Genomic DNA, 63,460 nt, shown 5'->3' with positions numbered 1-63,460 from the left:
AACTTCCTTGTTATTAAAATGCGAACTCTGAATCATGACGACATTGTTTTATTGGCACACAAAAAGCCCCAGCGGGCCTGTTTCCATTGTGGTCCACTGCACTCTATTCATCAGTAATACATATACAATACAATACAAATACTTGATCCACTGACCACCATCCACGAGTAGGTGCTTTATAAAATACCCTGACTGATTAGCATTGTTTCAGGTGCATATCTTTGGTCCGACACCCTACCCCAAACCCTAACCTAAGCCTAACCGCATGGTGGAAGCCACGGTTGAGTCTTAGCCAGCCACGTGTTTTAACCGGCCACGTACAGTATGTCGGAGTCACGGGTGACTCTTAACCGGCCACGTATGTCTATACGACAATTACTATTGGTACGTCGGCCTAACTTATGTCCCACCCATTGTTTCATCTTACAGGTGCCTGGTCCTGAAAGTTCATCACATGGATCAACTTACCCCGACTCCCCCCCACTCTACCCACTGGTAGGTTCTTTATACACCATCATTAGACCCCCCGGATAGGTGCTTTATAGTTTATACACCATCATTAGATCCACTGATAGGTGTTTTATACACACAATTGCCCGGAGTTGATAAGATAGTTGTACTCACACTTGAGAGCAGTCTTTCCAAACACAGAATCTCCAGCATCAAACAGTTCTGAAGAGTGAGTGTGATTGATAGGCACTAGACCCGCGGCCAAATACATAACAATGTAAACTTGAAAACATTTGAGAAGCACTCATCTAAAGAACTACAAGTTGTGTGTCATAGTGTGATGGTGTTGTTCAGTGTTCCTTATTGTGTTATTTATTCACTGAGGTTGATTGTGGTTGTTGTTTCTCCAGGCAGAGGCCTCCGCAGCACCACATGGACCTGAGGGTTTGGACGCTCTGTCTTCTGATGCTGGAGCTCAGTTTGAGCTGAAGGGAATGGAGTTCCCCTCAGCTCCACCTGACTGTGATGTCTACACCTCAGACAAACTCAACTTTCTATAGGATGAGATTACTCAAAATGATCATGAAATCATGATGCAAAAGCTCAATGACTACTGGATATAATTAACGTGCACACACAGTGCACCAAAAATTAAATGGTATTTGATATGATTCTGTTCATGTGGAACTGTCCAACTATGTCAAAAATTGTTTACTGCTAAAATACATTTTTTATCTTTTTGTTCCTACAACCAAAAATAAACGTGGAGAAGAAACATTTAGTTTGTATGCACCACATATCTGGAACAAACCCCTGGCAAACTGCAGGTCTGCTGCCACTCGTAATTCCTTTAAAACACAGCTAAAAACCTTTCTGTTTGCCGCTGCCTTTTATTGAATTATTGCTTTTCTCTTCTGCACTGTAAATGTATCTATAAATGTTTACTATTTTTGTTTTATGCATCCTAATGTCATTTTATGAATGAGTTATCTTTGCTTGATGTTCTGTGTAAAGCACTTTGAATTGCCTTGGTGTTGAAAAGTGCTGTACAACTAAAACGGCCTTGCCTTGCCTCAACTCCGCCACCTCCAACTTGGCAAGGCTTTAGGGTACTGCGAAAATAGCCGATCCATTCTACAACCATCTACACACATTGTGATGCGTTGTAGATCAGGTATAGATTCTTACAGATTGTCTATTTTCGGCAAAAACATTTGGTTCTTTGCTTACCTATGATCCAAGATTACTATTTCTATGGATTTTATGTATTACATTGTATTTACATATAAATCGCTCTGCATTAAGAGCATCTGCTAAATGCCTACATTGTAATTGTAAATTGTGTAGAGGGCAATAAGGAAGGGACCGGTCAACTAAGTATAGTTAACCACTAATACTACCGTATATAGTTATGCATTTGTAAGTGTCTGCTAAATGTCTAAATTGTTCAAATAATCTTTAACAAATGTGATTTTGTTTATTACTGAACAATGTCGTATTGTATTAAAAAAATTGATTCCGCACACTGTGGCTTTGTGGCGTTTAACAGTCAAACTTTTAATTAAAAGTTAGTTGTTTTTGTAAAACTTTGACTATGAACAGGTTTAGGACACGGTGAAGACTCTGCCTTGAGCTGAAGGCTCGTTTCTTTAATGGATGTGGATTATTTTCTTAATAACATTTGTATGGGCCTTTATACGTTTATAATGGAAACAAGTCATTTGTCCTTCAAGCCTTTTCAGCATTACTTGTGTAATTCCACTTGCTGTACTGTTGGCAACTTGTTAATAAAGGATTCAATCAATCAATGATATGATTGTTTTTTGATGGTCCTTTTGTTCTGGGGGGGTTATTGATTAAATGTGGATTCATACAATGGATGACATTACATTTAATTATGTCTCACAAGACCTGCTAATATTACAATCTGCTTTGTAGACCTTTAGAGCTGGTGAGAAAAGGGCCGGTTAAGTGTCTTGCACATGAACACCTTGACACATTGCTGGGGCTGGGATTTGAACTTGGGACCTTCTGCTTCCCAGGCAGATTCTTCTAATTATTGGCACAGGAATGTATGTCATCAGTCATGTGACAAAAACAAAACAATCACCATGAATTCAAGGCTCCATGGTGTGGGTAATTGATAGAAAACAAGTCGGTTTTTTGGGTAACTATCCCTATAATTGGTAAGGACAATGAGGGCATTGTTTGATGTTTAGAACCACACCAGTGTTTCTTTTTTTTAAGGTAATCATTACCAAAAGAATGGTGTGCGGGCCCTACCTCCTTCCATGATTGCTTCATTGGCCCTGCACCCACTGTCGATGTGCGTGTAAATATGCTCTAGATTAGAACCACACCAACATCACATTTACGCTGGACTTTATTTACTTGAGTGGAACATTAACTTAATGGAACATCAGAGGATTTTAAGTTTCATTACATGTAAGGACCATTTCCATTCACTATAAAAACACTTACAGTATACAAAGGGTAACATTGTATTTGCATCAGTTGTCTGTTTCATCATACCCGTGGATCAATCTTCTGCACTATTATCCCGTGAGCTTAAAACTTATGTCAATGAACGGATATTTTATTTTATTTCAGAATGTTTTACAGTAGATTCACCCATTTGCAACCTTATCTTCATAGTATCTGTACTCACTAATGCTCATTATGATGGCACCAATTCCAACTGCTCACTCTGTGTCTCATTGGTGGACTGTGAACAGTTTAGAAACCTACCAGTGACCATATGTTGCTATACATCTAAAAATGCCAAAATTACTTGCCCGCTTTTAAAATGTACAACAATGTAGGCCTATAAGGTATTAATATAATATTTGTTTTAAGTTTGTAATCTTGTTTGGAATCACGCAACCAGCCTGCCGATGATGTCACTGGTAGGCAGGTTTCTGAACTGTCCACAGACCTCCTCTGTCTAAAGACACAGAGGCCCATTTTCCATCGAAATAACTTTGGTTCTAGAACTGGTTCCGTTCTAGATTCTTGGTACCTTGCTTTCACGGAACCTGCGGCTATTGTTTTGTTCCAGCTCCGAATCAACTTTTAGGGTTCTGATCAATTTCATTTTCAGTGGAAACACTCCAAACTGGTTCAATATTAGGCAGGAAAAAAGAAACGAAAAGGGGCCAGAGTGAGTATTATATTATGCCATATTATAATGAGCATTAGTGAGGACCAATTATATGAATAGAAGTAGAATATAAATAATAATGAACATTAGTGAGGACCATAAGAAAAAGGGTGAAGTGCTCCTTAAGCTATATGCGTTCTCATAGCTATAAAAGACTGAATTATACTTTGTTGTATGTATGCTAGGGCTTTAAGCAACTAGTCGACTATTCCACTAGTTCCCAAAGTGGGGTCCGGGGACCCCCAGGGGTCCTTGAGGGAGTCCCCAGCTAAATGATATTTTGGAACCAAATGGACCCTTATGGGTCTCTAACTCTGAAGTGTACAAATGGAACCAAATGGACCCGATTTGTACACTCTCAGTTAAATTAACATTGATTTTACAATATAAATTGGGGTCCCAGAGATAGAAATGGCATTAAATGGGGGTCCGTAGACTAATGCATGTCAAACTGGGGGTCCTTGAAATTAAACGGGTTGAGAATCACTGCTAGAGCCGTACCGTACACATCTTCTCTTATGGAGGTCCCTGGTGTATCTTTTCAAATGGGGGCCCGCAGGCTAATTAGTGTCAATTTGGGGGTCCTTGACGTGAAAAAGTTTGGGAACCACTGGACTATTCGACTAGTAAATCCACTAGTTTACCTCGTTGGTACTAGTTGATTAGTGTATAAGAAAAAAAAAGTTTATTTTCTCCCGTTTTTGTAGGCTTCAAGATCAGCTAGATTATAGTTATAGTTACCAATGTACAGTTTTTAAATGTACAAATATATATATTTTTTAAAGAACAAAAAAAACACTTAGGTAGGCCTAGTTAAACAACTAGTCAACTAGTAAAAATCACTAGAAGTGAAAGCCTTATTGTATGCTATGTCCAAAATAGCTGATCAACAAGCTCAGGTTGAGAGAATATATATGAATAACTCTATGGGTAAAGTTCACAAGAGAAAGCAAAGCAGATATTCTTAGACACAAACTCAAATTATAGATGCGTTGAAAAGCTCAAAACGAGTGAAAAAAAAGTTGGTCCAACACTTTTGAGGGCATCTACATTTTAGTACAACATTGAACATAGCGCCGCCCCCCCAAATCTACAAACTCGCAACGTGAGCATGTAAATCGTCTATGTATTTATTTTAAACCATAAAACAACCACACCATTCTTGTGAGGAAACCCAGGCACAGAGCCTATTGGAGGAAACCTAGGACTACAGTTATACAATTGGAAGAAACCCAGCACTACAGTTATACCCAGAGCCTATTGGAGGAAACCCAGGACTAGTTATACCCAGAGCCTATTGGAGGCCTTCAGAAAAGCCACGCTGGCTTCAACCCCAGGCCGCTGCTCAGCTCTCCGCTCACGCGTGTTGAAAATAGACCCTCGCTCACTTTACACGCTGTCCCTCACAATGTCTCATAAAAGTAACTCATCCATGGACACACATATCAAACCAGATGACATGGAGGTCTTCTCAGAGCCCCGTCCTCTCAGTTCATTCAGACCAGATGACATGGAGGTGAAACTGGAGGTTCAGTTCATTCAGTCGTCCTGCTCAGACGTTCTCCTGTAATTCTTACGGTTGCTGGACTTCCTGAAGGCCACGAAGCCTCCGGGATTCTTCTCATGCTCCTCCTCGTCCTCCCCCATTTCCTCACTTCCTGCTTGCTGCTTCCTCTTCCTCTGCCTGTCCTGAGCACCAGGAGGTCTGATGGTGGGTCTTCCTTCTTCTTCTTCCTCTTCGTCGCTGACGTTCCTTGCTCTCTCCCCGGCCTTCTCTGTGCTGCCCTCTTTGACCTCGTCTTCGTCCAGGTGACACAGAGCCTTTTCCTTCTCCCTGCCCGCGCTGACCTTCTGCTGCTGTCTGCCCCGGCCCGGCCTGGACAAAAATAATCTCCATGACTTCAAGGCTTTGTGGAGTGTGTAATTGATAGAAAATATGTCTAAAACTGAGGGGCGCTCTCATCATCGTACATCATCATGACGTACGTACACTATGACACTATGACGTGAAATTGTCAATGGGAATGTAATGTTTGTGTAGGACAAAGTTTGTGCACATACACCAAATGCTGGACATAGGAGGGGCTAGTGCCCCTCAAAAAAGGGTTTCTATGTGGAGTGGAACTTGGTTATAGATCCTGTCATGGTGGATCCTACCTGGAGAAGAGTATTTTGTGCTCGGAGCTTCTGCAGTCTGATTGGTCAGAATTTTGACCCTGGTTGTAGGCTGGTATGAAGGCCTCATCCTCCTCTTCCTCCTCATCGGCCATCCTGCCAGGGGTAGTAAGATACTGTAAAGTTACTTTACACTCATTGACTGCCACTGACACATATATATATATACAGTACTGTACACGTCATGTGGGGTTTTCAGTGTCTACGATAGAAGGAGCTCTTCCTGTTAGTGATCCTAGGACTTCCGAAGAAGAAGCGTTTTTGGTGAAAACAAGCTATATTCAACTGCCAATAACTAAAGCACGGAACATTGTGGTGACACACTTTTTTTGTCACAACGTGCTGCACTGTGGCACATTGTGAGCTTGTAGATCTGTTATTTGCAAAAGATTCTGAAAGTTATAATATATATATTATACTTGCATAATGACTACATTTAAATGTGGTACTTTAAGTATGTTTTGATGCAAATACTTTTGAATACAGGACTTTTACTTGTACTTTTATGGGTTATTTGTACTTTCACTTCAGTGAAACAGTGTTGCGTACCGCTCCTTCCTGCGCTGCAGGCTGCTCAGGTACTCGTGGGCTGCGGCGCGGTTGTCTTCATCGCTGCTGTCTGGGACGTCTTCCAGACTGTAGCAGGTCCATCGCTCTGGGTGCAGCAGGTAGTCTGGGACACCCCCTCCTCTTCTGGGTCTACCGGAGTCTCTGCCATGGGGTACCCCCCCTCCTGTCCTGATGGTGGACACTGGTCCACTGGAGTCTCTGCCATGGGGTAACCCCCCTCCTGTCCTGATGGTGGACACTGGTCCACTGGAGTCTCTGGCATGGAGAGGAGAGACCACGCTTAATGTAAACTAATTAAATAATGGAAATTACTATTGAAAACTTTAACAAATACAAAAGAATGCTCGCCCCAAAAAGCACTCGTCACTCGCTCCGGGTAAAATCCTTCTAATGCCACCAGGCATTCCTACAACTATGCCTAAACCTACCTAACCTGGCTAAACCAAATATACAAAATTAAAATTAAAATGCAAACTTCTATATGATACTAACCTTAGTGGAGGCCGGTCTGTTTTGGACTCTCCACCTCCTCTGGGTCTTTTTCCGTTGGAGGCGAGGGGGGGGCGGGGGCGGAGGGCGAGCGAACACGCCGTCTATGACGTTGTCCTGCCCCAGAGCGGAGGACGCCACCTTAGCAGCGCTGTCCAGACTGTCAAAGATGCTGCGACTGCGGCTGGAGAAGCTTGTACTTCCTCCCTTCAGACTGAAGGTGGCGCTCTGGCCTGAGGACATGAGCCTTCCTGCAGCCAAGATTGTCACGATGGTGAAATATTAGTAGACGTTCTATGCACAGCTACAGGTCGTACAGTCAAAGGCTATGCTAAAAAGGATAACGCAAAAAAGTCCCCAGGGTTTGTTCCATTGTTATCCATTGTGTATTCATTTCATCCAGCTGTTTTTTGGGGCCCCTAAAAAAACAGGACCCCATGACATGCCACAGTGGGCACCCCTCACTTCATACAAGTGTGATTTTTTTAAGACACGAAAAGGTCGACTACCTTTTTTCACTGACGAAAACTAAATAAAAAGTAAAGTAAAAACTTAAACTATGGTGACTAAAACTATGACTAAATATATTGACAATTTCGTCAACAAATACAAACTTTAACTAACTTTAAAGGGGAATTTCTTACTAAAATGCTTATTTTACCTTTTAAAGTTAGCCCCTCTGCATCGTATTATTGCAGCCCATGGGTCTATCTGTTTTCCGCCTTCAAAATCCGCGCAAAATTCACATTATGGATATGTATGCAATCCGTATGTTGTTTGCTAGTATATTCCACCGTCTGTGTCCCTCTCACTATCCGTAGTTATTGAGTTATTGTTTACTTCCTATTTCTACCAAGTCCCGTTCAACGTTTTAGTCTCGCGATACTCCCGTTTCTCTGGTGCGCTTCCGGGTTCCCCTAGCTGGTGCGCGTCTTGTTATTGTCTCAATCACTCTAACTTTCCCAGTGGCTGTATCAACACGCATTATCTACCTATCGTCCTTCTAACCTTTTCTACGGATAGACCAGTCTTTGTTTCAGCAGTCAAAGTACTTTTGACTAGTTTATCAACTTTTATTACGGATCCGGTTGTTCTCCCATTCTTTTGTTGACTATTTCGAGCGTCTTTTTTGTTCCTTTTTCTTGTTGCGAAGATGAAGCAGTGCGTATTTCCTGTTGTTGTCCTGTGTTGCCTGGACAAACGCACCACAGCGACTCTAAAGCGTAAAAGCTTTAATAGGATACCATATATGAATGTAGAAACGCGTAAATTATGGCTAACTGCGTTACAACAAGATGTCAACACACCACATGGAACTACCCAAAATTGGACAGTGTGCAGTGATCATTTTGACCCAAAGGATGTTTTGGTCAATGAACCAGAAACCGTTATTGTTTCGCCAAAGAAGAGAGCTGGGCTTAGGCGCTTGAAAGGAAAGTCACATCACACAGCAAGATGTCATACTACCATCCGCGAAAATGCTGTTCCAAAGAGTGCGCATTTACAGGTATGTAGACAAAATAAATAGGCCACAAAACATGTACTTGAATAATAGCTACAGTAGCCTACTTGTATCCTTTCCTATGTGAAATATGACACATTATTTATTTTCCAAACCCCATATGCTTCTGTTTATGACTTCTCCAATAGTGTATAATAATGAATATGTTTATACAGGCCTACTGGTGTGTGTTTTTTTACTTTGAAATTGTATTGGAAAACACAGAAACTCGCAATCGTCAGGTAGCTAAAAGTTTTTCACATAGTGTTTGTCTTTGAGTTTCGGGCAGGCATACCCCCCCCCCCCCCCACTATCACATTTGCATCTAAATAAGAAAGTCGTCACATAGTCTACAACCCCAATATTCACAATATTCTGGTATTGACTAGTATTCCCATCAAAACAAAACTAACTACAAACTGAAACATTTCGACCCAAATAATTCTATCATGCTAAAAAAAAGCACAATGATAGAAAGCACTATAAAACTGAAGGACTATTGTGCGTTATTACAGTGGCATAAATCACAATTGTCAAATCACAATCACAATAGTCGAGAAGTGATGCAGTAGAACTAAGACAAGTCATATTATGCTTGTTGCTCGCGGGTGTCACACTCTGGATTTGATCTATTTCCGGCACACCGCTAAGTATAAATCAGGCATTACGACACCATCATGGCTCACTAAAATACATTTCAGTCGACTAAATCAACTGTAGATTTAGTCCACTAAAATCATACATTTAGTAAACTAAAACTTCACATGACAAAAATGTGGCTAAGTATGACGAAAACTACATCAGAATTTCAAAACTAAAACTGATACAGATGAATGTAAAATTACGATGATGCTAAAACAATATTGTGATTGGCTGAGATAATTGCGACCGGGTGATGATGTAATCATCAATAGAGGCCTACTGTACCTGCAGCCCCACCCCCACCGCCATCATCACATTCATCTTCATCGTCCGAGGATGACAAGGTTTTCACTTCCGGGTCAAAGGGCACACTGGTCAGCTCCTCGTCAGAGTCGCTCAGTGTGATGTCATGTTTCAGGGTGATGACATCACGGTTGGACAGCCGGTCCTGCTGCTCACTCATGATGATGACTGACTGAATACTTTAACAGTTTGCAGAAAAAGGCACAGGAAAGTACAGTTCAATACAAGGTCTGCTGACAGGACTGAGGCCCTCCAGTGGTCAGGAGCCTGAAGGACAACACACTAGGGGCTCCATCTTGCGGCAGGGGCCCTTTTTCCTTAATTTGGGGATTTAGTATTGTGTGAGAGGTGTGGCCCCGTAAAATGTGTTATCTTGTGCCACAGCCTAAGGCCCAGGCCACACGTATATGGGTCTTTTGAAAAACGCACATTTCTCTGTGCGTTTGGGCCTTTCAGCCACACGCAAACGGCGTTTTCGGCCACTCAAACGGAGGTTTTTTTAAACGGATAAATAAGTGAAGATTTTCGAAAATATCCGGATCAGTGGAGCGGTGTAGTCATGCGAAACGGAGTTTTTGAGAAACGATGATGTCACCGCCACCGCCCACATGCAGCTTGTCAAGCAGAGGTCCTCACAAGTATAGGTAAAAAAAACACAGTCCTCAGCGCAATGGCCCGTTGCGCAAAGAGGTTGAGATTTGACTCGTGCTATATTCAGATAATCTTCAACCGATTGTTATAATTCGAAGTGGTATATATTCCGTGAAGTTTATATTTTCATTGGGTGTACGTCATGTTTTTAATATGCCTTCATCAAATGATATAGAGAGATGGTATAGGGTAGTGCCCAAGCCTGTATAGCCATGCAGCCTATATGAGCTGTGGTGCGCTTGCTAGGTCTACACTCTCAATTAGGGATTTTAATTAGGGAGGTTAATTTCACTGATGTGTACAACCTTTATTCAAATAGTTTCATTTGTATTGGTGCCGAGTGCGAAGCCAATAGGTTCATTGCGGACCGCTACAGATAAACTGTGGATATTAACCTACCAATAAGGACCCAGGCCAAATGCCATTGCGCAGTAGCCTACACCAACAAGTCTATGCGTGGTGTGTGCATAGCCACATGTGAAACTATATCGTGCTGTATTTTGCATCATGGTCATGCGAGGAGAGAGAGAGAGAGAGGGTGCAGAGAGAGAGAGAGAGAGAGGTGTGAATGGGATCGCATCGTGCGTGCGCATTATGGCACATCTCTCTCATGTTTAGGGCGCACCATTGACTGCATGTCACTGTGCCTACATGCTGACAATGTGCGCGTGAACTTGTATTAGCCTAACATATAGCCACTCTACAAGCTCACAACTGGTTGTGGACACTTCTATAGGTCTGACTCTGCTATTAATTTCTGTGCAGGACTTGCCAGGTCGCCAGAGCAATGGTAAAGTGTCTATCATTTTTAAATTATATGGAGAGAAAAGTCGAGAGTCGGGATCTGGAGATTTACGCACATAGTGTGACATGCTGACAGACAATGAAAGAAACATATACTTCCACTCACAATTTAGGTGGCTTTTAAAATGCGGTACTTATTCCTTCATTAAAAATATGATTGGCACCTCATAAGTGTAAATATAAAATCAAATATAATATAGCCTACAATTGAAACCTGCTACTGCAGTGATTTTATCCAGTGTTCAATGCGTTTCTGCGTTTGGGTGTGGACATAGATATCTCTGTCGTATGGCCAGGGATTTTTTCTAAAACGGAGGACGAAAATATCCGTTTTGCAAAAGATCCAGAGTGGTGTGGCCTGGGCCTCAGTCCCTAAAACACCTCCATTACCCCTTACATTATGCATAGGTGTGGTTTGGGCGTTACAATGATTAAACCAATCACCATGCCACACTGCCATTGCCTTTAAGAGATCCATTATCCATTTAACATTATGCCAAGTGATTTACACTATGGCCCATGGCCATGGAAGAGCGACACATGTTGCTGCCTTGAATTATAGCCTATTTATATTTGATACAGAGGCCGGGTTGTATTGTGTCCAGTAGCTCCAACACAGCCTCACTTGTGCAAATCTATTAACTTCTTTGACTAGACAATTAAACACAATAAGCACAGGGAATTGACAGTTTTGACAATGCTGATTATAGTAACATTCCAATCACAGAGATTTGTGGAGAATTAAGACAGAACGAGACCTCTGAGCTGTGAATATTGTGCAACATGTCTCAAGCCGAGGCAGCTCAAACTCAGGTCTCACCGTCTCAGAGTCAGGAGCGCATTCTTTTATCAAACAGAATTCGCATTATGGGTGGTTTGAAGAGGCACTTTCCATTGTCCTAAACCTGTGTGCATAAGATAGTAAATATAGGGAAAGCGCATCAACACACCTACAGACACACCTCCACCCAAATATAGGAGTCGGCCAAATGAATAGTGGGTTGTGTGGCCGCAAGATAACGTTTACGCAGTGGAAGCTCCTAAATGCGTAATTCACGGAAAATGTTTATTACTTGAGGATAAAGCATGGCATAAGATGGAGCCCTAGGGCTGTCATGATTACACACTTAACTTAGGCCTACATTAACAAAATTGCTTGTTTGGGTTTGAGGCGTCATAATCACAAATTTGCACAAGGCAGATATGACAAACAACTTAAATATACATAGAAATTACTTACTGACACATTTAATAATATATTACTTTCAAGAAAATGTAAAAATAGTGGAAATAGAAGATCTACAAGCTCAACACCACCTCACCATGTGACATGTTTACAACATAGTTACAATGTAATTCATTGGATGTATGGTCTGGATGTAATGGATCATGTATGGGCAGTCAATGGTTGGTGTTGCAAGTCTAGATTCAAGACATTCAAAATAGAATTTATATTAGAGCTACTTGGCTACTGTTAAGCAGAGGCGTATCTACAATAAGGCGAGGGCAGGCGGCCGCCTGTCCAAGTCTCAATCTCGCCTGTCCAAACTGAGAGCAATGTGTTGCTCCAAATTGTTCGTCCATTCGCCCATTTCACCCCTCGCCCATTCATCACGGCCCGGGCGTGTCCATTATGTGGCGCGACTCGCGACCCTCCCATTTTATACATGTATTAATTGTTTTTTAGATCATTGGCCATAATCGCCATTATATAAGTTATTTATATAGGCTTTAGTTTATTAACGTTTCGATGTGTTCTTGCTGCTTGCCGTCTTTTCCGCCCTGAAGTGGGAACCAAAGTGGGCGTGTCACTATTCAGGTTGGAAGATGCAGAAGTGATATAATAAAATAAACCATCATAAAAAGGGTACTTGTTTTGGCCCTTAAGACACACACACACACATTTTAGAAAGTAGCAATTGAATCAAAGAACCAAAGTTATTTTGGTGGAAAAGGTGCCTGAGAGTGTACAAATCGAACCAAGTCGACCCTTTTACAAGGTCTGTACAGTAACTCACATTTGTACACTCAAAGAGTTATGGGGGTCCCGTCCTTAAAATGAGAATGAGCCACTGGTTTAGAGATAGCTAACATGCCAACTAGGTTTGGTTTCTGTGAATTCTGTCAGTTATATTTATATGGTTTCTGTGCATGGTAGCTAGATAGCATGCTAGCTACTAGCTCTGGTGCATTAGACTCTAGAGCATTAGAGCTATGGATCAGTGCTAGCTAGCTACTACTCCACTGTTTACACTCGTTTAGTTTAGAGACTGTGTATGCACTGAGTGCATGACGGCTATAGCTAGCATGCTAGCTACTGGTTATAGAAACATGACAGTCTCGTGAAGTACTGTACGAGTAACGAGCGTCACGTGAACCATGGCTACTTATTATTAGACTGCTTTAGAGACGGTGCAGGACAGATCTGGAGTCACAACACAAGCTACAGTGATATTATTTATCACTGAACAGTTTATACAGACTAGTAAACACAACACTGCAGGGTGTGTTAGCTTAGCAGTTACCTTTTGCTGCTGTTCTGGTAGAGCGAATGCTCAGGGTACTTATTTTTGCCTTGTAGGTGTTCACGTAAGACACGTTTTAGATTTGATTCAGACCTTTTCATTTCAAGAATGATATTGTACTTGTATCGATGTCATGATTAAGGGACTATTAGCCTCTGTACCCAGGCTTTTATTTTCGTTCTATCGTCTGGGATTTTGAACACACATTAAAGTGTTTTATTTTATTTTTTTGTTGACAAAATATAAACGTACATACAAAATATGAGAGTGGAAATAAAATAAACAAGTGTTGTCTTGTCCTAATTTTGAAAAGGCATCGTGATAAAAAAAAACTTTTAACGATTCAACCACAAAGCACAAAAGTACCCCGTGCACTTTTGGCTGTTGCGCCTGCGCCGAGCCGCATTGCATTGTGGTTAGTTGTTTGTATTTTGTACAGTTTGCCAGTGTAGGTCCTGGTGCATAACAGTATTATTAATATCGTAATAATAATAAGTATTATTATTATTATAATAACTGATAAGATATAATCTTCACCTCCTGCTGTACAGATGACGTCAGCCATCAGGCACCAGCCGAACGGTAACGGCAACGAAGGATCAGGTAACAACAACAAAAAAAGATTGCGTACTACGTGACTGTCTGCACGACTACTAGGGCCCATATGTGCCCTCTCCCTACGCTAATTCTGTAGCTCATCTCGGAGCTACAGAATGAGCGTAGGGAGAGGGCACATAATTTATTTATTATGGGACTACAAGCTCACAAATAGCACATTCTGAATGAGCGTAGGGACTGAGGGAACATATTGGGGCTAGCTCACAAGGGTCTGGCTGTAAACAAGCATCTCGAGCTTAGTCCATTCACCCTGGGTAAACAAAGAACTTTGCTTTGCTTTGCTTAGCTTGTAGATCTGCTCTTTGAGAAGTGGTTTGAGAATCCTTTAGGTTTAGGAGGACCCTAACATGTAAACAAGTCTTTTTTTTCTGGTTTTATCCCCTTAGCAGATTTCGCATTTAACTGTACTTTCCTTGAACTGTACCCATTCTGCAAACTATACAATTTCCAATCAATCAATCACTGATACGGCATTTGTAGAATCGGCCTCAATACGTGACTGTACTAGTTTTTATATATTATTTTTGTTTCCTTGCTTTGTTTTGCATATTATGACAAGTCAGTGCTTTTTTCTGGTTTTATCCTCTTAGCAGATTTCGCATTGACCTGTACTTTCCTTGAACTGTACCCATTTTGCAAACTTTTAATACAATTTCCAATCAATCACTGATTTTAGAAGGCATTTGTAGAATCGGCCTCAAGACGTGACTACTAGTTTTTATATATTACTTTTGTTTCCTTGTTTTGTTTTGCATATTATTATGACTTTAGGAACCCCGGCCAAGAAAATGAACCACATGAAGTGTCCGCTGTATGGCTGTAAGCGTGTGTTCACTGACTCCCCTTCATACCACGTCCACATCAAAGACCATGAGATACCTACACAGTCTCTGCCAGGTGAGACCTCCTTGTAGATCTGCTATTTTCAAAAGATTTGTATTCATTTGAAAATGGGACATTCTGCATAATGAATACATACTTTTACTTTTCGTACTTAAAGTACATTTTGATGCCAGTAATTTGGTGCTTTTACTCAAAGTAAATTAGGACTTGTACTTTTACTGGAGTATTTCTACATTGCCATATTGATACCTGTACTTAAGTAAAACATGTGAGTACTTTTCCCACCTTCTCGTTTGTAGGTAACATGTTCAGTCTAAAATTCACTCTTATATTTGTAGGTAAAATGTCAGTCCAACAGTGACTCTTGTGTCTTAGGTAAAATGTTGAGTCTAAAAGTGACTCTTCTTTGTAGGTAAAAAGTTCATCTGCACGTCGGTGGGCTGCTCGGCCTCGCTCCCCAGCATGAAGAGCCTGATGGAACACATGAGAGAACACCACAAACCCAGCATATACTTCCTGTACGTTATGGCATCACCACAAATGTTATGACATCATCACAAATGTTATGACATCATCGCAAATGTTGCGATATCACCACAAACGTTATGACATCACCACAAATGTTATAGCATCGTCACAAACTATGACATCATCACAAACATGATGTAATCACAAACACATTTACAATGTTAGGAATTTAGTAGACACTCTTTAATTTGCAACACTGTTTTCTCACTCAAGAGTAAACAAAACCAGCCTGATTAACCACTCCCCCTTGAATACATTTCATGTACAATCAAGGGGGAGTGGTTAACCAGGCTAAAACAAACTAACATACAGTATATACATGGTACTGTATCTGCACGTTTCTGTTACAATTTTAAAGGGCCACTTCACCCCTGTTGCAACCAGATATTAGTTTAATTATGTTTAGGACACAAGAAACACTTTGCTGGGGTTTTTGTGTGTGTAATATTGTGTCTTTAGATATTTTAGTATTTCAAAGTGCTGGTGATGTACTGGTCTCACTTCCTTCCTGGACTACATCTCAGTAAAGCCAAATTCCAATACCCAAAATCTCGGCCACTTGCTCACTCTCACTCAGTGAAATTGGTGGCCTGCTGAAATATGTGACAATCGTGTAGCCAATCACATAATGTCAGTGTCTGAATGTTAATCGTTGCAGTTTGTTCATTAGCAGAGCTAGAGTTCATACTAGCGGATCAGGACACATATTTAAAGACCTCCATGTAAGTTGTATGAAGTCCACAAGATGGTAACATATTTCGACAGGTCAACATTTTCACCATAATTTGCCGCCGACAAGGAGGAGCAGCATTATGGTCATTGTAGGAATTCAGCAATCATCCAGTCAAACCCTAGTCAAAATTATCTTTCTGGCCATAGGGTGCAAATTTCAAATAGTGCTACTGTTATCTACTACAAATACTATTAACATTGAGTGACTGCAGTTTCTTCCAGCGGTGAAATGTCGAACGAAACGAAACATTGGCCAATTTGTCAAATATTAGATGTAGGAATTGTGACTAAAGCAGATCTAGTATGTATCTAGCATGTATTTTCACAATGGAACCGAGTCCGATAAAATGTAATCCCTACAATTCCAACTTTCCAAGTGCTTGTCAGACTCGCAGTCACAGTTCACATGTAATTATTTTGGGGGGTTGTGGCCTGGAAAGGTTGAGAAGCGCTGCTTTAACAGAGCATTGTTCTCCTCCTGTCATTCAGCTGTGAGAGTTGTCGTGCTAAGCTCCGCTCGCTGCGCGGCCTGCTCACCCACCTGCGCACCTGCTCCAAGGTGTCCCGGATCAAAGGGAAAGAGCTGCCCGAACCAATGGACACTCAGCCCCCCCTGGAGTCCCAAGCCAGCACTGCACCCACTACCACTACCACCACTGTTGCTGATGCCTCCAGCGCTGACCGGTAGGCCCCGTTAGAATGATCACAATTATGTGAGATAATAAAACAAAAAAATATATATATATTTCATCATTTTACACATTTTGAAAATGTGTAAAATGATGAAACATGGCCTTTTTTTTTGCCAGCTGAAACTGGGATAGCCTCCCACACGCTCTGGCGGATGTTGACAATAAGCCTCTCCGACCCACCTTACTTACCTTACCTACCTTACTTATATTACGCTTAGGGTCGGCGACAGAGTACAGCATCTTGCAATGGGTCTGGTCCACAAGATTCGATACTCCACCAAGATACCCATGTACCTGTGTAGATACTTCCTTAATGTTAACGAAGTCCACACCCACAACACCAGAGGGAGTGCAACGAACCATGTTCAACCCAGATTCGGCACAAACAAGGGACTAAATTATTTTCGCTCCTATGCCACCAAAATGTGGAACGCCCTACCAACAGTCATTAAGACATGCGAATCCCATGACTCCTTCAAAACCGCTCTCAAAGGGCACCTACGGATGGCTGCAATTCGAAACTGGCCCCCGTAAAATCTGAATCCCCCCGCCGCCCCCCTTTTTCCCCTCACTGTATATGTTTCTTTTCCCTTTTTACCTCCATTATGATGAATTCCTGTACTGTTCTTTGTCTATATAGAAGTGTCTATTTGTACGTCTCTAAATGTTTTGATGAATTGAACATGGTGGACCCTGTTGTAAACAAGTGTAATGCTTAATTGGGTCGTCCACTCACAGTTAACAGCCTTTGTATTGAGTTTGTGCTTGAAATGTACTGTAATTCTGCAAACTGTTAATAAAATTTTCAATCAATCAATCAATTTCAATCAATCAAACGTATTTCTATTAGGGTTGGGTGACGATACGAACTATCGTCAATCGCGAATGTACGAGTCCAATCGCCGAATATTTTTATTAGGCGATTTTTCGGGACGATTATTTTCTTTTGCAAAATATTAGCCCAATTAACTTGTAAAGTGTGAGCAACATGTGAATCAATTTGGGCCAGCAAAGTAGTAACAGCAGCCGGGTGGAAAACCCCTCCTCCGTTATAATGGTATGCTCCCAGTCCCCGCACCGCAGCATCGGGGAAAACTCTGGCAGCCAGAGTAAAGGCTGGGAGGGACCGAGCCGAGGGAGGCTACTGTACTGTAGCCTACATGTTGTTTATGCTCCGGAGTCCAGACCCATGCAGTTGAATAATATACAGTCACAACAGAATGCACACTGCTGTCTCGTGTCTCATCACAATCCCAATGCGCCACCCGTGAAGTCGGGGGGAAAATAAAAAACAGGCTGCTAGTGTTAGTGTAGGCTCGGGGATCGTTAGCTTAGCGCTTAGCTTAGCGTGTAGCTACTGATTCAACCCACTGATTGAACTTCATCTCCGCCTGTAATCTAGGTTATTTTTTTATTGACAACGTGAACGAACCCCGACACCAGCGCTGCAAAAACAGACGGATCTACAAGCTCTCAACGCGTAGCGAACAGCGCTGCCAAAACAGGCAGGACGCGATGCCTTGAGAGCTTGTGGATCAGCAGCAGCGCTCCGAGCCGGTGCGGGGAGGCAAGAGTTCTCCGGGGAGGAGTAGAAGTTACCAGGGCAGGCTACATGTTGCTGCGGCTAACAACACTGTCACCAGCCAGTGGTTGTGATGTTAGCTTGGCTTGCAGCTGCTTGTCCGTTCCAACTTCACTTCATCTCCACCTGTAACCTATTTACAGGCAGGACGCGGCGCCTTGAGAGCTTGTAGATCTGGCTTTTTTGCGACCTCTAGTGAGCTGTTCTCACTTTACTTTTATGACACGAATATATCGTCCATCGGCGATTTTTGGACAGACGATGGGCGATTGAAAAAGATTGGCATATCGCCCAACCTTAATTTCTATGTTCCCAATGTTCAATGCCAAAAAAGACCCACAACTAAATCGTTTAATCACTATTATATTGAATGACTGACAATGTCATGATGCTGACAGCCCTGCAGAACAGAAAGGCTCACCACCACAGCAGCAGCAGGGGATAGCGCCCCCGTCAGAAAATCCTGCGTCCCGACAGATCCAGACCGCGGCCAGACTGTCAGAAAATCCTGCGTCCCGACAGATCCAGACCGCGGCCAGACCGTCAGGAAATCCTGCGGCCCGTCAGATAAAGGCGGCAGCCCGTCAAATCCAGCCCGCGGCCAGACCCTCAGGAAATCCTGCGGCCCGTCAGATCCAGCCTGCGCCCAGACCGCTGGCCCCTGCTGGTGGTCACGCAGCAGCACCTCCTCCGTCAGTCTCCTCTCCAGTCCCGCCTCTCTACGGCTCCGCAGCCAATCCCAGCCGCGGGCCTTTCGCAGCCAATGCCTGCCGGTCTTTCGAGGCACAGTTCCTGGCAACCCTCCAACCACAACCACCGCAGGCCCGGCTCCTCCCCCAGACGGTGGCCTGTGCCCCGCCCACGTCTCTACTGCAAGGTCAGTATGTTTAAAAGAGCACTTCACCCATTTTCAACCTCATCTTCATATAATTATAATAGAAATCAACATGGTTCTGTATCCCTGACTCTAAGCAGCAATTAAAGCTCCTCCTCGGGTCTACAACAACAAAAACGCTGCCATTCGCCCCAAGCCTCAAGCTCCGCCTCCTCAGGCCGCTCCTACTGCTGCCCCCGCTGTGGCCCCGCCCCCCCCATCGGTCCCCCAGTCTGACTCCGGACACTCTGCTGTGTGGAAAAAGAATCAAGGTGATGTCTTTGATGTACAAAAGATATGGGTCAAATTACATTTTTGGAAACCTTTGAATATATATTTTTAAGCAAAATATTTTTGCGATGGGGGTCGGCGGCCAAAAACATATAATATTGGTCGGTCACTGTAGTACAGGAAATCTATGGAAAATACAGGGTCAACCTCAATCTAATTGCAAAAAAACCAAACTTAGCTTATTTTGCATCTTCAATATATCCTGAATAACAGAAAAAAAGTTGCCTCGAATTGTCTGAGGGGAAAGTGTTGAAAATGGCCTGTACAGTATGGCCACCATTGACATCCTATTATAAGGCAATATTTTCTAAATTTCCTTATGCTTTAAGTAGCATGTGACATATCAAACTAGGGGGTTTTCATGATGCTGAATCCATTCCAAGCATTCGTTTTGCAGAAAAACACTCATTGGGCTAAATTTGGCCATAGCAACTTGCCCAAATGTGATGATGTCAGCACATTTGGGCATTATTACTGGACTACTGGTCCTTGACAGGAAAATGTTTGAGAACCACTGTTTATCAACATAATTTGTTTTAGAAAAGACATCGGAATAGAATCGGCCTCAGGGCGGGAACACAAAAACATATGAATAAATATGGAGATACAAAGTTACTACCTGACAGTGACGATGAGTGTTTGAACAAAAGCTTGATTCATTCCTACAGATGTGCTGACGTACAACAACAGACGTGTGCTGTGGGTGAACACCAAGGGGAGCTACAGGTGTGTGCAGTGTGACCACTCCACTCTGATCCGTAAGGAGATGACGGCTCACATTAAAACGCACAAGAGCGCCCCTGCTGGCCGGAAGGCTAAATACACAACAGGTGCGGTAGGCCTCATGGTGACATTGACTCGGCTCTGCATTTCTCGCAGTGGCTTTTGATTGATTGAATACTTTGAGTCAGAAATGTAAACAGCATGTGGTTAAGTCCTGGGGACGTAATAATAATAATATGGTAATTGACAAATTGTTCAGATTTATATAGCACATTTCTAAGTTACTCACCGATGAATGAGGGGTCAGACACGGCTGCTGTTTTTCTTTTTTCTCCTCTATAAATATAGCTATTTGTATTAGTAGATTACATGTATTCATTTGTTAATATTCTATGCTCTGTTGATGCATACATAGGACAATACATACATTATTCAATCAATCAAAGCTTGAAAAATGTTATGTCCAAAATGGGGATTAATGTGTTTAATGTTGTCCTGTCTAGTTCCAAATGAAAAGCAGAGCTCACCCACCTCTGAATCACCCACCTACGCCCAACTCTGAATGACTCCGACATACGCCCACCCGTGAACTCTGCCTGTTGGTGCTGAAGAAGGCAGCGTTCTTGTCCTTAACCTGGAACTGTGATGCTGAACTGTGGTCCAAAACAACAGCATCATGAAAACCTTTGTTGTCAGTCAATATGAAGACATTGAAAAAATAATGTTAAACACGCAAAGAGCATACTGTAGCCCTCTGTACACACACACACACACACACACACACACACACACACATTATTTTATCTATGAGCATTGTCTGGCAGTTAATTTTGCATATGGAAAACATCTACATACTTTTGTGTACAAACTGCAGTTTCTTACTAAATACATGTCATAAAACTGTTACTATCAAATGTCTGATTTATACTGTACATAGGCCTATGTCTCGTCACAACTTTAATGTGAGATTTGTGTTTGTATTATGCTCTTACTGGGTCAAATGGGCAAATAACGAAACGCATCCGTGTTTTGTGCCCATACCTTAAAGGACAACTTCACCACTTTTCAACCTTTGTTTGTTCATATAATTGGTCCTCACTAATGTTCATCATAAAATGGCACAATTATTTTCTCGGCCTGTGTCCCATGGTTGTGGACAGTTCAGAAACCCAGTGACATTATCAATGGGGAATCCAAGCTAATAGATACTGCAGGCTTTCTATTCCTGAAAATGTACAATGCAATAACGGAAGCCATCGTTCTACCGATGATGTTACTGGATGATGGGTTTCTGAATTGCTCACAGCCCTCCTATGAGAGACGGTAGTAGAACTAGAAAAAGTGCCCTTCTGGGCACAGGTCTCCACCAGGAGGATGTGTGTGTGTGTGTGATGCGGCTTGGCCTGTTGTAGCGCCACCATGAGGCTGATTTGAAAACTGTCAAGTGGCATTTCTTCCTCAGCCTAGTGGGAATATGCATGCACAGTTTCACCGCAATCGGACGCTGCGTTGAGTAATTGTGGCAATTTGTACAAAACGGGTACAAAGCGGGCTACTCCTGAAAGGTTTAGAAGCCAATCGTAGGCAATGAACGCGTCTTGATCACATGACTATGGAGAGCATGTGTACCGATTTGCGTGAAATTTGGATAAAATCTGAAGGAGTAATTAGAAAATGTGTTTTACATATGTCGGCCTCCTGGTGGCGCTATAAAGAGCAGATGTGAAAAATTCCAGGCAAAGGTTTTTCCTTGGCCTCTAGGGCAGGGTTCCCCAATTAATTTTCCTCGAGGGCCATATTTTGACTAGGGTACCAGGCTGGGGGCCGAGTCCGCACGCGTGAGGTCGAGGTCTTGCCCTGAAAATTTATTTTCAGGGCAGGACCCCATTTGAAAAGGATGCCCAGTTTGACATGCATAGGCTACTGACCCCCATTTAATGCCATTTATATCTGGGACCCCCCCCCCCCCAAAAAATAAATAAAAATAAAAGTTTTTTTTAGGGAGTTGACATACAAAGTTATCCACAGATCCGTGCAGTTAGAGGTAAAAACACTTTCCGGCGAGTTATAGCACCACCATGAGGCTGAGTTGAAAATGTTCACGTGGCATTTCTTCCTCGGCCTAGTGGGAATGTGCGTGCACAATTTCACGGAAATCACACGATGTGTCCATGATTTGCAGCATTTTGTTGAAACCGAGCACTCCTGCAAACTTTGGAAGCCAATCTTAGCCAATCAGGATGGAGTCTGAGAAATCTGAAAGACCTGTTTCGTTGAATGGCTCTAGAGAGACTGTACCAATTTGCGTGATGTTTGGACAAAATCTGTAGGTGTACTGTCCAAAAACTTGTTTTGCACAAAGCGGCCTCCTGGTGGCGCTATAACAGGCCGTTCTGGGGCAGAGGTTCATCGTTGGCATCCAGGGAGTGTGTGTGCAAAATTTGACATCGACCGGGTTAACGGTGCCGGAGATTAGCTGTTCACAGACGGACGGACGGACACACACACACGGACACACACACGGACTGACGGAGTGCAAAACATACTCTCTCCCCATGCCTTCGGCCTGGTGGAGACAAAAACAATTGTGGTATTTTATCATGAACATTAGTGAGGACCAATTATATGAATATAGGTTGAAATTGATGAAGTTGTCCTTTAAGTTTCATTAAAAAGAACCAGAAGGACTTTGGAGTGCTGGCTATTCTTAAACATGGTAACACCAATGAGTCCGTCAGTCTGGTTTGAAGGGTGTCTGATAAAACAGTTGTCGACATTTCAGATAAGAGACAATTTGCTTGTATGAAATATCAAGAGACCATTTGTGCTTCTGAACATGCAAAATATCAAGAGACCATTTGTGCTTCTGAACATGCAAAATATCAAGAGACCATTTGTGCTTCTGAATATGCATTATTTTGCTTGAACACAAGATTCAAATACTCTTGAATCTTTAAAATAACCAATAACTGGAAATAGCTGATCTTATCTTCAAGCTCTACGAACACACGTGTTGTGAGCTTGTAGATATTTTATTATATATATATTTATTAGATACTTATTTTCGGTGCACGTCATGCCTCCAAATTATGTTTGATAATTAAAACCAGGCTCCAGACTTCCCAAAACAAACTGGTCAGGCTCCTACTTGATCTAGCCCCCCGAACCCACCTCACCCCTGCCCACTTCGACAGGCTGGAATGGCTTAGGGTCGACGACAGAGTACAGCATCTTGCAATGGGTCTGGTCCACAAGATTCGATACACCACCAAGATACCCATGTACCTGTCTAGATACTTCCTTAATGTTAACGAAGTCCACACCCACAACACCAGAGGGAGTGCAACGAACCATGTACAACCCAGATTCGGCACAAACAAGGGACTAAATTCTTTTCGCTCCTATGCCACTAAAATGTGGAACGCCCTACCAACTGTCATTAAGACATGCGAATCCCTTGACTCTTTCAAAACCGCTCTCAAAGGGCACCTACGGACGGCTGCAATTCGAAACTGGCCCCTGTAAAATCGGAATCCCTCAAACACGAACGCAATGACAACACAAGAGACGGTCGCGGCCACACAGCCAACTCAAGGTATGGCCACTGAGCCAACTTGGGGACCCAACGCAAGGACAACACAAGAGATGGTCACGGCCACACAGCCAACTCAAGGTACGGCCACGGAGCCGACTTGGGGACCCAACGCAGCTCCTCCAAGGAAAACAAACAATTTAACGGAGCTGAACGTGAATCCCCCCCCCCGCCCCCCCTTTTTTTTCCCCTCACTGTATATTTTTCTTTTCCCTTTTTACCTCCTTTTTGATGAATTCTTTTTTGATGAATTCCTGTTCTGTCTATAGAAGTGTCTATTTGTACGTCTCTAAATGTTTTGATGATTTGAACATGGTGGACCCTGTTGGAAACAAGTGTAATGCTTAATTGGGTCGTCCACTCACAGTTAACAGCCTTTGTATTGAGTTTGTGCTTGAAATGTACTGTAATTCTGCAAACTGTTAATAAATTCTTCAATCAATCAATCAATCAATATCAGGCGTGGCGACCGAGAACTTGAATGCATGAAAAACTCGTATGCATGAAAGAACTGAAGTAGAGGTGAAATGTGAACGCTAGGGGGCGCCAGTTGCCATTTCCTAGGACCCCAAAATGATACCCCTGAACTACCCGTGTACTCAAAAGCTCCAGGCAATAGATGATTGCAGAGCAAAACAATGTAAATGAAGCTAGGACAGAAAAGATTCCAACATAGGACTGACAGAATTTAGGGCAGATATGAGAAATAACTGAAATATACAAATTACTGACATTTAATACGGTAATTGTATACTAAAAAAAAAAGAGTAAAGTAACGAAGGGACACGTCATGTAGATTGTTATTTTATATTTTTACTAAACGATTTTGCAAAAATTTATTGCGATTATCTCAAATCATTGTGGTTAGACGCTTATGTAATTGTGACAGGCCTATAATTACCCGATATGAAAACACTGAAGCAGTGAAGAAGGACCAAAAACAACACATTAAGTCAAAAGGAAAAACAAAAAGGAATAAATCTTTATTTGGGTCAGAATGAGTTCAAACAAGCACGTCAGTGCTCTGGAGTCGGCCCGGGACGGATTCCTGGGCCGGTTTGTGTGCATTAATGCCTAGCTAGCTACAAATCATCACCCATCTAATGTGTGCATTAAAGGCATAAAGGCCTTTAACCTACACCTTAGCCATCCAATGACTTGAACAGTTTCCTTTGGAATCACACAGCCTGGTCTGGACCCTTCGATCAAATGATTTAACAAACACAACAAAGACAAAACATCACATAAGGAGGTCCTGCTTTCCTTTTTTTTTTTTACTTTGTTAATTATTAGACTTTATTACCAACATGCAGATTTTATAATTACTCCATTAGCAAACAGAATCCCAACATTACGGGTGAGGGGAGCGATCGACCAATCATCGCGATCGATGGTTGCGGGTAAGTCGTTACGTTATGGGAGGTGACATTTTCACAGTATGAGGCAGGAACGTCGTTTTCAACACAACGGACATTTTTACTTTGAACCACTTATGTTATATTTCATACTTCACCGTACAATGGCTTCTCGCAGCGAACAATAGGCGATCTAGATTGGATATTTATGAAAAAAAGGCCTATATCATGCCCAAGATATGGACACAAGGTCAAAGTGGTTCACGACTTGCCTTTTGTTTTTATTTACTTCAAGGTGATATTGACACATTTCACAACCTTAGCATCCTGCCAACTTTCAATTTGAAAAACAAACTGAAATACGATTCTCCTTATTATATATATATATGTATATACACATTATCAAAATAAAGCTCTCCAACGAAATTTCCAATCAACAGGATGCGCACCTTGCTCTTGAAATGTGTTTGTTTAAATGTCAGTAACGGGTTGTTAAAAAAAATAACAGAAAAACACAAACCTCAACATAAACAAGTGCATACAAAGCATTAGGCTCCAGACCTCCCGGTTTTCTTTTATATTACAATTAAATTCTATCGCCATGCCGCTTCCCTTCTTCCTTCCAGGCTTAAAAAAATCTCTTCTGGTCGATGGCGTACGTCTTTCCTGCTGGAAGCTTCCGGAAGAATAAACTGTTGCCTCTGCTCATGTTGCCCTGGTGACGAGGAGAGAACAAAACAATTATAATATCATTGGTGTCTGGCAGAAACCTTAAGTTTTTATTTTCTTCTCAATGTTTTTTGTGCAACAATGTCGCATAGCCACACGCACTCCCATTGTTATTTTTTTCTGAAAGAAAGATTTTGATGATCCCAGGCAAGAAAACAAATGGTCCAAAATGTCCTCAACCCCCCCCCCCCCCCCCCCCCCCCCACACACACACACACACACACACACACACACACACACACATTTTATTACCCTTATGAGACCTGCAAGAATGTAGCACGCTCACATTTTGCAGTAGCCCAAAAGGTACAGATACCATTTTGATTCTAGACAAACTCAGGTTTCCAATCGGACCAACCGTGTCAAGCTACCTCGTCGGGAAGGGGGTTAAATACCTAATGATTCAAAATTAGAAAAACATTGAACGGCCATCACCATTTTCCAAAAGGTTCCTTGACCCTCACTAATATGTGCATGGATATGGGTTACATGGGTACAAGCCTGTGTACGGTCATGCCAAATGGGGCAAAAAAAAAAAAAAGGTCCACTCCACACAGTACTTGTGGTGTAGTTATCAGCTGCAGGGTGACGTGTAGTAGCATTTTGTACCTCCGTGTTTAAATGTCTCCAGCAGTCCACCCAGGTAGGATATACAGAGGCGTAGGGGGGCAGACCTCCTGCCAGCCTGGAAGAGCAACACATTATATCAATGCATGGCTCTATATATGCTAGGCCTGATACTTTCAGTAGCTGGAAACAAGCCCCCTTTAGCATAACATTTGACTGTACTACCTGTACTGTTAATAATCCTGCCAGTAAAGTAATCAATCTATAAACTCACAAAACGTTGCTGCTTATCCAGAGTGACCAAGAACCTAGCATCAGTCTAAACAATATTATCAAAATAATCTGTACATTGAAACTATATAATGAAGTGAAATGAAAGGTGCTTACCCGCAGTTGTTGACAGCCATTATATTTGACACCAACACGAAAGGATATGTGAGGATGCTGGCAAAAAACTGCAGAAGACAGAAGCAGAGGGAAGGTAGTGTTTGATTTAAACCAGTGTTAATTTTGACAGCACATTTGTATTTAGTTTAGCCATAGTCTTTTGAATAAAATGGACAGCACATCCCTGTCACATACATACAGTAGTGTTGTACTAACTTACTCCTCTCACATGATACATACACAGTACAGACAGTAGTGTTGTACTTACTCCTGTCACAGCCTGGGAGCAGTTCTTGATCTCTCCTGTGTGACTCATCTGTACAGAAACAAACATCACAACTAATTTTTTACAATAGAATGTTTAGTTGTACTCAATGTCACAATGACATGGACAATTCATTGATGTCCCCTGGCTGAAGGTGGGCTGGGGCGGATCACACATTCATTTTAATTTCATTCAACCTTTATAATTATTTCGGAAAACAACCCCCCCCCCCCCTATAATCTGTTACATACAGAGTCATCGATGGCGTAGGTGTTGACCAGGTGAGCCAGCAGGTTACAGATCCACAGAGACAAGACGTCACCCAGTAGACGAGGAATCAAACCACTGGAACAACAGAACATTATGACACATTAACACTGAAAAAAATATGTATATATGAAAATAATAATAATGGCACTAAAATATGTGACCACATTACCCCAGTTCTGGCCGTTCTACACTGGCTCCCTGGTCATTTTAGAAATGATTTTAAAGTTCTTCTATTCGTTTTTTTAAGCCTGTCACCCTCTTGTTTTTTGGATATACTCCAGCCCTAATATCCTATGCACGGCTTTAAGGTCTGTGGACATGCTGCTGCTGGCAGCCGCATAGGGCAGATTAGAATTTTCTGCACCTCTGTAATTTCATTCATGAATCCAGGAACATTATCCATTCTCTTTTGCACTGCTTCAGGACATCTGACAGTAGTATATGCCTACCAACAGAACAGTGCTTAACGGTTTCACACAATGGACCATCATTGACATGCACAAGTAGCCAGCTTTTGTAGCTTGGTAAACATTGCGAATGAGGGCAGCCAATGTATAGTATCTATTGTTGTCGGATGAGCAGATTCTTCTTATTTGACTGGGCCATGGCCCGAGTTGCCCAACGGACGCTATGCTTCTGGTCGTTCCTACGACTAACAAGAAGAGCAGGGGACCCAGGCTCTGGAACATATTGCCCCTCCAATTAGATCTGCCCAGTAGACTGGGGCCTTTAGTCTTGCTTTTGTACTTGAGTTCTCCGGTCTTAACTCTGCATATTTTGTTTTGCGTCAATGCATATCTTTTGTTGATGCTTATTTTGTATCAATGCGTTGAATTGCTTTGCTTTTAACCATGTTGAGCATTTTGGTCAGCTTTGGGCCGCTTTGGATCAACATTCCCATACTCGATTAGCCTGGCTCCAGCCCTGAATCGCTAGCCACGCCCATTAAGAAAATATGTTCTGGCGATTCAGGTCTGGAGTCTCTCCCGACGATGGTGTCAGCTACGTTCGGAAATCCGGACGTAGCCAAGTAGTAAGCTGATTGGCCATCAGCCCCGTCACTCAACAACGTCAGACAACAAACATATTTTACCGCTTTTGTTTACATACTAGTAGCGCTCGTTGGCTGTTTGTTTGGTTAGCAAACGGGTTAGCCATAGCCACATGATTGACAACGTCATCTGCTTTCCTACTATTCTGATTGGTTGGTATGAACCAATCACCGAAGACTGCCGCTTTGACGACACCCATCCCATACACTGCTGCCGTGGGGAGGGCTTTCAGTCTGAATAATGAAGTGAAACGAAATGAAAATTCAGACTGAGTGTCAGGCTAATACTCGATCATAAGAGACACACATGTGTACATCATTGCTGAAACATACGCAAAGAATCCCAGGATTCCTTCTTCTCTGTAGACTGTTAGGATGGAATCAAAGGCTCCGCTAAGGAAAAACACAAAACAAACTATTATTTCAAAGCCTTCATCACATCCCAGCAAAAATGCGCACAAATAGCCGATCTACGAGCGCACAATGTTTCACTGCACCGATCTGCCATCTTTGCTCATTTCATATTTTTTAGCCCCTCCTATATACAGCTATTAGTGTAGATTTTCATCTTACACAAACATTAAATTCCCATTGACAATGAATGGAGAATTTACGTCATATGTGTCAGCAAATTGGCTATTTTCGTCCTACACAAACATTAAATTCCCATTGACAATGAATGGAGAATATACGTCATGCGTGTCTGTGCAAATCGACATGTTACGTCATGATGATGTACGATGATAAGAGCGCCTCTCACTTCACACGGGTGTGATTTTATCTTCCCTAAATGACCAACACAGTACAGTACACTGAATGTGATGAAGAGTGTGCACAATTATGTGTAAAAAAAAATCACCTGTATTTGGTTTCTCTTCCTATAAACTGGACCATACACCTCAACGTAATCACTGTAGATAGAAAACAACAACACAGTTAAACATGTCAGTATAAAAATAAAGGTTCCATTCACCTCAAACTGCAGGGACAGTTCCCTAGCCAAAGAATCCTATAGAATTCGGATAGAAAAATCACATTAAAAATCAGATTTTGCAACGAATCCTATTGGATTTGTTTTTATAGGATTATTTTCCTAATAAAAAATCCCAATAGGATTTTACACACACGGAAACCAAAGCGTGCTACTCATAGGCTGGCGGTGCCAACTTGAACTTGTGTTCCAAAGGCGAGAGGAATTTTACAATCCTATAGAAATTCTATTGGAACATTTTAAAATGTTCATAATCCTATAGGATTCTAAAAGGATTTTCGAAATCCTATATAGGATCCTATTAGAATTTTTGCAAATCCTATAGAATTTTTTTGACTAGGGTTGATTGTGGCGGGCCTCGATGGCATCATAATGGCAGATTTTACCCTTGGTTGCATGCTGAAAATAGCAGATTTACAAGATCTGCTTGTAGATCTGCTATTTTCAGAGAGCGAAACAGCCGAGTGCGACCAAACTGGATCTCTTCTCCACTAGTCCCTAGTTCCCTAACATTTTAGCCTAGTTTTTATTTGCAGACAAAATTGTCAATATACTTAGTCATAGCTTTAGTCATCATAGCTTAGTTTTTATTTCGTTTTTGAAATGGTAGTCGATCAACATTTTGCGTCATAGATTTTAGTCAACGAAATGAACACTGCAATGTCATATTCATACTGTACCATGAAAGGGGTGTGTGACGATGGTGGCACAGGAACGAGCAATCATCTCTTTGGTCGTCTGTTTGCACATGAAGACAAAAAAGGGGGTCAGGGGGTCAAATGACACACGATAAAGCAGAGGACAAACATATTTTACCTATCACATTATAATGGCCGATTTACATTTCGGGCAAGTGGGCATGACCTTTGGGCAAGTAGAACATGACCTGCTGAGACCTTAGTGTCAACCCCTGTAATGGTTCTGGAAACGCTTCCATATTTCATTGAAGCGATGAGTGAAATGATTCCTGGATCCTCAACTGTTGTGACCGGGATGGGGGATTGAACCCACAACCTCCCAGTCTCAGGCCAGACACTAGAACCACAGGGCAGCTGAGCTGGTATCCCTGTGTTGGGCATTACATTATAGATGGAAATCTTCCAAATTAAAAAATAGCCGATCTACAAGCTCAAAACGCTTGTAGATCGGCCATTTTTGAATTTATTTGAACAAGGCTTAAGTGGTTAAAACTCAAACCTTGTAGGAGAGAAGAATCCGTACACCATCTTAAAAGCCCGCAAATGTTTATTAAGAGGCAGGCCGTGCGTCCGTCCGACCGACTCGACACCGGGCACTGCACTCCCTGTGGTAGTGTGGAACGTGTGTGTCCAATTCGAGTTACGTTGATTACAGACGTACGTACAGTGCGCACATACGTACAGTACGCGCGAGCACTTACGTACAGTACACACACACACACACACAAGATGATGAAACGCGTTGTTTACCTCGTTGACCACATGGAGCAGGGATCCATCCTCTGGCTTCTGATCCCCCGTTACCTGAAATGAAAACATACATTTCAGCTTTTGGTCCTTGAAATGCGTTTGCTCAATATTTTATGTAAAGCAAAAGCACATCGAGTTGCCACACAATAAGGTACTTCGGAAAGGGAAAGCTATTACTAAGGATAGGATGCAACTGCTATACAGTCAATGCCACCTTATGCACTTTATACACCCGCTATACAGCCAAATATTTACCATCAGGACAACGGTACACAGTACTGATGTTTCAGGCTCAGAGATCATTAAATGATCTCTGAGCCTGAAACATCAGTACTGTGTTTTGTCCCCACAAGTATAGGACTTCTGAACAAACGGGCCCTATTATTATTATTATATATTAGTTGTGTAAATGTGTTATATTGTCAATGTATTGTGTCATCTGTCTATGTGTTGTGTATTTATGCATTGTAATTTTTGTGTCCTGGTGGATGCTTGGTGCAAAATTAATTTCCACAAACACAAATAAAGAGTCTGTCTGTTTGTCTGTAATACACCTGCCTTGTCTTAATTGTCAGGGTTCAAGATGGTCTTTATTGTTACATTATGTGTACAGGTCAGGTACCCAGGAGTAAAACATAATTTTGTTTCATTTAGTTTTTCTTCAGACATTGCAGCAGCATAAAAAAAAGAAAAAAGAGAAAGAAAGAAAGAAAAAGTATGTTAAAGTCACTAAGAAAATAATAAATATTTGTCTGAGTAACTTGTAGAAGGAGTAAATGTTACCATATGGATATACTGGATCAAACAACCAGTAACAACATAATAACAGGCATGTTCTGCAACTGCATTCAAACATGAACAAGATGGTTTTACTTACATTAATGTCTCCGTCTTGGCATTTCTGTAAAAGAACGTAGTATAACATTAATTTTCATTAATAACATTAGAACATGTAAGAGAATGTACATGACAGTCAACCACTGTTTAAATCCCTGTCAAAGGATGCCCAAAGATGACACGCAAATTCTCGAAGCGTTCCTCATTTTTGACTAGGCTTCAGACCCCCCAAAACAAGCTGATTCGACTACTTCTTGGACTGGTATGGGTGCCGGCCCACTACTCATAACATTATTTTGTTGAGATTGTGAATTGTTAACTCCCCCTCCTCACCTCCATCTTCAAACCTGTCCAGTGAGTGTGACCCTGACTAGTGCAGGACAGGGCTGAGCATGTTGTTTCTACAGATATTGGTTATCATTTGTAAATAGTATACCAATACATTATTTTGTGAAATAATAATCACTGATATTGAAAACCGTATGGATTTCATTATTTCTGTGACCTTATAATAATCGTTTCATTTGATGTCCTTCCTCCCCTTGTATTTGGCCTTTGTACCCTAAACAAAACTGACAACACCAAAGGTTAAGTGGCCATGACCCAAAAAAAGACAACATCCCAGGCCCGGCTGCAACAAACAATTTATTAGTGATTATTCCACAATTACTTGTTTAATTAATTTTGATCAAAGACTATTAACCAGGTTGTTTTCTACTTAAAAAATAGTGGAAATTAGCAGATACACAAGCTGCGACATCCTGTGAGCAGAGCTTGTAGATCTTTTAGCTCTATATATCATGGCTGGTCAGAAGCTGAATTTAAACAGGCCTTCAGTATACTCCCCCCCCCCCTCAGCCAGATATCATTCCAGTTCAAACAGTCACATGCAAACTAACCTCGCTGTGTCCATATAATTTTACATACCAATAGATTCAGAATGATAATGTACGACACACAGTTCATTACAGCACGGAAAAAGTTTGCCCGCAACCACATGGATCCTGACCCAATATCTGGGAGAAAGAGTGGTCTACAAGACAGGGAACAGAAGGCTAAAACCAGGGCCAAATGGACCTTTGATTCCATTTCAAGGTCAAGGTAAACTATATTATCCATTCCTGCTGCGGCCCCACAAACTACCAGAAACCACACAGACCCCTTTTCCACCAGTTGGGAACCGGAGCCAGAGCTCCAAAATTGGAACGTTAATTCTCTCTGTGCCGCTAGCCGTTAGCATTAATGTAGTTAACCTGTGCCACCGTCAGCGTTCACTTTAAGAGACCCATACACACACTTGGCTATCATTAGCGCACACGGTTTACCTCTCGCCAGAAACGTGTACATGTCGGGAGCGACGCGGTACAAAGTCACAAATGATGTAGGAACTTTGGATGGCTGAAGATCCACCATGGACAGCTCTCCTGGATTCCAACTTATGGAGGTTTGAAAATCCTGCTTGTAACCGAGGTAAACGGATTTAACATTGCATAGCAACGTTAAAAGCTGCCGTGGGGCTCAACCATTATATACATTATTAGTATACGTTGGGGTCCGACTCCGTATATATACGGACCTAGCAAATAACGTCATGCTAGCGGTATGTATATTTAAATTATACATTTAAATATGCAAATTAGGCATTATATAGGAAAATATGCAAAACATGGAAAATATGAAAAAGCTATTACTGTGAAAGGGTTATCATATATTAATTCACTTAAATTGATCCTATGAACAATTTAATAGGTATGGCTTTGCCCACTCAATTCATGAGTACTATAGACGAATAACAGTTCAAGTCCAGATTTTATTCTGACCCCTCCACAAAAAGGCCTAGTTGTCCTGACCCCTTATCCATCATTTATACATTATGGATAATTAGTGTGGACTTAAACTGTTATTCGTTTATAGTACTCATTAACGTTGCAATTTTGGAGCTCATGGACTAAGAATTGGTTCTGAATTGAACCGGTTCCCAAACGGTGGAAAAGGGGCCACAGTGCAATTAGAAATAGACAACAAGAGAAGGAACACAATAGTACACACACACACACAAATAGTGACATTCATCTTTACGCATCCTACCTACCTGGGTCATCCCCCCACCCACATGATACATGCACTGTAATACAATGTGGTGATACAGTACGTTAGTATGAAACGCTGAGGAAGGCCACCGAAACGTGTCCGTTTCTCTAGATAGACTGCTGCTGATGTGCTTGCTCAAATAAACAAAGTTCATGGTTTCAACTCAAGAGAGTGCTCAAGACAGTGCGGATATTGCTTTCTCTGTATATCTTCAAGAATCTGCACTCAGCTATTGTAAGAGACTATTCGTCAAAACTCAGCCGGCCCCCGAGTTGAGTGTGCCTCCTCCTAACAGTTTCTGATGCAGTGGGAGAGTTGCCGTGATACGGTATGTACCTGCAGGACTCTGCTGTGGACGATTGTTCCGATGGTTCCAGCACACAGCCTGGGAGCCAGTCCATTAAACAGGCCTGCTTTACCGTCCACCTTGGCAATGTGTTTGGCTGAAACACAACACCACATACGAATAGTCAGAGCTGGACAAGACATCAATTGGCACTGCCCTCATGATTCAATTCAATTTCCATTCACCAGGTAACGATTCAATTCGACAATGTATCACACTTTTCTATATTACTGCACAACATGGCCATTTTTCATCAGTCAGATATATTGTATTTAGAATGATATTTTTTTATATATATATATGACCAGATTTGACTCCAGCTTTTCAAAAAACGAAAAAAATCCAATGGCAGTCCCTCAGTCAAATTTGGACACACACACACACACACACACACACACACACACACACACACACACACACACACACACACACACACACACACACACACACACACACACACACACACACACACACACACACACACACACACACACACACACACACACACACACACACACACACACACACACACACACACACACACACACACACACACACACACGCTTTGATTATGTCACGTTGCTGCATTGATGCAGAATCGTGCACTCTGCATACGATGCACTGCTGAATCGATAATTTTTGACACCACTAATATCCTATGAGACTAATAGGCATAAAGGATCTCGCCCCTCGAACCCACCGCGGTGCGTTTGGCTTTGCCGAGCGTTCCCATACTTTTCAGCTCGAGATCCAAAAGAGAAATTTACCAAAACTATAGTGAAAATAGCAGATCTCGCGTTGCGAGCTTGTGGATCTGCTATTTGCACTACTTCTTAAACTTCTTCTTTTTGTCAGGTGAAACATACATATAACAGGCCCATTTTAACACATTATGTGCCTTTTTAATCTTTCGAAATGGCGACCCAGGGTGCCTACTTTTTAGACCCACTTTTTGACATTAAAAAAAAAACGTCCACAGACGTCCTGGGCACTACATGCGGTAATTCATAGGACGTCTGTGGACGTCTTGAGCACAAAATGTATTGCGACCTAGTCATGATTGACTGCCCCCTAAGCCAAAGCGAACAGCTGTGATTGAACCACGAACAGAACGTCGGAAACGAACGGGAACAACGGCCGCGAGGTTGTGACACAGAAACATACACGTTATAAAAATAATAATAATATGGGGGGGGGGGGGGGGGGTGATCAGCGCTGGCAAAGTAATAAAACTGGAGCCGGAAGTTCAACAGAATGCATTTAAGACAATGAGAGACATTTTGTACACTATCCGAGTTAATAATAAATACTGATCATTTTACAATGTAGATTGGAATCCGTTTGGACTTTGTGATAGGACTGTCAGACATTGTGATAGGACAGTCTGGAGCACAGTCTTTTACCACGCACCACGCCACACCTCATTTCTCACGCACGCACAATACGCACACCGAGGTGGGCATGAAATGTGCCAAAAAAGCCAAGCCGGCTCGCATAATAACAATTTCTCTGCGGCTCCGCCACGTAATAACGCGCGCCCATGTGTGCGTCCTCACAAACGGCAAAATAGCCGATCTGCATGAGATCATGCAGCGCTGTTATATGCAGTAGAAGGGTAACCAGTGGACCACCAAATCGTCAGCAGGGTCCCTGACTGTGACGCATGAAAATGAGCCATGCAGAGTTTAACATCGCTTCGAAATATTTTTCATGGAAGACAATATAGCCTCCACAAGTTACAACATTAAGTGAGTAATTGACTATCTCTCTTCTATACTGGTGTGTGGCGTCTCTTGCGTGATATGAGGAACGGTGCCAGTAGCCTACGCACATTATAGGGACAAAGTCGTGTGTGTGTGTGTGTGTGTGTGTGTGTGTGTGTGTGTGTGTGTGAAGGGGGAGGGGCCGCATCGCAACTTCGTTAGTTCTGTTCAGAGCGGGGGAGAGAGAGAGAAAGAGAGAGAGAGAGAGAGAGCCCACAGATGTGTGGGCATGGGGAAATACATGGAATGGTTTGAACTAAGAAAATGTCAAAATAAGGCATTTTCCCAAATTCCAGTTTTCTGACTTTTTATTTCACAACATATTCCCCAATTTCCACTGAGATTATGGGGTGAATGAATGTGGCCAGACCCATCTTCTCTTTCTGTCATAGTGACATTGTACTGCATCAGATCATGTCCAAATCAGGTTCTCCAATCTCCAGTAGCCTCTTCAGTTTTTTGAAGATTTTTTGAGTGGTGCAATCACTCCCTTACGGAGCTATGCGTGTGGCTGGCTGGGTCTGAGCACTATGTGTGTGGCTTGCTGGCTGGCTGGGTCTGAGCACTGTGTGTGTGGCTTGCTGGCTGGCTGGCTGGCTGGCTGGGTCTGAGCACTATGTGTGTGGCTTGTATGATGATTTCGGGTGTGACAGTACAGTACAGTACAGTACAGTACAGTACAGAAGTGGGACCCCGACACGGTAGCTCTGTCAACCGTTTCAGACGCGGGGCGGCACACGGGCACACCGGAACCGGCCCGCCCCCCCGGGCGTGTTCCTGGGGGTCTGGATGTTCCGGGGACCCCCGGGGCCCCCCACATGGTAACTGTCATTTCTCTACCGTTTCGGACGTGGGGCGGCTAGCAGGAACCGGCCCGGCACCCTGGGCTCTATCCTGTGGGTCTGAAACTGGTCTGGGGCACGCTGGGCAAGACCTATGCTGTAGAGTGCATTGCTGGAATTTGGCGGAAGTAGCGGGATTTTGGCGGATGTACCACGCAAGGAAATTACGTTGACGCTTTACAAATCTATTTACATTTTCCGTGAATGTAAAATGAATGTAAATTAAAGTGTTGTGATTGGTCGAAAAATATTATATCTGGGGGAAATACATCTGACGGATGTTCCGGCCCAACACTTTCGGCTATGCACTCTCTGCCTTAGGTTGTGACCAGGCTTTTCTCTTCGCAGATGAGTAAGGCTGGGACAGACAGAGGCTAGTCTGGATTGGACATTATGATAGGACAGTCTGGACATGGTGACAACATTGTGATAGGACAGTATAGAGTGGGCATTGTGACAGGACTGGGCCAGTCAGACTCACCATAGGCAAACAGTCCAGGTAGCTGGTACACCTGTCTGCCAAACATGTTCCTGCCCAGAGACGGAGGCAGAGGCTCATGTCCCACCTGCAGCAAACAAACACAACATATTACATCCTTTAAAACACAATATACATCTGCAGAAGAAGGGATAGACACTGGAGCAGCTTGGACAGTTTAACCCAATCTCTGCCAGGAACGTCAGGTTACGTTTTAAGCAGCAGATACTACCTGTGCCAAGACGTAAAGTTACGTTATTAAAAAAAAATATATATTTTTTTTTTACATTTTTAATCTGACGTGCAGGCGATGTGCACATGGATGCGCCCACGGTTAATTATTCTTTAATTTGTCCCTTATCTCTGGCACCTGCATAGCGTTTCAATAGTAACAGGTGGCATGGGTTAAGCCTTTTTTATTCAGGTGTTAGTACAAAGAATGACTGACAATGTTGCGATCTTCCTCAGAGTGAAGATCGCAAGATCGAGCAGTTAAGTGTTCAGTGTCTTGCTCAAGGACACATGGACAGTTACACACGGGGATCCCGGGATCGACCCACAAACCCCTGACATTGTGACTCTTATGTCTACACTTACAGTAAAGCAATTCTGGAGCAAATGTCATATCAGACCAAACCTATCTATTGTCTAACAAATAACAATAACATCATGGTAAATGGCGCATTTATAGAGCATTTTTATCCAAAACGCTTTACATAGATGCACATTCACACACTCAAACACACATTCATACGCACCATGCAAGGCACCAACCTGCACATTGGGAACAATTAGGGGTTCAGAGTCTTGATCAAGGACACTTTGACACCAACTCTGGGGGAGCCCAGGATCGAGCTGGGAACCTCGGTTCCCATCCAGCCACTCTACCCCTAAGCTAGCTCCTTTCGGGACCCTCGGTTACCTTTTCGGTATTTTGGAAGGTGGTACCCTAGTGTCCCTTGAAAGTTAATCCACTCTCCAAGTCTCCATACTAGGACATAGCTGTACCACTGTCTGGTCATGGACCCCTGCGGCGTCGCTTGAATGTTGATGAGATGTTTGAAAGATGCATAGCAGTTGGAGACCGTGGAAACGTGTGCGAAGCGCCGTTAAATCGGCATTGCCGCCAAGTATTTTTAATCTATTTATGAAGTTTTGGCTTCTCTGAAATTCTCTCCATGTCCCGCCTCCCGCACCGCGATTGGCTAGCTGCACGTCCTAGTTATTGCCTCTGATTGGCCAACCGCAATACCGCATACATGCTGGATGTTTGTGTCTATGCAGATTGATAGACAGAAGTTAACGAACTCTGTCATTTCTCGACCGTTTCGGATGCGGGGCGGCTCGCCAGAACCGGGCCGGCATCCTGGGCGCATTCCTGTAGGTCTGGAAGTTCCGGGGACCCACCAGGGACCTCCACACGGAGTTGCACCACTTCACACGGGTGTGATTTCTTTTTGCCAAGATACCGCAGCTGCTTGTTATGCGCGTCATTTGCAAATTGATTTCAGTAGCTAGGAATTTTGTTAGCTGTGTTGTTGGTAGCTCCTCGATATAGCCTTTAGAAATTGTCTCTGTTGCTGCAAAAGCAGCAACAGGGACGGACCTCTGGTTCTTCCCCAGTGCGGGTGGTGGTGGTGAGCGGGGCTGGTGTTATTGCTGCCAGTCAGCCAGTGTAAGCAGTGCCTTGGTGGTAGCCTACCCTACCGCACAGGTTTAGGCATCCTCGCGTCTAAAATAAGTTTGCCCTGGACAAACTGTTTTTCTTTCTCTGGTGCTATTGCTGTGTCTCTGCTCTGCTTTCTCAATGGGGGGGGGGGGGGGGAATTCACACCAGAGTGTGAAAAGACTCAAACAAACCCCTCCAGACGCGCTGCGACACAGGACACAGAGAATAGATGTGTATTCTTCTGTCTGATACACTGTCTGTCAGCCTTTAGTAGCGGCTAGGCGGTGGCCTATAGGCAATATAATTTTAAATAAACGGTTGTCGGAGGGGAGGCAGACACGTAGCAAAGTAAGGCATCTGCCTGCCTTTGCCTACAGTAAATCCACCCCTGCTGCTACAGTCCACTGAGTCCAGTCTATGAATATAGTGCATCTATAAAACCTATAAACAATTTACAATGTAGGCATTTAGCAGACACTTCACAGGCAAACAATGAACCTAGCATCAGTCTACATTAAATATACTATCAAGTGATGCTCTGTACATTGAAACTATAGGATACCAGCATCTGTTTGAATAACCTGGCAGGCTACTAATATAAATGACATTCTTAACATTGTGGTCAAGAAATAACAAAACCTTCCTAAAGTAACAAAAACATGTTCTCACTTTGGGGTCCCAGAGACAAAAAATCTCTAAAATGTGGGTTCCTTCCTTGAAATAAGAAATCACTATCTCTGCTAGCAGGAACCGGCTGAATATACTGAGTACCAGTAAATACATACATACATACCTACTAATCTATACATAACTATTAACTAGACAGACAAGAGAGGTTTTATAACAATATACATCAATGTCATTTAAAAAAAATCTATGTCATTCATTAATTTGAATGTTAACTGCCCATGACGTCAAACACCTGTCACATGGTCGTAATTGATTGACTTGATTGATTACAACAAGCACACAACAACGGAAGTCTCACAAGTGATCAGAAATGATGCTGATGTGACACACAGGTACTGTACAGTTTGTCTTCCACACATCATAGAGAGCCACATTCATCTCTCTGCACACTGCACACACTTCTGGGTTGGCAACTTGGCAGTCTTTCTTGGCACTGCAGCTAGCATGTTAGCCTAGCTAGAGCTAACGCTCCAGGCTAGCTGCCACAGCACAACCAGCCAGCCAGCCAGTGTAGCCATCAGCTATGGGACCAGGCTAGCTTGTTGTGGCCGGGCTCGGCGCGTCTCTGCCCGTCGTGGCTCGGCTCGTAGCGCCGGTAAGTGGGTGGGTGTGTGTGTCTTACCTGCACCAGGACTTTGATGTACATGAGCGGGTGAGAGAGCACGGTCAGGCCGGAGCCCAGCAGCACCTGACCACACGTGTCCGCCATTATGAGCAGTGTCTCTGTCACACTGACCTTACAACCAACACACTGACTGACACTATGCTGCTGCTATGGGCCCGGGTTGCCACTTCTCTTCTGACAGAGACAAATACAAGCAACCAGGTCTATGAAAAGAAACAAGTAAGTAATGATTGCGCCTTAGATCATCTGATTGTACATAGATCTGCTATTTTTTATTTATTTTTTGCCAGACGTACATTTGCTAGTACCTCTACGAATGACTGTAAAGTAGGGATGCTCCGATCAGGTTCTTTGGAACCGATCCCGATCACCAATTGTTTTTCTCATGATCGGCCACTTTTTAAGTGGTGCAACCACTTCCTTACGCAGCTTTGTGTGTCTGTGGGTGGCTGGCTGGCTGTGTCCGTCCCTGGCTGTTTCTGAGCACGAAAATAGCATTTGGTTGGTTTTCACAACCAAGTGTCACTGTTGCGCATATATGATGATTTCGGGTGTGACAGACTGACAGTACAGTACAGTGACAGTACAGTACAGTAGAGGGACCCCCACACGGTAACCATTTCTCAACCGTTTCGGACGCAGGGTGGCTCGCCAGAACCCGCCCGGCCCTCATGGCGCGTTCCTGGGGGTCTGGATGTTCCGGGGACCCCCGGGGACCCCCACACAGTAACTTGTCATTTTCGACCGTTTCGGACGCGGGGCCGGAACCGGGCCGGCACCCTGGGCGCGTTCCTGTGGGTCTGGAAGTTTCGGGGACCCCCGGGGGACGCCCACACGGAGTCGCACCACTTACTTCACACGGGTGTGATTTTCATTATTGGCTGCCTCTAGGCTGCCTCTAAGCCAATGGGAGACTTACCCATAAAATCTATAGTCTGAACGGCATAAAACCCCCTACTACCTGGCAGTTATGACCATAGACGTAGACGCCCTTTCCGGCTCCTGAGCGTATGCCTTCCACACTTCCGGCGTATTTCCTCTCCCAGTGTAAATCCACCCCCCCCCCTCCAACACACATCGCTCCAACGAACTGCAGCGGCCAATGAGGCATCTATTTTTTTAATATCTATGGTTATGACTGAGTCATTCTTGTTTAAACATAAATCTTGTATGGGGGGCCTTAAGGCCTATTCATAGTCCAGTTTTCTGCATGGTCACCTCTTCAACGAAAACTGGACTATGAATAGACCTTTAGAAAGCCCAATAAACACAACCCACAATGCCACAAACTACCATTATTATTTACAAGATACTTTACAAAAAAAGCCCAAAGTCGCTTATAATTAGCAGACATGGCAACACTATGTTATGGGTTGTTGTGTTTGATAGCACGGAGCACTAGCGACACCTGCCGCCCCGGAGGGGTGCCGCCATAAGGGCCTATTCATATCCCAGTTTTAGGTGATAAGGTGGACACATTATCAACATGACGTCACGCCATGGTTGATGGGTATTTTCTTACCTTATGATTTATTGTTTCATATTTTATGTTCACATCTTATTACTATGTTAAAAAAGACCTTGTAAATCTTCTTGTATCTGGTGAACAGGACTGCCCTGTCACACAGTGATGTCATATAAATATTTGCGTGTGTATTAATTCCACTATCAGCTGTCGCCCACTCCAGATTGTCATTGTCATTATACCAAAAGGGAAATGGAGAAACATGGAAAACAACCCGACAACAACCTTGCTCTTAAAGATGAGGATAAACATACACTCTCACCCTATGAGATAAATGAACAACAACAGAATCCTAATCACGGAACGTGATTAAAGTCGAAAACAGGATTCAGACCATCGGACGCCCATGACAGCCTGATGACATCTTACACTGATGGGACCTTTCAACCTATTGAAATGTGACAGCTGAATCCTAATCAATGACATGTTTTTCAGTATATATGTTTGTGCAATGTTGACATTCAGAGCACTTAGGAGAATTCTCTCTCCTCTATCCTTTACAATTGTACACGCTCTGAATCTGAAGAAAGAAACTAAAGAAATCTGAGAATTACTTTAAGAACTTGTGTCTTGTGTCAAAAACTCCTTTCAGGTTTTTTTACATTACTCTAAGTTCATCTTTTGGGATTTTGATACTTGGTGTTCTCACTTTTCCAGTGAAGTCTTATAAGGTCGAGGTATTTGCTATCTTGGCTATTTTCATAGCCTCAGCTATAAATCTAACAATGGTGATAAGGGACTGACCGCTCACCCGAACACATCTCTTTGTTTTTACTAATCACCGTCTCGGTGGTCACCTTATCACCTAAAACTGTAAAGGCTAGATTGCGCAAGGTGGGTGAAGCCCTTCACTGCAGATCGGGGTGGGGCTGACTGTGAGAATTGGAGAAACCAATAGTTACTTGACATTCACTCAAATGACTCCGTCCCAAGCAATCCCCCGAACTGGGAGGGAAAATTGAAGCTCTACTATCCTGTTGGCCGACTCTAGTAGTTTAAACTTAACCACAGCTGGGGTCCTCTCTACATGAACGAGCTAAAGTGGTTTCGACCAATGTCTCAATATGGTCGCATGGGCTTGTGCACTATCCTCGCGTAGCCAGCCTTCATCTCCCTTTGCCATGCATATATGCCCCAGGCAGATTAGGTCTGGCACCTCTCAATTGTGGAAGGACTTCACGGCCGAAATGGTGACGAGACAACCAGATTTGTCTGGAGCCATGCAGGCTATAACCAACCAGGGCCCAGTATGCAAATATGGGGCGGGAAATTGCAGAAAAATATCTAACATTGAGAGGGACGAGACTAATATTCACGCAGTGATATTAGTATCGCTACGTGAGGCTACTTGTGTACGGTGTAGACACTACACTACTACATATGTGAGACATAACTATGACGTGGAAGGGTCCAACAACATCATCAAAACCTATAGAAAGCAGTAAAAAGGGAGCATGCGCTGGGTGAGCAACTCAATAGACATTGACAGGCAAGGTATTTACTAGGTATACTACGTCTACCGTATATGGTCCCAAGTTTGAGTGACGCACCAACATGGGAGAGTTCAGTGATATAAATATTGTCAGCGATCTGAACATCACCTCATAGTGATGAAGTTTAGCACACGGTTTGCCCTCTTCTCACTACTGCTGCTTATCTTCTTCAATGCGCCCTCCGTAACGGCAGACATCGCCGTTTACTCCTTCAACGACAAACGATGGAACTTCCACTACCTCCGCGCCACCTATCTGACAGACTACCGGCCGTCCATCTTCGGCCCGAAGGCCTTCCTGGTCACCGCGCGGCCGGAGAACGCCTGCGAGGCCGTGGCCCCACCCCCTTCCTCCGGTGACTTCATCGCCATGGTCACCGGTTACGACTGCAACTTTGACATCCAGGTGCTCAACGCCCAGAAGGCGGGCTACGAGGCCGTCATCGTTCACAACGTCAACTCCTCTTCCGACGACGACAACTTAATCGCACCAGGATCGGCCCACCTTCTGAAATGGATCCGCATCCCGGCCGTGCTGGTGAGTGAGGAGACGGCCAGGCTACTGAGAGAGAGCTACGTTCAGGACAAGGATCCGGGTGCTCGGCTGGTGCTCGCGCCGGACGTGGCTCAGATCGTTCCCGGGGTGTTCCGACATCCCGTCTTTAAGGTCTTCGTGCTGGGCATCCTGCTCGTCTGTGTTGGCCTTTACCTGACGGTTTCGCTGGCAATCATCGCCACTCTCACGCTGATCAGGTTCGCTTTCATGATGGTCAAGCTTGTTCTGGAGGTCGTCGCCTTGGTTTTCATGCTGGTGAGGTATATTCTCATGGTCTAGTGTGGTGGTTCCTATTTTTAGATTTCAGGGACTGTCAAGATTTGCAGTCTGCAGACCTGTAAGGATCCATTTGGTTCCATTTGTACACTGTCAGATTTACAGACCTGGAAGGGTCCCTTTGGTTCCATTGTACACTGTCAGAGTTGCAGACCTGTAAGGGTCCATTTGGTTACTAACTATCAATCATTTTGCAGCATGGTGACCCTCAGGGACCCCTGGGGTTTCCCGGAACCCACTTTGACAACCATTGGGTCAAATGATTTATTGTGTCTTTTGAGAGGTATGTCGACTCAAAGTGCCCTTTCCAAATGAATGAATGCATAATGACTTCCTAATGCTTTGTGATGACCAGCCTCATCCTTCTCTCTGACCTTGTCTGTGACCTGGCTGTGGTACCCTTTAATGTAGATTCAAATGTGTTTTTGCCAGGGGCAGTGCCATCACACTGCCCCTAAAACTGGTTACTGTATCAATATGTTACCAATGAAATATATACTTGATTGACCATAAACTAGCATTATACTATTCTTATGTGCAGTATGTATGCAAATGGATTTGTTTATGTTTATTTTATTGGAGATTGCTTATTTTTGCCTTCATATGTGTTGTTTACGTATTTTATTTTAGTATTTGTGATTTTAACTGCCAAGTGCCATCAGAAAATTATGTCAATGACTGTGAACATGCTTTATTAAAGCAAAATAATTATATTATGTGTAGGAAACAAATTGAATTTGGGCACAACATACAGTAAATGTTACAACAGAGCCTAGAAAGACTCTTGCTCATTGTGTCTCAATGTGTTTCATAAGCAACCAGAAAACAGAAGCTCTTTCAGCGTTGAATCATTTTGCAACAAAAAGGAGGAGTTAGCAAACATAATGGTCGCTGTCGTGCAGAAACCTTGTGTCCCCATATTTCAACTGTTTGTTTCTCCACAAAAGTAGTGCAAGGTAGAAGTAGTGCAAATAGCAGATCTACAAGCTCACAATGCCACTGCATTGTGAGCTCGTAGATCGTCTATCTTTGCACAACATTGTCCTAGAGTATTAAATCGCTAAAATGGTTGGAAGTTTAAGTCAAAGTGGTTAAGAGTGTGTGTGGGTTTTATAAACATTGAACCGATAAACCTATTAACAAGGGTTTATGACTAAATAACTATTGGATCCATTGAAACACTGGTTTGTTTTATTATTGTTTTTCATTTTCTGAAACATGTCCAAAGGTTTCCATCAGAGAGCTCAATATTGAAGGTTTAGAAAGGTATTATTATCATTTATTGCAAAATGGTTGAAACAAACTCAAACTGTCGAGCAACAGAAATAATCTGTCCCTGTCATGCTTTCACAACCACTTTAAATACAATAGTCTGTAACAAAAAAAAATGTGGGGTGGCGATGGAGTATGCATGGGGTGGGGTGTGTGTGTGTGTGGGGGGGGGGGGGGGGGGGCATGGCAGTTGGAGCTTGGCATATACAAGCGTTTTAGCATCAAGATGTACTTTGAGTACCAAGTACTCCCATTTTCAGAAAACATCAGATCAAGCATAACAAGTCACATTGTAGATTGGCTGTATGTGGTTACTGTAGGTTAATCTGCAAAGTAACAAGTAACTAACGCTGTCAAATGCTGGAATTATTGCATTGTAAGCAGTAAGCACTTGTATATACTTGAGAACATGTACAGTACTTAGTTACTTTGCAGTTTGCACCACTGAGCAGCCAAAGACTTACCAAAGACTAGACCACCACACTAATTGCTATAATGCAGAGGGACACGGGTTGATTGATATTAATGGTCTTAACTCAAAATGTATACATGACACAGCTTAGGTTTTTGGATTAAATCTGAGAGCAGATCTGAGAACTTAGTGATGTAAAAAATATATCCGTAGTGTAAAAATTGCGGCCGCAGTGACTTTACAAAAAACATTGTCATTGCTCCTGTGTCCTCTCTCCCCAGTAGCAAACCCCTTTGGAAATGCATTGGGTGCTTTAAAGTTAAATATCTCAAACTACAAATTGTTTCAAAGTATCAAGTGTGCATTTCCACCAGTAAGGGGGATTGTTCTGTTTGTGAATCGAGTTTCTATGTGAAAGTATGAAGGAATAGTGCGGTTCCAAAGTTTTATCATTTAGTTCCTGGCAAACATTTAAAGTTCTGAATCTGATTTTGACTGTTTGATGATCCAGAGCAGACAGTGAGAGAGATGATGGTGATGTTGTTTGAATAAAATAAATAAACTTTGTAGCTTGCTTGTTTGTCCAATGTGTCCATAGACCACCCAGCAAGCGTGCACTTTGGGCATGTATTTTACAGCACAATCAGTTGGCCATTTGGTCACACTATAATTCGTTGCACAAAAGCAGCAGAAATAGCCGATCTACAAGCTTTTGAGATTGTACGTCTGCTATTTCCCCCCTATTTCTATTCGATTTGAATTCTGAAAAGTGATGGTTTTGAACATTATGAGTTTTCTACCCGACAGAGAGGATATTATGTATTGTAACATTGGATTCAACGTGAATTGACACAGAAATAAATGTAGATGAATAGGTTTTTATAATGCCACATTGGTTTTATTGATTTTTTTAAATGTTTGATCAATACAGAAGTATATAATGAATTGTTTATATGCAAGTCTGTTGGCACAAAGTCAAAAACATAATTCTTTGCAAGAGTATATCAAAAGTAAATATTGATGACATCAAAGCTTATTCAACCAGCCTATATGTGCTGTTTGTTTTATAATAATCAGAAGCAAAGCTGCACACACATTGTCTCATTTCTTCTCATCCTCCTCCTACAGCTCCTCCTGAGAAGACATGAGAGAGAGAGAGATCTGTGGAAGTATACACAGTGAGTACACCATACACACATGCTGACCGGCTTGTAGATTTTACTACATTTTTGAGTGGTGCAACCACTCCAAGGAACAGCTATGTTCCTATGTGACTATGTGACTATGTCCCGATGTTTAGAGTACCAGTAGGGGCAAAAGTGGCGCTGTTGTGCCAGAAACAGAGATAGAGAGATAGTGTTGCACTGTTGCCTGCTAATTATACAGAGAGAGAGAGAGAGAGAGAGAGCCAGGGGGAGAGGGGAGTTGCACCACTCAGTTCACACAGGTGTGATTTTTCATTAATTAAAAACAATTCAATGATGGAAAAAAAATAATATATATATATATATATATATATATTCAAAGGGTTAAATGAATACATAACAGTCTTTACCTTAATTTGGTTCCAAACTTCCATGATAAGAGGTCCTCTTATAAGAGGTCCTCCATATTCTCGTCAGGGGGGAGCATGGGGTCAGATGTGCCTGTGGAGGAGATAGTACAGTCAAACTATACTATATAAACTGGACAAACACATTGGCCAACATTTTAGCAAACATTGAGAAAATAGCCAATCTACAACATTTATCTGTGGAACTGAGTCAAACTAAATGTAATGCCCCAACTCCTACATTCCAAATGCTTGTCAGGGTATGGGGGTCCCCCCAGTTCAATTATGATTATATGTTGAGGGTCCCCAGTTCAAATATGATAGGATTATTTGGGGGGGGGGCACAGCCTGAAAAGTTTGAGAATCAAAATAGTTTAAAAAAAAGGCAAAGTAGTTTAGGGATAAGGGGTTTAGCATGGACAAAAATAGAGCCCTGGGTATACTTACTGCATTGGTAGAGGCGGTTGATCCTGAGGATGTCGGTGGTGTCCATCTGGGTGTTGCCCAGGCGGACGTTGGGGTTGGGGATCGGCACGATGGTGGGACGGCCGTTCCGGGAGAAGGCGGTGCTATACCGTGGAGGGAAAAAACACAACTTTTACTGTGAGCTGCATGAGGACATTATAGGACTGCGATTCTTAGAGCTGTCGCCATTACAACATTTAAAGTAGTAGTTTGTTTTTGTCATATTCCTAAGCCAATTATTTTAATGACCGTTGGAGTCTCAAGACTCAAAGTGGAGTCTCGAGACCCAAAGAGTCTCCTACTGAGTCACCTATTGGCCGATGATCCGGTCATCAAATTATTTGCTTATAAGAAGGTGACAAAAACGAAAATATCTCCATGAATTCAAGGCTTCATGGGTGTGTAATTGACAGAAAATAGGTAATTTTTTGGATGAACTACTGCTTTAAGTTGACATTTATTTGTCGTAAAATTATAATTGCAATTAACAATTTAAATTGTGTTTTTGGCATTGAACGTTGGAACATATGAGTTAAAATTATATTTCTGGTTGACTGTTATGTGTTATAGGATCATACTCAAAAATTGCACGGGTCAGATATGACAAATAACATAATAAATACAAAGACATCACTGACATTTTGAATAATTGTATGCTTTCGGAATTTCTTTAAAATAGGGGAAATAGCACATCTACAAGCTTACAGCACGTTGTAAGCTTGTAAGATTAGCTTATTATGCTATTCTTATATTTGAAAATATATTATATTTGTCGAGCGATGCCCTGTATCACCAATGTATGAATCAGGCTTCATTTATGCTCTTTAAAACTATAGAGTTTGATTTACTGCACTTCTCTTTTTTTATTACGCCTTAATTATAATCAGAAATAATGACTGCAATTACAGAGTTATGGTTGAATAGCATGTTATTACACTATCATACAGGGGTCTTCAACGTCTTTCAGGCCAAGGACCCCAGCTGAGAGCGAGTAAAATATTTGAGTACTTTTTCCACTAGTGTCAATTAATGTATTATAGTGAAAGCTTAATGGAGTTACCCTGAATAGTGCATGATAGATCTGTAGTTATACGGAGTGTTCAGATTCCTGGTGTTGATCCTGCGGAAATTCCCCTCCGTTCCTGAGAGAAAATCAAGATTGATTAGAATTCACAGAAGTGCGTGTGCACGCACGCACGCACGCACGCACGTAATAAAGGATTCAATCAATCAATAAATCTAAGCGGGGCTCTGCAGCCAGTCAGAATCCACCCACCAGGCTGCACGTTCTCCAGAAGGATTCGTACGTTCTGGTCACGGTCGGAGCGGGTCTGCTCGTGGTCGAAGCCCAGCGCGTGGAGCAGCTCGTGCTGGATGGTGCCCAGGAAGACACACCCCCTGCGCTGGAGAGACAACGTCTGAGCGTTGCCCGTGCGACCTACAAACGAGAAGCACCTGTGTGTGGTGTAGGAGGAGGATGGAGATCACATGATTAGGTTCTGGGATGTCAAATGTCCTCTGCTTGTTTCCCAAGCAGTGGGTCTCGGGACCCATTTGTGGGTGTTTATGGGTCACAAGTAAATAGCCCTAGCTTTATATTTCTTGTTTTATTATTAATAATTTTCTTGTAATCGCAAAAGTATACATTCCCTTTATTTTGTGGATTTCAAATACTTTTAGACACATAGGCCTACTCAAATGTGTTATGGTCTTGATTCACAAGGGGCCTGGATGGCTTGGTTCCACGCTTAAAAGAATTTATATAAATATTTTCTATTTGCGGCACCACTGCTATGCCATATTGAGGGAAATGATGGGTTAAAAAACCCAACATATTCATGAGCGTGTGTGAATTGGGTTCATTCCTACCCTTGTCGAGACTGGATGTTCAGGAAGGCTCTCTCGTTTCTTCGCTGGTAGAAACGGACGCAGGTTGACTGAGCGAAGGAGTTCAGACCCTGGAGGATGAGGTTCCTCTCGTTGGCCGCTGGAAAGGTTCATTACAACTGTGATGATCCTATTACAATGTGATCGCAACTGTAGTAATGCTATTACAATGTAATTATTTGCGCAAGCAGAGCGCGCAAGTAATAGTTTTCGTCCAGGACGATGTTTGATGCGTATGCGCCGTGCCAGCGTATGACGTAATGACTACTTGTGCTTGATATGACAGTGGTGTCAGATTACATACATGTATACATGGGGGCATTACCTTTAATCCTCCCGACACTAAAACATATCGTCCTTACGTCACCATCGAAAACCAATTACACCCTGGCATTGGGTCCTTTAATCCACATCTTTATTACGTCATCATTGAGAGCTAGTTATACCCTGACGTTATGCTGGCACGATCAAACGGGGCGCTAGTAGACACTAGTAGGCCATTTATGGCCTACTTGTGTGCAACAAGCAAGTAGGCATTCGACAGGGTGCAGTTCTAGTTACAACTGTGATGATCCTATTACAATGTTATCACGACTAATAATCTTATAATGTTATCAAAGCTGTAATAATCTTATTATAATGTAATTACAACTGTGATGATCCTATTACAATGTTATCACGACTGTAATAATCTTATTATAATGTTATCAAAGCTGTAATAATCTTATTATCCTATATTACAATTGAAAACATGTGCCCAAAAGCACGCACAGGAACAAAAGGCACCAGCTACTACGTCACTGACACGCTGCAACACGCTGCAACACACACTGCAACAACACACTAACACGACACAGCCTTACCCTCCGCGTCGTTGGTTCCCTATCTCCTCATGTCGCGCCGCACGGCCACACTCGACACCAGCCGCGTAACAATTGTCATCGCACTGCCACTACAGCCGGCTCCCGTCCACACTCGCAAACAATATCAATATCAATAATAAACACAAACACGCCACAAGCACCGACACCCCCGCCTAATTTGTTGCCACGTCTATGAAAACAACCACCGAAAAAATGCCATTCAACACGCTACTTACACACACTACCACTCGCTTACAATACGCGGACCTGGCAACACTACATTCTCTCTCCCATTTGCTCAGAGCCCACCACGTGACCCACACAGGGAGGGAGACGATTGCGTGATGCTTCTATGTACAGGATTCTATAGGTCACCACTTTTGGTGTGACACACATACGGCTTCTGTTTACTAATATGCGTTGTCAACACGTGCTGAGTTGACAAACATTGCCCGCTTTCGGAGAAGACTGATAGTTTCTCCTTTACTACTTAGGCTGTGGAAGTATTCACACTAGGCAACTTTTGCATTTATTGGCATTGCCAATTTGGGGAGAAAAGGAGGACGAGGAGGTGATCAAGCTCCACAACACCACATTGGTAGGTAGCCTCAAGGCTGCATTTATTTGCCTTCTTTTTCCTCTCGAGGCTGCATGGGATGATGTGAACCCCTCCAGCAGCCTAGGGAGCACCGCTCCGGTTAGCGGAAAATGACCGCGGGGTGCGGGTTGCCAGGTTTTTTTATAAGTAAAGTATTTACATTCAATTAAAAAAACATATATATATAATACATTTTAATTTACGTCATCTTTAGCGGCATTTCGACCAAATTTCTCTGTTCTTTGTCAATGGCAAATATTGAGACGTGTGGGGACTAAAGCTGTATATAGGAGGGCCCTCAAACACATTATTTCATAACTTTTCATCGTGCTCCTAAAAAAAAATGTGGCATTGCCAATTTGGGGAGAAAAGGAGGACGAGGAGGTGATCAAGCTCCACAACACCACATTGGGAGGTAGCCTCAAGGCTGCATTTATTTGCCTTCTTTTTCCTCTCGAGGCTGCATGGGATGATGTGAACCCCTCCAGCAGGCTAGGGAGCACCGCTCCGGTTAGCGGAAAATGACCGCGGGGTGCGGGTTGCCAGGTTTTTTTATAAGTAAAGTATTTACATTCAATTAAAAAAACATATATATATAATACATTTTAATTTACGTCATATTTAGCGGCATTTCGACCTAATTTCTCTGTTCTTTGTCAATGGCAAATATTGAGACGTGTGGGGACTAAAGCTGTATATAGGAGGGCCCTCAAACACATTATTTCATAACTTTTCATCGTGCTCCTAAAAAAAAATGTGTGCTACTAGCCGCAATTACATACACAGTTAAAATAATAAGAAATTTGCCCCAACGACTGCGTCGACACCTGGCGTGGAACAAACGGGACGAACCGAGGCGCATATATGGATAACAACACTACACGCGCGCTGCAACACAAAACAGCTGCATACAACGCGTGTCACTGTGCACTTCTGTATCTGTGGACTTCTGTATCGCAACGCGGGCCAACGCAACTCTGGGATGAGCGGGCCGAAGGCCCGCGAAATTCTAGTAATGTATACAACTGTAATGATCGTATCACAATGTTCTCCAAATTGTACTTACAGTACTGGTTGGAGATGGTGAAGGGTACATAGACGCGTCCGTCGGTAGCCTTGGGCCACAGACAGCTGCGTGCTCGTCCCGTGCACGGGTCGGCGTTCCCCAGGCCTGTCGGCACGGCGATGTCCATGTCCACTATCGTTAGGCCTAGCTCGTCATCGCCCACTCCTGGGAACAGGAGGAACATCAATGTCATGTGGGCAGCCACGCCCACACCGAGGGCCATTTAGGAGGTTGGCAACCGGCAGTACAGATCTGGGGCTTCATTTAAAACAGGGGTTCCCAACCTTGCCATTACCACAGCACAGACCGGCTGCCAGTTCATAAAATGTTCGCGGACCGGCATGGCTAGGAGCGGTGGTGCGTCGCAGTCGCGCATCATCGTACCAAAACACTATACCATGCAGATTGTATAAGTTAAGTTATATTGTATTAACATACTCTACCATGCAGATTCTATTAAGTTATGTTGTACTTTTTTTTGTATTTATTTATTTAGCACAGTATAAAAACAAACAATCAACATAGAAAAGGGAAGATGTTAGGATCTACGAGGCAAAAAGCCCATGAGGGGCTTATACGAGGCCTCTGTAAGACACAATAAAACATCCAGATTGTATTAACGTACTCTAGTCATACAGATTGGACAAAATTACATTTTATACATAAAACAGTTGCATAGTGACGCTTAAGGCAAGTGATTTGATATAGAGGGAAATACTCATGGACCTAGAAGAGAGCCCTGGGGGACTCCGGTCATCTAGGTAGATACAGGGTTGAAGTGGTTGTGATTGAGGACATGTATATCATTACAGTGGAGGTGAACATACCGATGTGAGCATTGGCCTTCTCAATCATGGAGGCTGCAGACAATTCTTCTTCCATAGTGGAGTTGTCTGTGAAAGAAGACACCATTTATTACAGGTAACACTGTTACGTGTAAACTTTATAAAGTGTCAGTAAAAAAAACCAAAGCTATGATGACTAAAACTATGACAATTTCATCAACAAAGTAAAATGTTGTGGAGTATAGTGGAGAAGAGATCCAGTATAGAACTAAAAGACAAGTCATTTTATGGTTGGTTGAAAAGGAGACAATGCATCGCAGCGGTTAAAATTGAGTTTGAGTAGACGATAAAATTACCAAAACATTTTTTGAAAATGAAATATATCCCTTTAGTTTAAAGCACCCAAATGACCACTTATACTGATTTATAATGCATTCAGTAATTATAATGCAATATAACAGTGATTATTATTGTTATAGGCTTATTAGTCTCGTGTAGCCAGACAACTATTCCACAATCTCCGAATGCTGTATAGAGCCTGGAACTACAGCTCCCGAAATCCGAGTAAGGAAGCTGCAATTTCCGTTCACGAAAATATATTTTAAAATATCTTTAGAGCTTATTTTTTTTATTTCCTTCTTTCAACAAGCTATATAAGCTTACATGATTTCTATTTATATTAGGATAAATGTGCGCAACTGTAAAGACGAAACGGAAGTGGCGAGGAGGCTCCACTTCCGCTTTATAGTTTACTCATGACAGCTCTTCCATTGCTCCAGACTGATGAAAGCATTTGGAAATTGCGAGAGGCAACAGTCTGGTTACGCGAGACTAACACTGTCTTGCTATGCTAACAAATATTTCATTTTTTTTGCAATGGCAAGCATGCTATATGCATCCTATATTCTTATAATGCTTTATTCATAATCTGATTATAACACTGAATAATTATAGTTATTAACAACTCATACATAGCCTACTCATAGTGTTGTATAACAATATTACAAAAATCATGCTATAAAGCATTTTATATTGATTCAAATAAATTATATGAAGAAGAGCAGCCTTACCAGGGCCTTCGTCGCTCATATCACCTGAAGCCTGCACACACACACACACACACACACACACACACACACACACACACACACACACACACACACACACACACACACACACACACACACACACACACACACACACAGATTTGGTGAAACAGGAATGGTGAAACAGTGACAGTATGCTACTTCTTTCTATAGGAACTTATACAGTAACAACTGTAAGTACATTTACTCAAGTACTGTACAATTTTGAGATACTTTCACTTTAGTGGAATATTTCCAATTTGAAAAACTTTTACTTCTACACAATTACATCTGAGGAAAATATTGTACTTTTACCCCACTACAATTATTTGAACATTTTAGTTACTAGTTACTTTTTAGATTCAGTTTTATTACCATAAACATACATTAACCACCTATAATCACTTATTTTGTCTATCAATATTACTCACTTATAGAGACTTGAATTCATGGATATTTTTAGTTTTTGGCGCATTAATAATTTGATGACCAGTGGTTCCCTATGGAGTCACAAAGGAGACTCTTTGTGTCTCCATAGGAACCACTGGTCAACAAATACAATTAAGTCAATTCTGAATGCCAGAATTTTATACTTGTAACCGGCACCGTTCACACAACATTATATTAATCTTACTATAAAACGAAATAAATTAGAATAATTACCTTTATTATGACAAAGCCATGGACAGAGCAGCAGAGAGAGCCAATGAGCACAGCAACCTGGATGAAAGACAACATGGTTGATATCTGTCTGTCTGTCTGTCTGTCAGTCCGTCCGTCCTTCTGTCTGTCTGGTACAAATCACCAGAGGAATATATACTGTCTGATCAACTGAATGTGGACCTTATATGGAGCCCAGCTCTCACTCTGTTGTCACATTTCTCCAATGTGGAAACGGTTGCACCTTTCGTTTGTTGCATTTAAACGAACCGACGCAACTTCACTGCTGTCACAACAACTGTCAGGCACATGCAACTTCCTTTTGCCTCAAAGTGTGCCCACAAAGTGTGCCCAAGGCCTACTACATTTCATGTGCGAAATGGCACGAGCTAGGGACGGACCCCACAAAAAGACCACACCCAAAGATCGGCGTGCGCTATGCGCACCTGTGCCCTTTCCTTGGGTTTGGGCAGCTGCCCCCACAGTGCTCTCTGCACGGCCCTGACAACTCTGGATGCTTCTCCTAATAGGTCTTCAGGCCTTCAAATCTGATCCTGCGTGTTGACACTGATCAGAGAAAGGACGTACCGTTCATTTGTAGTAGGCCACTCTATATGAGGACGTTAACAGCATTTATTTAATATTAAAGTAGGCATATTTATTCACTCTGAATGAAATAAATAATTCTGATTCTGATGCCGGTAAAGCCAATTAAACAAATGATCAACGACATTTGTTCTCCCAGATCATGGGATGAAGTCGAGTTGAGTTGCATACTTTGAGAGCAGATCTAGTACTACAAGCTATATAATACAACAATTGTGCACCCTTGGTTGCAGACCATATAGAGAACTTTGAATTTAGGCTACAAATTTGGAAAGTCCCGCACTGAAAGTAATAGAAGTGTCGCGTGACGTGTCCGCAACCAGTTGTGAGCTGTAGAGTGGCTATTTTTACTTGGTCGGCAGGCACAGGTAAAAGGACAACGGGTGCGCTTTTTTACCGTAGAGATATGATATGATATGAATATGATATAGTACTGTTGTACTCAGTTTGCACTGAAATTTGTTTTGCGACCCGGCGGCCTTGTATGCAACACATATACACACATTTGACATAACACAGTACAAAAAAAAGAAAATACAGTTGCATACATAGAAACATACCAGCTCAGTGGCCTTGTGGTTAAAGTGTCCGCCCTGTGACTGGGAGGTCGGGGTTCAATCCCCGGCCGGGTCATACCAAAGACTCTAAAAAATGGGACCCAGTGCCTCCCTGCTTGACACTCAGCATCAAGGGTTGGATTGGGGGTAAGTCCCTGCGACATACTAGCGTCATGTCCAGGGGGTGTACTTGTACATCAAGCTGCCTCACGCTACAGAAACAGGAGATAGGCTCCTGCCCTATGGGCCTCATGGCTCGGCAAGGCTACTTACTACTACTTACATAGAAACATAAGGGCAGAGAGCTACTGTATGTCCACAGCTCAGTCTAGTCCTGGCCAAAATCCTGATTAAGCCTGTCGACTGATGGACAAAAGACCTCTTCAGTCTGACCTTATTGTATGCTGGAACACCATGGGCCCGATTAAGCAGGTGAAATCTAATTACATATCATATTACAGTTTTTAAGACGTGGAGGCGTGGGCAATGTCATATTACAATTATGGGCCTGGTAAGAAGTGCTTTCGACACCCCGTGGTGTGAGCAAAACGGCCTTGAATTAGTCATGGGAGTGTTTTAGGGAGTTTTGAGGCTTTACCCAATCAACATGTCCGTACTATTCTCTTTACGAGTCAGCTGATGTCCTCATACGGAATGCGCCCTTTTCTGCAAGTGGTATTACATTTCTGCAGACTGGCACCATAGACATGACATGACTTTGTCACATTTGGGTTAATTATTCCTATTGCACTGCATGCTGTCACCTTTATGCCTCAAAAGAACAGATCCACAAGCTGTCACAGCCATGATGTGCATAGCTTGTAGGCCTATGTCTCTATTTTGTTAAGTAACTTGCAGTGTTCATTGGAAAGTCATTACAGCGGCGCAGCCATATGCTAAGGGAGGGAGATATACGCACATCATCACTTCATTTGTTTCTGTTCTAAGCATGAAAAACAGCTGTAAAAATCTTTATTCTAGTTTATTTGATTCATAAATGAATAACTAAGCCTTTGAAATGGCACCAACCTATACCTTTCAGATCGGAATGGAACTGCGAGTAGATACGCAGCATTGGCTGGCAAATTGGCAATCCATGCGTAATGTTCCCAGAATCGTCTAACCCCCGAACATTCAAGTTCGTTTGATATTGTTTAATTCGATAAAAATAGAACCATGTACCATACAGCGAATGAAAGCAAGATTCCTAAGGAATATGGGGATTTTTACATTTTAAAAAACGGTTGAGAAATGAGAGAACCATGAGTGTTTATAATATCAAATATTATAAGAATAATATGAAAGACAGAGCTGTGAAGAGCTCACTAGGGTTGCCACCTGTCCCTTAAAATACAGAATAATCCCTTATTGGAGAATTAAATGATGCGTCCCTTATTGAACCAATAAGGAACACAGTTTGTTCCTTATTTTCCTAAATAGCCTCTACACGTCAACACTGAATTTAACAATAATGAACAAAACAAAACAAAACACAGGAAATATTAAAGTCAGCACAATTGTTCTAGCAGGAGGCACACAGTACCTAAAGTAGCCTAAACCAGTGGTTCCCAAAGTGGGGTCCGGGGACCCCCAGGGACCCCCAGGGGTCTTTGAGGGAGTTCCAGGGGGTCCCCAGCTAAATGATAGTTTGGAACCAAATGGACCCTTATGGGTCTGTAACTCTGAGAGTGTACAAATGGAACCAAATGGACCCTCAGAGTTAAATTAACATTGATTTTACAATATGAATTGGGGGCCCAGAGATAGAAATGGCATTAAATGGGGGTCCGTAGACTAATGCATGTCAAACTGGTACTTATGGGGGTCGCTGGCATATATTTTCTAATGGGGGTCCGCGGGCTCCTAGTATAGAGTCCTGTAGCCATTCCAGCCAGGTGGGTTCGGGGAGTGAGGCCAAGTAGTAGCCTGACCAGTTTGTTTTGGGAAGTCTGGAGCCTTGTTTTAAGGGCCTTTGAGGTGCTGTGGTACCGTCCAGGAGGTGCATGCATAGTCGAGGAAACCTTGTACGAGGGCTCCTGTTAGGGTCTTCAAGGTGTTTTAGTTGACCAGTGAGGAGATCCTGTATAGGAATCTTGTTCTTTGGTTGACTTTTTTGATTACGTTGGTGGCCATTTTATCACCGGAAAGATTTGACTTCATGATGGAACCTAGGTAGGTAATTTCATATTTTCGTGTTCTTCATGTTCAGTTCATTTTCAGTTCTTCATGACCCAAACATCCAGTAAGGGCGAAATCCATTTGACATTTGACAAACATCTCTTGAGATCGATTCGGTATGGGACCTTATATTATTTATCATCTTATTTATCCGTGTTTTTACAAGATGTCATGTCAGTAGTATTTCTAATACCTGCCCAAAAGCCCACATCTTGGCTGCTGATGTGGGGATAGGTTAGCCTGCTATTTCAGTAGACTATTATAGTTGATTGTTTAATAATGTTGAGTTTTAAAGTCTAATATAAATATAAATCAATATAATTAAATATTGTGCCCATTTAAAGAACCACTTGGATTCACAATCAGAACTCTTTATGTTGTTATGCTCATTTGGAAAACAAAATTCTACTTCAAAAGTTGTGGATAGCATTAACAATAAGTTGAAGGGAAACTTCAACCTATTGCTTCAACCTATTGCTTCAACCTATAGATAGATAGAATACTTTATTGGCAGTTTAAGAAAATTACAGAAAATGACATCATTTTAAAAAACGCCAAATGGACTTAGACACAAAAAAGCCTTCGCTTGTTTCCATTGTGGTCCACTTTGAAACATGAAACTATACACAAACATACTGTACAAACAGAAACAACCATGGAACATATAATAAATAATCCTTATATATAAGGCTGGGAGCTATATACATAGGACAAGAGGTACCCTGAGAGAATAGTCCAGAGCATGGGAGATGGGCTATCCAGGGTCGGAAGCTAACTATGACCAGTTAGTGTGTAGATGGAGCCATGATTTCAGGTCTTTCCTAAATCTTGCAATAGAATTTAGGGATTTCAGGGCTGGAGGGAGTGCATTCCACAGAGTAGTGGCTGCGTAGTAAAAAGCATTTTTTCCCTTGAGTGTCCTGAAACTGGGGGGAACTAGATCATAATGGACTTCCTCTGGTTGAGTACCTGTGAGCATCCCTCACTCTGGGCAGGTAGCCCAGCAGGTACTTAGGAACAGAGGCAACCTATTGCTTCAACTTATTGCTTCAACCTATTGCTTCAACCTATTGCTTCAACTTATTGCTTCAACCTATTGCTTCAACTTATTGCTTCAACTTATTGCTTCAACTTATTGCTTCAACCTATTGCTTCAACCTATTGCTTCAACCTATTGCTTCAACTTATTGCTTCAACCTATTGCCGGCCTTGCCGCACACGCCTGCGCCGCAAGGCCGTAAAGAGTGTCCCTTATTTCAAGATCTCAAAGGTGGCAACCCTAGAGCTTCTTTTTACAAATTTTCTTGCACATTGTTATAATGATCATTATAAATATATATCCCCCTGCAGTCAGAGTTCATAGTAGATGTGCTATTTTCAAAAGTAATCTTTGAAAAAAGTGACAATTGTGGAATATTTTTGAAAAATGTTATTGAAACATTTAAAAACACAAATCTGTCATGGGGGTCACTGGCTTAGTTGGGCAAATGCATTCATCTGGGGGTCCTTGACATGGGAATGTCGCTGTGTGAGGATCACTGGTTTAAACAACATTAGGAGAAAAGCCCAAATAAGCACTTTAGAAACAAGAAAAGCAACCACAACTAACAATATTTACAAGCAACTTTACAGAAAAAGAAGCCGCTTACAGACATGGCAACACTCCAGCAGCACTCCAGAGCCGCTCAAGTGTAAAATCAAACAGTGCCTTTTGCATTTAAGAGGTGGTCAGACCCAGGTGGAAACGGTATGCGCTGAGGGTATTTAGGTCAAGGGGCTTAATAGCAAATAGCGCAAAGCGAAAATAATTAACATATGGACACTCCCCCAATGCTAAAATATTCAGGAACGTGGTATTCCATATGAGTGAGCGTTCACCACGGCTTCCATAATACGAAAAGGCGCAGAGCGAGGCCAAAATATGTATTACCGCATGGGTTTTTCGACTTGCTTAATCGGGCCCAATAAGTTGAAGTCAAAGTGGTTAAGAGTGTGTGTGGGTTTTATAAACATTGAACCGATAAACCTATTAACAAGGGTTTATGACTAAATAACTATTGGATCCATTGAAACACTGGTTTGTTTTATTATTGTTTTTCATTTTCTGAAACATGTCCAAAGGTTTCCATCAGAGAGCTCGATATTGAAGGTTTAGAAAGGTATTATTATCATTTATTGCAAAATGGTTGAAACAAACTCAAACTGTCGAGCAACAGAAATAATCTGTCCCTGTCATGCTTTCACAACCACTTTAAATACAATAGTCTGTAACAAAAAAAAATGTGGGGTGGCGATGGAGTATGCATGGGGTGGGGTGTGTGTGTGTGTGTGTGTGGGGGGGGGGGGGGCATGGCAGTTGGAGCTTGGCATATACAAGCGTTTTAGCATCAAAATGTACTTTGAGTACCAAGTACTCACATTTTCAGAAAACATCAGATCAAGCATAACAAGTCACATTGTAGATTGGCTGTATGTGGTTACTGTAGGTTAATCTGCAAAGTAACAAGTACCTAACGCTGTCAAATGCTGGAATTATTGCATTGTAAGCAGTAAGCACTTGTATATACTTGAGAACATGTACAGTACTTAGTTACTTTGCAGTTTGCACCACTGAGCAGCCAAAGACTTACCAAAGACTAGACCACCACACTAATTGCTATAATGCAGAGGGACACGGGTTGATTGATATTAATGGTCTTAACTCAAAATGTATACATGACACAGCTTAGGTTTTTGGATTAAATCTGAGAGCAGACCCGTGCAAACTTGGTGATGTAAAAAATATATCCGTAGTGTAAAAATTGCGGCCGCAGTGACTTTACAAAAAACATTGTCATTGCTCCTGTGTCCTCTCTCCCCAGTAGCAAACCCCTTTGGAAATGCATTGGGTGCTTTAAAGTTAAATATCTCAAACTACAAATTGTTTCAAAGTATCAAGTGTGCATTTCCACCAGTAAGGGGGATTGTTCTGTTTGTGAATCGAGTTTCTATGTGAAAGTATGAAGGAATAGTGCGGTTCCAAAGTTTTATCATTTAGTTCCTGGCAAACATTTAAAGTTCTGAATCTGATTTTGACTGTTTGATGATCCAGAGCAGACAGTGAGAGAGATGATGGTGATGTTGTTTGAATAAAATAAATAAACTTTGTAGCTTGCTTGTTTGTCCAATGTGTCCATAGACCACCCAGCAAGCGTGCACTTTGGGCATGTATTTTACAGCACAATCAGTTGGCCATTTGGTCACACTATAATTCGTTGCACAAAAGCAGCAGAAATAGCCGATCTACAAGCTTTTGAGATTGTACGTCTGCTATTTCCCCCCTATTTCTATTCGATTTGAATTCTGAAAAGTGATGGTTTTGAACATTATGAGTTTTCTACCCGACAGAGAGGATATTATGTATTGTAACATTGGATTCAACGTGAATTGACACAGAAATAAATGTAGATTAATAGGTTTTTATAATGCCACATTGGTTTTATTGATTTTTTTAAATGTTTGATCAATACAGAAGTATATAATGAATTGGTTATATGCAAGTCTGTTGGCACAAAGTCAAAAACATAATTATTTGCAAGAGTATATCAAAAGTAAATATTGATGACATCAAAGCTTATTCAACCAGCCTATATGTGCTGTTTGTTTTATAATAATCAGAAGCAAAGCTGCACACACATTGTCTCATTTCTTCTCATCCTCCTCCTACAGCTCCTCCTGAGAAGACAGGAGAGAGAGAGAGAGAGAGATCTGTGGAAGTATACACAGTGAGTACACCATACACACATGCTGACCGGCTTGTAGATTTTACTACATTTTTGAGTGGTGCAACCACTCCAAGGAACAGCTATGTTCCTATGTGACTATGTCCCGATGTTTAGAGTACCAGTAGGGGCAAAAGTGGCGCTGTTGTGCCAGAAACAGAGATAGAGAGATAGTGTTGCACTGTTGCCTGCTAATTATACAGAGAGAGAGAGAGAGAGCCAGGGGGAGAGGGGAGTTGCACCACTCAGTTCACACAGGTGTGATCTTTCATTAATTAAAAACAATTCAATGATGAAAAAAAAGAAAAAAGAAAAAAAAGAATATATATATATATATATATATATATATATATATATATATATATATATATATTCAAAGGGTTAAATGAATACATAACAGTCTTTACCTTAATTTGGTTCCAAACTTCCATGATAAGAGGTCCTCTTATAAGAGGTCCTCCATATTCTCGTCAGGGGGGAGCATGGGGTCAGATGTGCCTGTGGAGGAGATAGTACAGTCAAACTATACTATATAAACTGGACAAACACATTGGCCAACATTTTAGCAAACATTGAGAAAATAGCCAATCTACAACATTTATCTGTGGAACTGAGTCAAACTAAATGTAATGCCCCAACTCCTACATTCCAAATGCTTGTCAGGGTATGGGGGTCCCCCCAGTTCAATTATGATTATATGTTGAGGGTCCCCAGTTCAAATATGATAGGATTATTTTGGGGGGGGCACAGCCTGAAAAGGTTGAGAATCAAAATTGTTTAAAAAAAAAAAGGCAAAGTAGTTTAGGGATAAGGGGTTTAGCATGGACAAAAATAGAGCCCTGGGTACTTACTGCATTGGTAGAGGCGGTTGATCCTGAGGATGTCGGTGGTGTCCATCTGGGTGTTGCCCAGGCGGACGTTGGGGTTGGGGATCGGCACGATGGTGGGACGGCCGTTCCGGGAGAAGGCGGTGCTATACCGTGGAGGGAAAACAACTTTTACTGTGAGCTGCATGAGGACATTATAGGACTGCGATTCTTAGAGCTGTCGCCATTACAACATTTAAAGTAGTAGTTGTCATATTCCTAAGCCAATTATTTTAATGACCGTTGGAGTCTCAAGACTCAAAGTGGAGTTTCGAGACCCAAAGAGTCTCCTACTGAGTCACCTATTGGCCGATGATCCGGTCATCAAATTATTTGCTTATAGGAAGGTGACAAAAACGAAAATATCTCCATGAATTCAAGGCTTCATGGGTGTGTAATTGACAGAAAATAGGTAATTTTTTGGATGAACTACTGCTTTAAGTTGACATTTATTTGTCGTAAAATTATAATTGCAATTAACAATTTAAATTGTGTTTTTGGCATTGAACGTTGGAACATATGAGTTAAAATTATATTTCTGGTTGACTGTTATGTGTTATAGGATCATACTCAAAAATTGCACGGGTCAGATATGACAAATAACATAATAAATACAAAGACATCACTGACATTTTGAATAATTGTATGCTTTCGGAATTTCTTTAAAATAGGGGAAATAGCACATCTACAAGCTTACAGCACGTTGTCAGCTTGTAAGATTAGCTTATTATGCTATTCTTATATTTGAAAATATATTATATTTTTCGAGCGATGCCCTGTATCACCAATGTATGAATCAGGCTTCATTTATGCTCTTTAAAACTATAGAGTTTGATTTACTGCACTTCT

At 42.3% G+C, this 63,460-nt stretch overlaps 5 protein-coding genes across 5 annotated transcripts in view; 1 reads left to right on the top strand and 4 right to left on the bottom strand.

Moving 5' to 3' along the window:
- Window positions 1-2,815: 2,815 nt before the first annotated feature.
- On the bottom strand, window positions 2,816-13,314 carry tssc4 (tumor suppressing subtransferable candidate 4). Its single transcript, XM_079496297.1, has 7 exons — window positions 13,271-13,314; window positions 9,273-9,469; window positions 6,848-7,095; window positions 6,784-6,788; window positions 6,335-6,610; window positions 5,768-5,881; window positions 2,816-5,486 (listed from the first exon to the last, which is right to left on the bottom strand). The coding sequence occupies exons 2-7, from the start codon at window positions 9,448-9,450 to the stop codon at window positions 5,150-5,152; spliced, it is 1,158 nt and encodes a 385-aa protein (XP_079352423.1). The 5' UTR covers window positions 9,451-9,469; window positions 13,271-13,314; the 3' UTR covers window positions 2,816-5,149.
- A 357-nt stretch (window positions 13,315-13,671) lies between these two features.
- Window positions 13,672-21,222, top strand: znf414 (zinc finger protein 414). The gene is made up of 8 exons (XM_079497043.1): window positions 13,672-13,873; window positions 14,660-14,785; window positions 15,144-15,249; window positions 16,481-16,675; window positions 18,664-19,142; window positions 19,241-19,411; window positions 20,099-20,260; window positions 20,657-21,222. Exons 1-8 carry the CDS (start codon window positions 13,822-13,824, stop codon window positions 20,713-20,715), a joined length of 1,350 nt encoding a protein of 449 aa, XP_079353169.1. The 5' UTR covers window positions 13,672-13,821; the 3' UTR covers window positions 20,716-21,222.
- Window positions 21,223-24,705: 3,483 nt separating this feature from the next.
- On the bottom strand, window positions 24,706-40,327 carry mtch2 (mitochondrial carrier homolog 2). The gene is made up of 13 exons (XM_079497050.1): window positions 40,147-40,327; window positions 37,169-37,253; window positions 34,073-34,179; window positions 31,686-31,709; window positions 30,809-30,862; window positions 30,041-30,098; window positions 29,229-29,280; window positions 28,703-28,762; window positions 27,300-27,393; window positions 27,052-27,099; window positions 26,784-26,851; window positions 26,439-26,514; window positions 24,706-25,815 (listed from the first exon to the last, which is right to left on the bottom strand). Exons 1-13 carry the CDS (start codon window positions 40,231-40,233, stop codon window positions 25,729-25,731), a joined length of 900 nt encoding a protein of 299 aa, XP_079353176.1. The 5' UTR covers window positions 40,234-40,327; the 3' UTR covers window positions 24,706-25,728.
- Window positions 40,328-46,711: 6,384 nt separating this feature from the next.
- LOC306920336 (low choriolytic enzyme-like) lies at window positions 46,712-54,733 on the bottom strand. The gene is made up of 10 exons (XM_079497053.1): window positions 54,647-54,733; window positions 53,969-53,999; window positions 52,941-53,006; window positions 52,114-52,278; window positions 49,569-49,686; window positions 48,976-49,154; window positions 48,760-48,841; window positions 47,682-47,803; window positions 47,238-47,328; window positions 46,712-46,816 (listed from the first exon to the last, which is right to left on the bottom strand). Exons 1-9 carry the CDS (start codon window positions 54,719-54,721, stop codon window positions 47,276-47,278), a joined length of 891 nt encoding a protein of 296 aa, XP_079353179.1. The 5' UTR covers window positions 54,722-54,733; the 3' UTR covers window positions 46,712-46,816; window positions 47,238-47,275.
- A 6,851-nt stretch (window positions 54,734-61,584) lies between these two features.
- Window positions 61,585-63,460, bottom strand: part of LOC306919743 (low choriolytic enzyme-like) — a 6,322-nt gene continuing 4,446 nt past the window's right edge. The window contains exons 8-10 of the mRNA XM_079496296.1: window positions 62,597-62,718; window positions 62,153-62,243; window positions 61,585-61,698 (exon numbers count right to left, since the gene is read on the bottom strand). Of these exons, the coding sequence (XP_079352422.1) occupies window positions 62,191-62,243; window positions 62,597-62,718 (175 nt within the window). The 3' untranslated portion in view covers window positions 61,585-61,698; window positions 62,153-62,190. The remainder of the gene's footprint in view (window positions 61,699-62,152; window positions 62,244-62,596; window positions 62,719-63,460) is intronic.

This window comes from Electrona antarctica, assembly GCF_951216825.1.
Source record: "Electrona antarctica genome assembly, chromosome: 3".
NCBI lineage: Eukaryota > Metazoa > Chordata > Actinopteri > Myctophiformes > Myctophidae > Electrona > Electrona antarctica.
The sequence above is the reverse complement of the archived record's forward strand: the minus strand, read 5'-3'. Positions and strand labels throughout refer to the sequence as shown.

What these genes read in the sequence shown, in the direction of transcription:
- tssc4 (XM_079496297.1), bottom strand. Translation starts at nt 9,450, where the DNA reads ATGAGTGAGCAGCAGGACCGGCTGTCCAACCGTGATGTCATCACCCTG. An exon ending in CGGTGGGGGTGGGGCTGCAG is followed by an intron (nt 7,096 to 9,272) that starts GTACAGTAGGCC and finishes TCTTGGCTGCAG; the next exon opens with GAAGGCTCATGTCCTCAGGC. An exon ending in CTGCAGCGCAGGAAGGAGCG is followed by an intron (nt 5,882 to 6,334) that starts GTACGCAACACT and finishes TACCCCTGGCAG; the next exon opens with GATGGCCGATGAGGAGGAAG.
- mtch2 (XM_079497050.1), bottom strand. Translation starts at nt 40,233, where the DNA reads ATGGCGGACACGTGTGGTCAGGTGCTGCTGGGCTCCGGCCTGACCGTG. An exon ending in ACCTGGACTGTTTGCCTATG is followed by an intron (nt 34,180 to 37,168) that starts GTGAGTCTGACT and finishes GTTGTGTTTCAG; the next exon opens with CCAAACACATTGCCAAGGTG. An exon ending in CGTCACACACCCCTTTCATG is followed by an intron (nt 29,281 to 30,040) that starts GTACAGTATGAA and finishes TTCTATCTACAG; the next exon opens with TGATTACGTTGAGGTGTATG.
- LOC306920336 (XM_079497053.1), bottom strand. Translation starts at nt 54,721, where the DNA reads ATGTTGTCTTTCATCCAGGTTGCTGTGCTCATTGGCTCTCTCTGCTGC. An exon ending in TATGAGCGACGAAGGCCCTG is followed by an intron (nt 53,007 to 53,968) that starts GTAAGGCTGCTC and finishes CTTCTTTCACAG; the next exon opens with ACAACTCCACTATGGAAGAA. An exon ending in AACATCCAGTCTCGACAAGG is followed by an intron (nt 49,155 to 49,568) that starts GTAGGAATGAAC and finishes CACCACACACAG; the next exon opens with GTGCTTCTCGTTTGTAGGTC.
- znf414 (XM_079497043.1), top strand. Translation starts at nt 13,822, where the DNA reads ATGACGTCAGCCATCAGGCACCAGCCGAACGGTAACGGCAACGAAGGA. An exon ending in TAACGGCAACGAAGGATCAG is followed by an intron (nt 13,874 to 14,659) that starts GTAACAACAACA and finishes TTATGACTTTAG; the next exon opens with GAACCCCGGCCAAGAAAATG. An exon ending in AAACCCAGCATATACTTCCT is followed by an intron (nt 15,250 to 16,480) that starts GTACGTTATGGC and finishes CCTGTCATTCAG; the next exon opens with CTGTGAGAGTTGTCGTGCTA.